The sequence below is a fragment of the Phalangium opilio genome, unplaced genomic scaffold (assembly GCF_054372755.1).
Source record: "Phalangium opilio isolate 3A_F unplaced genomic scaffold, DU_Popi_V2 ptg000090l_1, whole genome shotgun sequence".
Taxonomy (NCBI): Eukaryota; Metazoa; Arthropoda; class Arachnida; order Opiliones; family Phalangiidae; genus Phalangium; species Phalangium opilio.
The window spans coordinates 509,192-581,280 of record NW_028324195.1 but is presented as its reverse complement, the minus strand read 5'-3'; the positions used below and the strand labels follow the sequence as shown (position 1 = coordinate 581,280).

The following is a 72,089-nucleotide window of genomic DNA, read 5'->3' as shown; positions in this document are numbered from 1 at the left end:
TTTTAACTCTTTCCGTATTAATTTTGAATTGAGAAACAAGATTATCTTAAATATTAAAATGAATATAATTAATATTTAATATTTTCTTCGTTAGTTATTCGCCTTATTGAACGTTACATCGTTTTAAAAAAGAACAATTAAACATTCTTGAGAGACTTGACTAATATTGGCGTTTGAAATGAAGCATACGCCGGTTGCTTCGCCTTACTCAAATAGGTAGTATATAAGGGTGTCGAACTACAGTTAAAAGCAAGAACAACCGCAATTGCGAAAACCTATCGTGGACAACCCACCCTAGGGAGGCTAGACGTTTCTCGTAACCCTAGCTGATCGCCGCGAAAGTCTTAAACCAAACTATGACGATGGAGTAGAAGCCAGGTGTGCAGACTGGTGTCCATGTGGGATGGACAAAAACAAAGACCAGAAGATGGTGGTGTAGAAGCCAGGTGTACAGACTGGTGTCCATGTGGGATGGACAAAAACAAAGACCAGAAGATGGTGGTGATTAGAAGCTAGTATGTACAGACTGGTGTCCAAGTGGAATGGACGAAGACCAGAAGATGGTGGTGTTTAGAAGCCAGTATGTACAGACTGCTGTCCAAGTGGGATGGACGAAGACCAGAAGATGGTGGTGATTAGAAGCTGTATGTACAGACTGGTGTCCAAGTGGAATGGACGAAGACCAGAAGATGGTGGTGATTAGAAGCCAGTATGTACAGTTTGGTGTCCGTGTGGAATGGACGAAGACCAGAAGATGGTGGTGTGAGAACTCAAGTAGAGGAGCCATTTCCGTGACTGTGAATGCAGTTCGGAAATGGCGAACACGTTTGCTCCGATTTGGAAATTGCGAACGCGGTCACGTGGGTGTAACAACAGACACACACACAAACACACACACAAACACACACACAAACAGACACACACGATCGTTACAGAACCTCTCCGTGACATACGTCACTCGGAGAGGTAAAAAGATAACGATGGTAAATGACTGAAAAGCGTTTTAAAGCGTAGTTAAATTACTGAAAAGCAGTTGAAAATGTTGATTAATGACTAAAAAGTGGTTCAAAGTGTTGATAAATGACTAAAAAGTGGTTGAAAGCATCGTTAAATTACTATAATATGATAGAAAATTATGTTAAAGGACCGAAAAGCTGTTTGAAGTGCTGTCAAATGACGAAATATGCTAGGAAGTGTTGTTCAATTACTAAAAACTGGTTCAAAGTCTGGTTAAATTTCTGAAAACTGGTTGAAAGTGTTGCTAAATATATGATTAAGATGAGATACGCCAGCATTTACGTGATTGGTTGAATTTATCATATTATAGAGAGACCTTATAAAATACTTCGCAGATCCCAAGATAAGGCTTACACAATTCTTCAAGCTGTCCGCAATACTAAATGGTGATAATCAATTTAATCTGTATTAAAGTTAATTCTTTCCCACGTGGTATACCATGAACTTAAGTATAAGGCTTACACAATTCTTCAAGCTGTCCGCAATACTTCTAAATGGTGATAATCAATTTAATCTGTATTAAAGATAATTCTTTCCCACGTGGTATCATGAACTTAAGTTCTGCCCTATAAAATTTTGACTTAAGCCTTGCCTACACTCTCTCTAAATTATCACCATTCTACGTACCTTATCGTAAATAATTAAAACCGTTCAAATCGATTTAACCAACTTTGATCAAATATTTTCTATAGGGAGTGAAAATGTCTCTTTTTGGTGGGCATCTTCCACCGAAACATCACTAATTTAAATGGTGTAGGTGCCCCAATGCTGATGAAGTCGACGGAGATGGACGGCTGTTATATATGCATAAGTCTAACTTTAAAGATAAGAAATATACCTGTGCATATATATGACCATCACCACACAATATCATACCCAATAGGGCCTCTAATTATTTATTGGATTTTCTTTACATATGTCTGGCCTCCAATGTCTAAACATTAAAGATTTCTATCAAAATTATATGGTTGAAACGTTTTCAAATACTAAATTTCATAAAAAAAACGGTTAGACGAGAAATGTTTCATTGAAAACTGCTCTTAAATAACAAATTTAAATATGAAGTTCTGGTTTCATTGAAAACTGCTCTTAAATAACAAATTTAAATATGAAGTTCTGCTTTTTCAATAAAATTTGGTTGAAAGTATTGTTAAATGAATAAAAAGTGCATGATTTCATTAAAAAGAACGGTTAGACGAAAAATGTTCCATTGAAAATTGCTGTTTAATAACTAATTTTAATGCTTTGGTCCCATTGAACCGAATTCCCATTCGACAGAAGGGGGTTTTTTTTGGGGTCCTATTCGACCGAACGTAGCCAAAGGTGCGATTTTATTATAGTACCATTGGACCGAAATTCTATTGAACTGGAAGAAGACATACTGTGTGGTTTGCATTAAATATATTTTTAATTTCACAACTTATTATTGTTAAAAAATGTGAGTTGAAAATGTATTACTGCACTTATTTTAACTACGTTTTAATACGGCGAACCCCACCTCACCTACCCTAGCCTAACTTAACCTAACCTAACCCAACGTAACCTAACCTAACCTAACCTAACCTAACCCAACCCAACCTTGTTTGGAGGTAAAAAGATTATTTATGAGTATTAAAAGCCCGCCTCTTACCACGAACAATTTATTAGCAATAATAGAAATATTTTGGAAAAGATGTCAGATAATTAATTGGAGAATATTTTGGAAAAGGTTGCAGCTAATTAATAGGAGAATATTTTGGAAAAGGTGGCAGCTAATTAATAGGAAAATCTTTTGAAAAAGGTGGCAGCTAATTAATAGGAGAATATTTTAGAAAAGGTGGTAGCTAATTAAAAGGAGAATATTTTGGAAAATGTGGCAGCTAATTAGTAGGAGAATGTTTTGGAAAAGGTTGCAGCTAATTAATAGGAGAATATTTTGGAAAAGGTTGCAGCTAATTAATAGGAGAATATTTTGGAAAAGGTGGCAGCTAATTAATAGGAGAATGTTTTGGAAAAGGTGGTAGCGAATTAGTAGGAGAATCTTTTGGAAAAGGTTGCAGCTAATTAATAGGAGAGTATTTCGAAAAAGGTGGCAGCTAATTAATAGGAAAATCTTTTGGAAAAGGTGGTAGCTAATTAATAGGAGAATGTTTTGGAAAAGGTGGTAGCTATTTAAAGGGAGCATATTTTGGAAAAGGTGTCAACGAATTATTGGAACAAAACCAAAACTAACCTAAGCTAACCTAAGCTAAACTAACCTAACCTAACCTAAGCTAACCTAACCCACCCGAAACCAAAATATTATAATTTTAATTTAAAGACATTGATGGAACTACCATTAAGACTGTACTTCATTTTAAGCACAATTTGATTACTAATTCTATATATCTCTTGTCTTGAAAGGAATGAAAGTGTGCGTTTTAATTAGTATCACGAAACATTTACTTTTAATATTATTAACATACCTTTCGGAGATTCGAACCAACAACCTATCGCTTCGCAGTCCAACATCGTATCCACTACACCACCGAATTGCTGACGGCTACAGTGTTTCAAGTTATATTCATGGATTTTTTAGGGGCATATTCGGACGATTAGGATTTCGGTCCATCGGGAATATAGCCATTGGGCTGGAAATCTAAAATCATTGCGGGATATTCGGTCGAATGGGATTTCGGTCCATTGGGAATTCGGTTGAAAGGAACGATACCATTTTAATAGGAAGATCTGCTTTTTCAATAAAATATGGTTGAAAGTGTTGTTACATGAGTAAAGAATAAGTTGCAAGTGTTAGTAAATGACTAAAAAGTTCTTGACAGTTTTGATAAATGAGAAAAAATTGTTAGAATGACTTTAAAGCGGTTCGAAGTTTCGTTAAATGACTACAACAAGGTTGAAAATATTGTTAAATGACCAATAAAGTGGTTGAAAGTGTGGTTAAATGGCACTTTCATCCAATGACATTGGCATATCACACTCTATTCAAACTACGCGAAGACGTTGGCTAAATTTGCATTGGACTTCTGTTCGAAAGTGGATAATAGATATTCTGAAATTTAACCGTAAGATAGAAATGATACTGATAAAAGTGAATTTTTCCCAATGGGTTTTGACTAAAATTGTCTAAAAGCATCCTCGAAACGTCGTGATATTCCAAATTTTAGGTTAATATAGTATCCAATCACGATTGAAATCAAATGGTTATATTTTGGTAATCCACATCCGTTACGTTACAGGACCAACTACTGCTAGTATATTTTTCATTTCACAACACTTTCAAACATCTTTTTCTCATTTAACCACACTTTCAAACATCTTTTTCTCATTTAACCACACTTTCAACCACTTTATTGGTCATTTAACAATATTTTCAACCTTGTTGTAGTTATTTAACGAAACTTCGAACCGCTTTAAAGTCATTCTAACCATTTTTTCTCATTTATCAAAACTGTCAACAACTTTTTAGTCATTTACTAACACTTGCAACTTATTCTTTACTCATGTAACAACACTTTCAACCATATTTTATTGAAAAAGCAGATCTTCCTATTAAAATTAGTTATTTAACAGCAATTTTCAATGGAACATTTTTCGTCTAACCGTTCTTTTTAATGAAATCATGCACTTTTTATTCATTTAACAATACTTTCAACCAAATTTTATTGAAAAAGCAGAACTTCATATTTAAATTTGTTATTTAAGAGCAGTTTTCAATGAAACATTTCTCGTCTAACCGTTTTTTTTATGAAATTTAGTATTTGAAAACGTTTCAACCATATAATTTTGATAGAAATCTTTAATGTTTAGACATTGGAGGCCAGACATATGTAAAGAAAATCCAAAAAATAATTAGAGGCCCTATTGGGTATGATATTGTGTGGTGATGGTCATATATATGCACACGTATATTTCTTATCTTTAAAGTTAGACTTATGCATATATAACAGCCGTCCATCTCCGTCGACTTCATCAGCATTGGGGCACGTACACCATTTAAATTAGTGATGTTTCGGTGGAAGATGCCCACCAAAAAGAGACATTTTCACTCCCTATAGAAAATATTTGATCAAAGTTGGTTAAATCGATTTGAACGGTTTTAATTATTTACGATAAGGTACGTAGAATGGTGATAATTTAGAGAGAGTGTAGGCAAGGCTTAAGTCAAAATTTTATAGGGCAGAACTTAAGTTCATGGTACCACGTGGGAAAGAATTATCTTTAATACAGATTAAATTGATTATCACCATTTAGAAGTATTGCGGACAGCTTGAAGAATTGTGTAAGCCTTATACTTAAGTTCATGGTACCACGTGGGAAAGAATTAACTTTAATACAGATTAAATTGATTATCACCATTTAGTATTGCGGACAGCTTGAAGAATTGTGTAAGCCTTATCTTGGGATCTGCGAAGTATTTTATAAGGTCTCTCTATAATATGATAAATTCAACCAATCACGTAAATGCTGGCGTATCTCATCTTAGTCATATATTTAGCAACACTTTCAACCAGTTTTCAGAAATTTAACCAGACTTTGAACCAGTTTTCAGAAATTTAACCAGACTTTGAACCAGTTTTTAGTAATTTAACAACACTTCCTAGCATATTTCGTCATTTGACAGCACTTCAAACAGCTTTTCGGTCCTTTAACATAATTTTCTATCATATTATAGTAATTTAACGAAGCTTTCAACCACTTTTTAGTCATTTATCAACACTTTGAACCACTTTTTAGTCATTCATCAACATTTTCAACTGCTTTTCAGTAATTTAACTACGCTTTAAAACGCTTTTCAGTCATTTACCATCGTTATCTTTTTTATTATTGTCATTAAACGTCATTTAAAGACACTTCCTATAACCTTTTTGTCATTTGACAACACAACGAACAACCTTTCGATCCATTATAGTCATTTAACGAAGTTTGAACCACTTTTTAGTCATTTATCAACACTTTCAACAACGTTATAGTCATTAATCAACACTTTAAACAACCTTTAATTCATTTATCAACACTTTCAACAACTTTTTTGTCATTTATCAACTCTTTCAACAATTTTTTATTCATTTATCAACACTTTCAACAACTTTTTAGTCATTTATCAACACTTTCAACAACTTTTTATTCATTTATCAACACTTTCAACAACGTTTTAGTCATTTATCAACACTTTCAACAACTTTTTACTCATTTTTCAACACTTTCAACAACTTTTTAGTCATTTATCAACACTTTCAACTACTTTTTAGTCATTTATCAACACTTTCAACAACTTTTTAGCCATTTATCAACACTTTCAACAACTTTTTAGTCATTTATCAACACCTTTAACAACTTTTTAGTCATTTATCAACACTTTCAACAACTTTTTAGCCATTTATCAACACTTTCAACAACTTTTTAGTCATTTATCAACACTTTCAACAAATGTTTTGTCATTTATCAACACTTTCAAGAACGTTTTAGTAATTTTACTACACTTTAAACCGCTTTTCACTCATTTAACATCGTTCTCTTTTATATTATAGTCATTTAAAGACATTTTCATTCATATTTTAATTATTTAACGACCCTTTCAACCACTCTTCTAGACAACCACTTTTCATCAATGAAATTAAACGGGTAGTAACCCTCATTATTATTTTACGTTATTAAAAACATAAAACTTGTAGATATACTGTATATTTTCCTTGAAAATTATAATTTAATATATCCATCCAGGTTATATTCTAAAGGGTGTATGTACCCCTCGATACAATGCATAGGGTATATCCCTTATCCATGAACTATGTTCGTTCTATCACCATATACGTATACAAACTTTGCTGATCTCTTATACCCCACCGTACGCAATTTGTTCAAAGACGGTCATACTGTAAGTTGAATTTACATCACGCCAAAAAATTTCTTTTTCTTCTCTCCAATAAGCTGATTTACCTCTCTAAATTACAAAAACACTACACCGCAGACAACTGTCACGTATAGGTGTAACGCACGCATAAACAATTCATGAAATTCCCAACCTTGTGTTCTCTCATCGTAACGAAACTAGAGCTCTTTTTTTTATAACCTTGAAACTTACGTCTTCTCCATGCCGACCAAGAGAGACGATTCAGAGAAATTGAATCGAAATTATATCCATTTTATAGGGGGCATATCTATCGTAATATTCCATAGGGTATATCCCTCATCCATGTCTCATGTTTTTTTCGATCACAATATACGTATATCCAACTTTACCGAAATCTTATACCCCACCGTACGCGTTTTGTACTAAGACCGTCAAAACTTAATTTTGCATCACGCCAAAAACATTTCTTTTTCTTCTCTCCCATACTACAATTTTTATTTCTTAATTTAAAAACACACCGTGGCAGAAAACTGTCTCGTATGGATGAAAGGCACGCATAAACAATTTATGAAATTCTAAACCTCGAGCTTTTCTCTCATAGTAACGAAACTAGAACTCTCCCTCTTTCTCTCTTTTTTTTTAACCGTGAAACTTTGTCCTCTCCTTGCCGTCCACGAGAGCCGATTCAGAGAAATCGAGACGAAATTATACATCCAATGTTATTTCTATGGTCCTAACCCGTCCCGCTCTGTTCTCATTTTACCGTGAAATTTATATAATTATATTATAATAAATATAGCTTATAGATATACTGTAGATCTTCCTTGAAAACTGTACCTAAATAACTAACCGTAATATTTAGTCGGCCTCTCCCGTACCCTTGGATCGGCGAAATTAAAAACAATCCTCATTTTCCATTGTTCAGAAAATTTATATACCCTATAGTCAATGTTGTATGTACAATCCTTATGGAGAATTTATAATGCACGCTCTTTTATACTTAAAGTACACTGAAAACGTTCTCCTCTCACTCGGAAGGGAAATTTGAGAACTCTTCGTTCTGTCTCGACACCAGACTCCCGTAATATACCAGGGAAAGCACCGACGATTAGGCAAATAATTTTCATACAATTAATTCGGTCTTCCCCCGTACTCTGAAACGGTAAGAATCCAATCCCCCTCGTCGATTTATGTACGGACCCTCCGTACTACCTTTGTCAGCCTCTACCGTACTATGAGGCGGCAAAACTTATACCCCCAATGTTATTTCTATGGTCCATACCCGTCCCGCTCTGTTCTCATTTTACCGTAAAACTTACGTACTCTCCATGCCGTCCAAGGTGCACAAAAAAGCGGCTTCGGAAAAATTCGAGACCGTCGAATTTTCATACCCAATGTTAATTTTCCCATAGGGTATCATACCCCATGTTATCTCTATGGCAAATTCATACCCATCCCGTTCTCTTATTTATATACTACTCACGTGACACGTGACGTTGTCAATTCCTCCCAACCCCCACCCCCCCAGGCATGATACACACTTGGCAAATAGTAATAATCAACCAGATCTCCCGCCACAACAAGGGGGCATGACAATGGTTATGCCCCCCCACACCCCTCAAGCACGGCACAACCTAGAGGAAAGACATAGATAGAAAAGGGGGCAACAAATGGGGTGGGGGTAAACGCCTAGGGCTCCATATATGCCGCCTTTATACGGATATCTTATCCGTATACTGGCAGCTATACTCTCTGCAGCTTCTTATTGTATAGTGTTTGTATATACAATTCTTTTCTACATGTCCTGTAACACATTTCAATATTTGGCTGCGATTCGGCTCCTTCTCATATTTCAATTACCATGTCAACGTTGAACTCCTACCATTTTGAACATTATCATTGTAGTTACCGTAAAATTTGTTATTGTTCACACCTATCTCAGTTTCTGGGAGATCGGAATGCTTTTCATCTGTGAAATATAACTAACTTGTTTAAAACCAAAGAAATGTTAGCAAGTTTTCTAATTTTAATTATTTTTAACGCGGTCTGAAGTAACATCATCCTGATCACTATCATTGAAGTTACCGCATAGCTTATTTTTCATTGGATTACTGTCAGTTTCTTGTAAATAAGAGTGCTTTTCATCTGTCAAATATATATTAGGTGCTTAAAACCTGTAAACTAAAATAATTATTTTCAATTCATTTAGAAAAAATACCAAACATGGGTATGTGGCGACTAATACATTTTCTCGAAAAGCCTGTCGCTTACAGTGGGAGAGCTAGCTTTGGGAACGATTTAAAAATTTCCTGATTGTATTTGGAATCAAATAAAGACTAAGAATTTTAAAAACGAGTATAACTGATTTAATTATACATCTCGTTTAAACAAATTAAATTACATATGCTAATTTGTAGCTTACAATTGGGCTCTTTTGGAGCTACCTAAATTACATTGGCTAATTTGTAGCGAGCCAAAGACTTGTGGCCATTTAGGTCCGCGTACAATTCGACAGTTCTTATATTTTCTGTTACAAAAAGCTTCGACTTCAACTCTGTTTACCCAATCACCCTTGACCTTTGTTATAATTTTCTTACAAATAGGTAAAAAAACGAATCTAATACTATTAAAAAACATGTTAGACTGACAATCATAGATAAACCCCTAAAACAGGTTTTTTCGTGTATCGTTTTTTTATAACAACATTAACTTTGATTTTTTAAACAAATAAACGACAAATTTTCAACACCAGTTTAGATGAAGGGTGTAGCTTTTCCAAGGAGAAATTTGATGATTCCTATGATTCCTATGATTCCATTGGCTGAAAATGAAATTATTATATTTATTACATGATAATTAATTTGGGAAAATCCGAGTAAAACAGAGTTACTTTTTTGTCTCAAACCGCTCAATGTCTCTTGAGACAGTAACATCTTTTTTCTTTCTTCTTGCTTGAAATCTCCCTCTCGATGCTGTACATCAATCTCCCATTCTTCGAGGTAGCCCAAAAAATCTTTCTCTAGCCACTAATATGAGATTTATTACATTTTCTCACATATTAACAAAATGGAATTATTACCTCGAGGCGTTGGTCATTCAGAGATTTAAAAGGACGCTTATTGGGCTTTCGCTTGTGATAGGCTTCTTGAAAGTTGGTAGTGTTCATAATGTCAAACCATTTATCGAATATCCTTATAAAATTTACGGTCTCACAATATTCTTCTCCGAATTCAGACTGTGTAGCATTTGCTACAGTTTGACTCAAAACCTGCGTAACCTAGCGCACTTTCATTTTGCTGTTAGAGTTTAGGTAAATATGGTCTCCAGTGAGTTAATGAGCCTTTCAATGATTTCTAGGACTAAGTATCTCTCTCAAAAAGATCTCTTATTGGCTTCCAAACAATAGTTTTCCCATTTTTATACATCCATCGTACTTTGCAAGAATCTTCATTACTATACAAGCAATTTCTGGTGGTTTTGAGTAAATGGAGAGGATCGAAAAGGAAAAAATGGGCCGCTCTTCGTCATAGCTGTAAGGATTTGTACAAGATGATGGTGAATCTTCAGTGGTGATAATTTCGAAAAATCGGCCAATGACTGAAATTATTTTAAAACCTCTCAACAGCCTCCCAAATGATCGGCGTACTAGTTCAGTCAAAGAGCCAGATATGGAACCATTTCCAAAAAATTCATTTGGACGGTAAAAAGAGCGACTTTGCCGTGTGCAATAATTGTGATACTGTTCTTAGTCATAAGCCAAATCAAGGAACAAACAGCATGAGATACCACAAATGCACCGAAAAATATACGGCAGCTCCGTCTCCTACACGACCTAAAGATGGATTTTCACAAATGAAGGTGAGTATTGAGTAAATCTATATGAAACCTCTGTTATGCAAACACTAACTGAAACTGGGAATGGCAAGAACCTGAGGGAGTTGTTAATAAAAGAAAGTGGGTGTCTGTTAACCATTCGGACTCACATTTATTTAATAGATAAAAACTTATTGTGATATACCGTCAAATGAAAAAAAAAGAAGTTAGTCGACACTGTCGTAGAGTATTGTGCCCTTGACGTAAGACCATTCAAATGTTTAGTCGGTGATGGATTCTCAAGAATAGCCCAGTCCTCAGTTCAAATAGGGTCGAAATACGGAAACGTGCCAGTTCACACCATCATAGCTAATCCTACAACTGTCAGCCGAAGACTTGATCAAGTGGTTACAAACGCCAAAGTCGAAGTGATATCTGTGATTACAAAGGCAAAATATCTGGCCATTACTACTGACCATTGGTTATCAGATGAAACAAAGCAATCTTATATGTCTGTAACAAGCCATTTTTTGGATGATAACTTTGAGTTGCACTCGAAAAAATTAGCTTCTCGGCCAATGGACGAAAAGAAAGATGGAGAGAACGTAGCGAATAAGATGAGTCAAATTTTGAAAGAATTCAGAATTTCATCCGAAATGGACATTTCATACGTAACTGGTGGTGCTCCCATAATGGTTAAAGCCTTCCCAAGTCGACTGTGGTGTGCTTCTCATCAGCTTAATGTAAAACTTGGTCACGTTTTTGAAAAACCCCTTGGAGGAAGACCAGCGTCTCCTCAAGAAGTTGCGAACATTTTTACCATTTTCAAAGATCTTGTGGCATATTTTAAACGAACTGGTTTACAAAAAGAGTTGAACTTTACACTAAAACAAGACGTAATCACAAGGTGGAGTTCTAATCTAATCATGTTGGAATCAGTGGAAAAGTCAAAAGAAGAAATAGTAGATATATTACGTAGGAGACAAGAACATCATGAGGTAGCCAAGCAGAGACAGGCAGTGAGTCAACACCTTTATGCTTTGGAAGAGGCGCAACCTCTAATCAAAGAGCTTTTACAGTTGCTTGGTCCGTTTAGAAATGCAATAACATTACTTTCGGCTGAGAAAGAACCAACTCTGCAACTTTTCCTTCCTTGTCGTGAAACTCTACTTAAACACTGTATTCCAAAAGAAAACGATTCTGCTTCTATTAAAAAGGTACACTAAAATTATTACGAAATCAGAAGCGCTTTATATATTATACTATTATCTGATTCCTAAATTTATAATTTTCGTATCTTATTCCTTCAGTGTAAAGAAATGCTTATTACTGAGATGAAAGACTTAGAAGTACATCGTTTTCATAAGATTGCAGTAGCTCTAAATCCAAGAACAAAGACTATGGCTTGCCTCTCAGCGAAAGAAAAAGAACTCGTGGCGTCATGGATTAGAGATATGGTGAAGGAATTTGTTACTAATAAGCCAAATCTTGAAAAATCTACATCGACTGGGCTCACTGAAGAAATGAACACTCCAGCAAAACGACCACACTTGGATAAATCGGTATGAGTCATCGAGGCTGTAATAAGCCACTAAATGTATTAATAATCGTACTGTTGTTTCTAGTTCACCGAGAGTTTATTCGAAGCCTACGATGAGGAAGAGGAAACTTTGGCACCTAGGGAAATAGATGAACTTACATCGTATCTGTCGGAACCATTCCCTGATAAAAAATATTCCTCTTTTGAATTAGTGGCGCCAAAACCACAGTCGCTATCCATCGTTGGCCCAAGTGGCCAAAACAATTTTCTGTATCCCAGCATCTAGTGCTGCTAGTGAAAAGGTTTTCAGCAAACCTGGTCAAATTCTAAGCGCAAGAAGATTAAATCCTTAACCCAAAAACGTTGACCGTCTAATTTTTTAAAATTCGAATATAAAGCGAAAAAACGATAAGTAGAAACATGAACAATGTTCCAGTGTAATAAAAATAATTAAGAAAATGTAGTTGTTATAACGTTGTATAATATTGTAAAAGTTCATAATATACCACACGGACGGCTGGGAAACGTTGGGGTAAATATTAAGGAAAATTGGTTAGATTAAATGGATTAGTGTTTGGAGTTGGAAGGCGTTGGAACGTTTGTTGGATTTCTGATTGGCTTTGGCAGTGATTGGAAAGTTTTTTAAATCTATCAATCGGCTTTGGCAGGGATTGGGAAACTTGTCGAATTACTCATTGGCTTCGGCAGGGATTGGAAAGGTTTTTAAATCTATCAATTGGCTTTGGCAGGGATTGGAAATCGTGCGAAATTTCACAATTGGCTTTGGCAGGGATTGGAATTCGTGCGAAACTTAACAAACGGCTTTGGCAGGGATTCAAAAATGAAATGAACTTTAGTGTGGAGTTAGAGAGGAGTTAAAAATATAACAATGGCGTTAGTGTGGCAGTGGCGTTTGTGGAAAATTTACCATTGGAGTTGCGGGCTTTGGGAGTGACTTTTTTCATTTTGCAGCCCTCTAGTCTGAATAGTGAATTGTATGTTGGTTGTGTGAGGGGGTAAGCCTAAGACGGTCGACGTTTTCTAAACTGTTGAATTTTTACCATATTCCAACGTTGCAGCCGCTCTTTTAGTGGAGCACCCCATCAGGCGTTGTTGTCTATAATAAGTCTACTCATTTAAGGAAAAATATTGTGCACCGTTACATCAATACCACTAGTTCCTACAAACCAAAACTTTCAGGATATTATAAGCATGTACGGAGATAGCTTTGCGCCGAGATTTATACAAATCTGTGGGGGCTAAGGCTTTCAAGAGCACCACTAAACCTCGGAATCATCTCTATCTTTTAAAGGGTACGCGCAGCTTTAGTTGAAAAACCTTTCATTCATTTAACAAAAGATAGAATTTCTTTCAAAGAATCCAAAAATAACAATCTTTTAACTCTTGTAGTTCTTTTGTAAGATAAGTTTCAAATTAGACCGCCATTTTACCAAAGTAAAGACAAGTATATGACGTCAGAAACTTGTCTTTCACTAGAGGGTTTTTGGGTCGGGACTCGGGGAAACGAAATCTTCAGTTTGACGTCCCGTACCAGCCAGACTATGTTAAATGCTTAACGCGGTAAAATAAGTAGCAGACGTCGCGTAACCTCAACCGCGAATCGAATCCAAAGGGTCCAAACGCTTCGCGCCTAGAGCTTGAAGGAGAGAGGAATGGAGTGGAAACCCCCATACCTATGCCAGCTTTGTTGCCAAGAGGTCAACGGCAGTTCACGACATTAGAGGCAAATCAATCGAGAAAAATCACCAAAACCCGTTGGATTGTGGAGAGTCGGAACGGACACCTAAAGAGCATTTTCAAAATGTTTCGGGACATGATTCCAATGCAGCACTGCGAACGTCTTGGTGATTTCTTAAGGATTGCTTGCGCTATAATTAACAGATTTCATCCACCAATACTCTTGCAAGGTGCCGATGATGACATAGCGCGTAGAATGCTTGAACTAGCACAGCGTCCAAATACGTTACAAGAACGGGTGATAAACGAAAGACTCCACTTGCGACAGGGGAACGGTCGTTGGATTCCAATGGATGAAAATCAGTTAGAGGGATTTCCGGTTTTACCCTTGGAATACATTCGAGATAAAACATTTGGCACATACCAGGTAAAACTAGCTCCTTCATATATTCAGGATCGTACTCAGCGAGATATCGCCAACGAGTTTCATTTAGAAACACAAGAGTTTGAAGCTGGATTGATACGCGGAAAAATATATTCACGTTTTACACAAGCTGTGAAGCATACATTATATATATCCTACACTGAACAACAACAGCCGCAACAAATAGAAGGTCCGCAACCAGAACCAATCGTCCAAACGTATTGCACTTGCAAAGAAGGTGCTCGCACACTGGGAGTCTGCGCCCACGTTGCAAGTGTTCTATGGTTTTTTGGATATGTCCGCCACCAAGAAACTGTGAAATATCCCACGGACAATCTATTAAGAGCAGTGCTTGACGCTGCCAATAGGGATGAACACGGAGCGATAGCTGTTTAGCGCGACAATTCCATTCAGGCAAAAGTGTAAGCATGAGCAAGTTCACCATTACTGCTGTATTCGCCAATAGCCTAATAGATCTAACCGGGTTAAACTGCATGTTACAAACAAAGAACTTTAAGTGGTATAGTTTTTTGGCCTACTCGCATTATGTATATTTTATTTCAGACTCTCTCTTGTTTTAGTCCTCTAGTAATGAATTAATCATAGTTTAATAAATAAATACTGTTACGCTATCTACTTGAGTTGTCATTGTCATTGCAGATAGTATCGTGAAAAAAACATCGTGGGATGATCTGGATTCGAACCGAGGTAAAAATATCACCAGGCAAACGTTCTATCTACACACCTATACTCACACAGAGTATGTTGTTCATCTTAGCAAAATAAAGGGTAGCGAAAATAATGTTATAGCCTGTAAAAGACTACACTAAGTAATTGTCCAACTTCAACTTCAATTACTGATCAAACTATGGTAGCTAGGGAAAAACGCCCACGGACACTTCTGATCAGCTGACTAAGCTTAACAACATACTTAAACTTTAAAAAAATCCGTAGAAAGCCATTTTCCATAGGAAAAGTGCGATGTCCTTTGGCAAATTTTGCCAAGGGACGCGCTACTACGAGGCGAGAGCGTTTTCCTGATCGACGTTTAACACGCGGTGCCATTATTCAAATGACAATTAAATTTAATCAACATAGACATACATAGGCGATTCGTGAGGTAGAACTCGTAAGTTTTCCGGAGTTTCTTGTTTTAAATCAATTAACAAATAACTATAGGGTTCTCTAGTGGCTAGTCTGTACGCGTCCGTAATACGCTTTGGATTATCGGGACTAATCTGTTGGGCTAGATACCTAATAGAAGCGACATCTCGAGAATTTTTCATTATTATAAAATAGGAAGCATTTTGGGAAATTATTCGCCATTGGCTACCCTTGGGAAAACGTTGTTGCGTAATAATAATTACCGTATACCCTAAATAATGGGAGGTCACGCACACTAAATCGGCAATATGAGCTTGCTTAAATAATTGACTCGCTAAATCGTCTAGTATCAGATAGGAATCGCGATGAGTTTCCCAAAAGTCCGGATCGGATGGTGGCAAACCTTGAATAAATTGAATTCCCGGAATCAATTGTTTAAATTTTTCGTAGTTTGGTTGCCAGGCCGCGTAGCAATAAATAACCTTTTTATGCAGCGGGTCGAACATAAGCTGATGATTTTGCAATAAATTTCTTAAAAGACAGCTTTTCCCCGCTTGCGTAGGTCCCACGATTAGAAACTGGGCAGGTGTTTGGAATTTTAAAGAATGCGAGACTGACTCGGTCGGATTCATCTCAATTAATAAACATTTCTATTTTGTTGCACATATTATATAGAAAACATAAAAATATATTAAAAAAACATATCAATAATCAAAAAATAACACAATATAAACCCTAAAACCCAAAAAGCCCTTTATAATCACTTTTAAACACAATATAAACAAAAAACCCTTTAACCCTTAAAAATTTCCCCTATTAGTTAATTGTTGTTTTTAAAAAAAGTTTCTTTTCTAGTTCCAGGCAGCGCTGGCGAAAGCGTTGGTCGTTCAGGAGGTCAAAGTTCACGCAAGACTCGGAGGGTAGGATGTAAACACGCACTACAGTAGCAAACACGACGGATGGATGCGCACGCGCACTTTTTCGTTTCCCGACCGTTCTTCGTTGGTGGTGGGGCATGTCTGGAGCAGATGGTCGCAAACATCCGTGCCCTCGCTGGTCGGGAAGTCGGGAAACCCTTGACGCAGTGGTTTGTTGTTGCACGGTTTTTTGGAAACCATCGGACACGATGGACTGTGCTTGCGATGTTCCCTGGATGGATAGTCCGTGCAACGCCACTGGTACAAGGCGATGCCGCAAAAAGCGCAGCGCGTCGTCTGTGTTTCTACATCTGCAAGATAGAAACCGTCTTGGGCCAGGGCTTCAATGGGAACGCAAGATTCCCACAAGCCCTCAAAAGTATGTCTCCGCCTAACCTCGTAATTCACGCGAGAGATGTTGAAGCAGGTGCTGCCTCTTTGAAGCCGTACGGACGACTGGTTCTCAAATCAACGTTCAAAACTCTCTTATCCGAGGTTCGGCAGATTTTCCTCGTTATTTTAACGGCCTCTAACTGCAGTTTGTATTTATCCCGTTTAAAACTAAAAGGGACATAGACTACAACTTCCTATTCCGGGTTCATCGCAACACTTTCAAAGGTTTCAAAGTCAATTTTTTCAAGATTTTCTCGATTTAACGTCAACCCTTTAATTTTCTTGACTTCTTTTCCTTTGCTAGTGCGAAACGACTAACTTTTGGCGCCGGTACTACAAAAGGAAGTTATATAATCACCGCCGAGTTCGTCCGCCCAGCAACCAATATGATTGCCAGTCGGAATAATAAACTCTCCTGGTAGATGGCGGTAGATTATGGAGTCCGTGTCACAATACAAGGCTGCGCGGTCTAATTGAAGCAGCATCTTGTTCAATTCGAGTCGCCCGTAGCAAGAGACAAAACTTCCCACAATTGCCGACTCCAGTTTATAGTCCGAAACGTAATCGCTTTTGGCTTTGTACGATAAGAGAGCGATCGAATCCGTAATTGGTCGCAAATCGACTAATTCCAGGGTGTAATCGCTCGCGTATCGTATCAATTCGTAATAATTGTTGATAAAGATGCTGCGAATTTTTCCCGTATTCAGCGCCATGCGACCCCAAAGAGAATTGAAATTAATTTTAGCGATATTACGCAGGGAAAGATTTGATTGAATTTCAGCCACGGTCAGAGAAAGCTTTTCATTCTTGTTTATATCAGCGATATACGCTTCTTTTGCAGAGGCGTTTGCGCGTGAGCGGGAAATCCGGAATTCTTCACTTTCAAGGCGATAAAATCAGTCATGTACTGCGAGAAGAAGTATTCTTTTTTGGGATAGTGATAAACTTCGAATATATCGAGGAGTTTATAACCATGCTCCATAGCGGCATAGACTTCTACCGTTGGCCAGACTGATTCAAAAGCCCGTTCATTGACAGTGTGATCGCAGATTTCCGTTCGCAATTCTAGACACGTGCGACAGAGGGCGTAGGCTAATTTACCACCGCTGCGGAAAGGAATTAAAGGGATGTGAAGATCTTGGGGGGGCCAACAAACGACAACTCATAACGCCAAAATACCACCCTATCGATTTGTGAAAATCTCTGTTATAGATTATGGGGTGGCCGCTAGGGTACGGACAATCGCGACAAACTTTCGGGTGCAAAGAAATAATATCCTTGTAGAAAAGTTTCTCCTCACCTTGCACGTGGCAGTTAAGAACAAAATTTTCCGTTCGTCCCCCAAAGAGAGCGCTACGGGCTGATATTTGAGGTCGAAAAGTTAAACTTTTGCAAAAGACCTTTGCTTCGGCGTTTTCTTTTAAAAGCTTAGCAAATTGACACTCAAAGATGGAAGTGTATTCGTAGCCGGGCATCTTCTCTTTAATAAAAAGCTCTCTATCTAGAGTGCGTTCGTACAGAAATCTGTTGCTGGCCTTGAGCTGGGTATTGTAGACATTAAGTTTTTGGCATGGACAACCGTGATAGTAACAACCGTGAAAATCATAAATTTTGGGCGGAGTTTCACTATAGCCGTCAACTAAATAGGGACCCACGCGATATTCACCCCCGTAGCTTAAAGCGGTTCTCAATTTTATATCCTCCGTTTTCTCCACCCAAGCGAGATATTTTAAGCTAATCTGACTGTAATTAAATTTTGCGTTATAGCCGTTATAAGGAACAATACCCATGCTGTAAGGTTTATAGTAATTGTTAAGATAAATAGTAATATTTTTTAAGCAAAAGGGGTCTAATTTTGTTAGATCGACGTAAATTTTTCTAAAAGCTTCGACGCCTTGTCTCAGGACTCGGACATCTTGAATGCAATATTTAATAAGCTCCTCTTTGATGTTATAAATAGATCCTTCCCTCGACGCGTACCAAGTTTGAAAATCCCGATAATCATTGGCCTTCATTTGAGCTACGTTAAAGTACGATGCCTCAGGAATGACGCCAATGTAATTGAGATTTTCTTCGGTATGAAAATCAAACGGGAAGAATCCCTTTGCCACATCGCCGAGGCTAAACATTCTGGTGAAATTACGCAAAGGTTGACTAATATAATTAAAGGTATCGAGAAATCTGATTTGCGGCCCCTCAAGATGAATCGTAAGAATTTTACTGCCGTCAAAAATAACGGTAGGGGTCACGTGTCTATGAACTTAAGCGTTAAGAATTAAGAAATTATCGAAAGCTTTCGCGTAATGAGCTACGACTTGCGTGCTAGTAAAGCGCGGTTGATACGTCTTTCGTTTTTGTCCAGGCAAAACTACTTGTTCTATGCTAAATAAATAATTTAAAAATTGCTCGACGCAATTGGCGCCGTAAAACATTTTGGTTTCAAAGCCAGCTTCAGTTTGGACGTCGCAAACTAGTAAAATAGGGACGTGAATATTATTTCTGAGAATAGTCTCAATGTCGTAATAAATAAATCGCGATGCTTTCATTTTGGTTTCCAAAGGCATAACAAAATGTTCACCTGACGGATGGACTATTTTACATTGAGAGCATTCGGGATTACAATCGTGATCGTCACCCATAAGCCGTCCGCATTCTAAACATCGTTTTTGACTGTCGCAGGTGCCGTTAAGTAAATGAGTTTCGAAGCAGGTGCCGGGGAAAAATAGCGGTGGCATTCGTCGCAAAGTTTTAAAACGTCCTCGTTGGTTACATGAAAAGCTTCTACTTGGCACCGATAACATATATAGGGTTTCGTACTCTCGGGGCATTTATTCTCTTTTAACAAATTATATTTGTCTTCAGTCTCTTATGGTCGCACTCCCAGATCTTGTCGGACTGGGAGTTTTTGATGTCCGGGAATTTGTAAACGCTCACGTCTACGTAAAAATCCCCCTGACGTGGGGGGACTTTAGTTTCGAAGTATTTGCCCTCTTTCCGAATGCGAAAGGAGCCTTCAATTCCGCTTGCCCCGACTATATTTTTTGCAGGACTTCTTGAACAAATGTCTCGTCGTCTAACTCGATAAGTATTTCCGGGGCAGCCGGTCTTAGAAACTGCTCTAATGACCGACGACCGCTACTCGGTCCTGGTCGAGCACCGGGAGACGATGGTGGCGAATCGAGGAGGGATTGCGATAAAGATTGACTTTCAGGAAGATAACTAGTGGTTGCTAGTTCGATTGTGACAATCCAATGACGCTGTCGGGGCTTTTATACAAAAATCTCAGGGCCATTTTTTTAGAATACATACCCTCAAAACCTCGTTTTTCTTTTATTAAGAGTTTAAAAATATAATTAAGTACCGATAAGCGATTTTTTTTAATTTAACGTAAAATACATTTTTTTTGGCGGAGTTGATACTAAAGATTATAGAGGACATTAGCATACCTATCTATATAAAAATACCTCTATATCTTTATATTAATATACATTTATTTAGATTTAAATCATGTTAAAAAACAATTTCCCTCCCTCCCAAAATAATTACTTTTAACCTTCATTAAAAAATGTTTCATTATATAAGGCGATCTCATGTGAATTATTCAAAAAAAAATTCAAAACACACCCAAACAAGCTTTGCATACGGATAAAACTTGCCCCTCGGGCTTCTATCAAAGTAACTCCTGTTTAACCTTCGCCAATGGGTTTTTTATATAAGACGATCTCATTTGATTTATTCAAAACATGGCTAGACAGGTTTTGCATACGAAAAAAACTTAGACCTCGGAGAAATTTCTAATTTTATAAATATATATCTAATTAACTTTTTGCTATTTATCGAAAATAGTTTTTTAAGAATCTTGAAAGTATGGGCTAGACACAGTTAGATTTGACCTCGATAATTTAGTATATAAGCCTCGTGTTTCGAAATGAAAGTTATCAGTTGTTTAACAACGTTATTTTATTAAACAGAATCCCAGCACGATTATGTCTTTCTCTACCGCTCATCGATGGCCCTGCCTGTCTTTCATCAAAATTCATCCGGCAGCTTTTATCCCCCGTCGTGCTACACCCCAGTCCGCCGGACTGGGCTTATATTGTCCAGTTGATACCGTGATTGAACCTCACGGTTTCAAAATTTTGTCGACTGGGGTAGGCGTTATGCTGCCGGCGGACAGCTACGGTCGCATTGTTGGCCGTAGCAGCTTGACGGCCCAAGGGCTGTTTGTTGCCGAGGGGACTATAGGTATGTTTATTAGTTAATTTATAATGCCAAAAGTATAATATTTCTTTACAATAATAGACGGCGACTATCGTAGCCCCCTAAAAGTGGTCATCGCCAATGTAGGGGAGACCCCTTACTCTGTCCGGCAGGGCGATAGGGCTGCCCAATTGATAGTCACGCCGGTTCTATTATTAAGACCGGTGGAAGCGGCGGTAAATATTTTTAGTTTTTAATTTAGGATTCAACATGTAACACATTTTTTATGTTGTTTCTAGACTCTGACCCCTACGTCACGCGGCAGTGGGGGGTTTGGCTCGACCGGTCTCTAGTCTTTTTTTTTAAATGGTGGTGGGTTTTTTATGTAAATATTTTTGTTTTTCTGTATTTTATTGTATATATTATTTGCTTTTTCTTGCTATTAAAAAATTTTTATTTGTATATTCTTTTCAGACTTATAATTATAGGCTTATTTTTTAGCCCCACCTTAATTAACCTATCCAATGAAATTATCTTTTTACTTAAGATCCGCCTAATAATCAAGTATCAACCAATTAGAAATTCTATTTTCCGCATTAGTATATTACATATATACCATATCTTAGATATTTAAATACCATTTACTATCGTAACCCGCCCAATATGCTGTGCCTCATTTTCTTTTTTGATTACGGGTTAATAGTCAACGTTTTAAAAACTCTTTACGAAATTGACCGGCGAAGTCGAAAACAATTGGAAACTAAACCACGACGTCCCTCCACTGATCACCCTTCCGAGTCAAATAACGATTCGGGGTCGAGGTGAACAATGAACTCTTTAAAACATGTTTGTCTATCCCTGCTTATCGTTGATTATTTTGTAATATATATTTTGTATTTGTTTATTACGCATATCTGTACATCTTATAAAAAGAAAATATCTGATGTATTAAGAGCCGGGTGTGTTTTTATTGACTTTAGGCCTACAGAGAGAAAAGCTGGTTCGGACTGGTTAAAGGGTAACGCCCATTACTAGCAAGCCAGGGATGACGTCAAGGTTGACTATAGTTTTAGTTTTGGTTTGAGTTAAGAAGATAACGTCATGGGGGTTGAAAATAACACGCAGGAGCTCGGGCTAGTCCAGACTTGTCTGGGAAGTTTGGTTTGAGTTTTGGTGGATGAGGGTCTGGCGGCCATCTTGGATCCTTGCGAATCTGAGAGGCTATCACTACTGATACCAAGTTATTTAGTTTTTAAGTTATTTAGTGTGATGCAGTACAAAGGCAGTACACGCGATGCCATGGATATTGCAATCGTATAGGTGACTAGTAAAAGTGACCACATTGATAGTTCATATATCGTGGCACGAGGACGGTTTTGAAGTTCAGTATAAAGCTCGGGCTCTAAAACGAGTTGGGAAACATATCTTATAAGAGTTTGTAGATTTGTAGAATAATTTTTAAACTCGTCCTAGAGTTCCACCTGTCTTGCACCAGAACCAGTTTTCATATACATATACATGTTGAGAAAGCCTTCCCTCACTGGGAGCCGATTCATTGCGGTGGGGTTGTTTTCTAAAATACATAGACATCGGGGACACCTTAAATAGGCCAGTAAGTAAGTTGATGGTTTTTGTGTTTTGGCAAACGTAAGGTTTCGTCACTCGGAGAGGTAAAAATAAGAATTATGGCTTTGATCAAAATTTCTATTCAGAAAACCTTATGAAATGCAATGATAAGTTTCTATTTCGTGCGTGATAGTCTACAGAGTCGTTCATTCAGAAAACGAGGCACGACAACAATCTAGTTTTACTACTTTGATATATGTTGCCTTCACGTTTTTCTGTATAAATCGCAATCAACCCAATAGAGCTATTTCAATTCGGGGGAGGAGAGCGTTTGAGGCGGGGTTTCGCCAGTCTCCGCCCAGGAGCCTTATTGTGCGCGAACTTTAGCATAGAGTTCTTCAGCGGCCCGCACGAAAGGGAGGGTGAAAACCGGCTCCGTTTATTAGTAGGCCCAACAGTGACGTTCCCCCCCTTCAACTGATATAGCTCTATAGTAACTATTGCTAATCAGGCTTAATCATGAATACTAAAAGTAACCAGTATTTAGTAAGTGTGGGAACCGAGCAATGAAAATTAAAATCTAGAACAAACTCCGATATCAAATATTTACTCGGTCATGGTTTGGTGCATTTATTGATTGAAAGAAATATTAACAGACCTTTTTGCTACTACATTGATATTATGGTGAAGCAAAATACATTGTAAAAGTACGGTTAAACCGGGTTCATAGCACAACAAGAAAAATCCACTATAAATGTTATCAAGGGTAAGCAATTTTTACCACAGTTATATAGTTATGTATTACTAGGGCTGTGCGAGCCTTGATTTTTTGGATTCGAGCCGAGCCTCGAAGCTTGCTTTTTTCGGTTATCGGGCTTCGAGCCTTTAGCTGCATAATCAAAATCTTGTTTCGAGCTTTTATCGAGCCTACAATTTGATTGGCGGTCCTTAACGACTTTCAATTTTAGCTCTTAATTTGCAATGCTATTCCTTTATACTTTCAATTACTGTCCTTAGTGTACTTACGTGTACTGACAATCGGATTGATAAAACAAACCAAGCGTATTTTTGTATACGAAAAAGTAAAAGTAAAACTAAAACTTTAAGAATGATTTTCATTTTTTCTTTACCCAAAAGTGGAAGTAAAAAGTGGATGAGAGGAAAAGAATGAAAATGGGCAAAAGTCGCGAGTCATCAGAGTTTCGCCGCAGTTGGCCGTTTCATTGGCCTATTCGCTCCTTTAAAATAGGTCTTGTGTTAATTCGCCGTTACTTTCGTCTGCTATTGTGTATGCTCGATTTGTGTTTGTAGTCAGGAGAGAGTAACTGGTAATGATTTAAAAGGTATTTGAAGTTATAATATGGATTTAAGTAAGGTTATCGAAGCAATAGAAGAGCACATAAAATTAGATACCTTTAAAACAAATCTCGGTAATTTAACTCCATTAAACCTGCATGATGCATGTTTGAAAAACTGTGTCGACTTTGTTGGAAGTGAAAACTCAGCTTTGAGAAATATTATTATAAAGCTATGTGACAATTATACATTGAAAAGTCACGCAGGTCTTAGAAACAATTTTTTTGTGTTGTCACAGAACTCAAAGGGTGATAAAAATAAAAATAAAACATTAATTTTCCAACTGAAAACCACAAAAGTCAATGGAAAAGCTAAGGAAAAAGATTCCGAAATTACAATGAAAAACAACAAGACACAGAAACAGTATTTACCACAAACGACAGCTCTTGGAGAGATAATAAAACCTAGTCAAGCCAATGGTAAACCAAGCCAAAATGAAGCAAAACCTAATCAAACGGGAGCAAAACCTACTGAAACCCAAGCAAAAAAAATTAAGAAAAAAGCGACATGTTTAATTAGAGATTCAGAAACCTTCTTCCAAGAGAGTTTCGTCCAAGCCAAAATATTTAACGACTTCAAAACATAAATCAGACACATTGAGTCGTTGATAGTATTTAAAATTTTTAATGTTCCTATTAAGATTTAATTTAGATCTCATATTATTAAATATACAATAAAAAAAGAATTATGACATTTAAGTTATCACTTGTTTTTGTTTCACATTGGCGTATTGAAGGGAGAGTGAAAAGGAAACCTATTCACTCCCCCTCAAAGTGCTTACATAATATCATTTTTGTCAAGTTGACTATCACGAAAGCTCAAAAATACATAAACTATCGGTTAATGCAGTTCCTTCTCTGTTTTTTTACTCGATTCTAGCAATCCAAACTTAATTTGAATTGAAATTGAACTTACTTTCATTATAATAGTGGGTTCCATACATTTCCTATCTATATTAAATAGATAAGGCTGAGATTTTATGGGCGGACTAGAACCCGTATGAATCTCGTGGAAGACTAGTCCTGTTCTTCCTACTTTATCAGAAAACAACTCAGGAAATTTTAATAAAAGGGTTTCTAGCTGATGACGTTGTTCGTCAGAGATAGGGGCTGCGGAAACTGCGTCCCTAATATTCTTTACAATCTCCTTATCGATTGGATCCTTTTCTGATGGTATTGAAAAAGGGTTCCAAGTTACCCACTAAGCATTGAGATGATTCAAAATCTAATTTGACCCTATTTTCCTCAAGAAAATCTTGACCCAATATAAAGTCACTATTTAAGGAAGGAACTATGTAGAATTTAAATTTGAATAGTTTCTCACTGTCAATTGACTTAAGAGTAAATTCTAACTCGTGAGAACCTTTTGTAAACGTATAACGGCCGTCGCCCCAAACTACACAGTCAAGTTGTTCATCTTCAGGTAATTCTGAAGAATTTCTATGTTTACAGATTTTCTGCCACTGATCTAGACTGACAAAAGAGGCATCGGCCCCACTATCTAATTTAGCGTGAACTGTCGCGTGTTCAAAAGTAACGGGGATAGTAACCCTTTTATAAACTGAACCCTTCCTGACGGATTCGATCCGCAGGGGGAACGCGACACGCTTCTTGTTAGGGGAATTTATTGGGCACCGGGAGAGGGACCACGAGGGACCTCTCCCGTCTGGGCTTCCCCCGACTGGATCATCTTTTTGTTTGGACAGTCGGGTGCAAGATGACCTGGTTCCTGACAACTAAAACAAGTGATAGAACGAGTAGATGGGTAAGACAAGGCCAATTGACGACCAGGGGACTTAGATCTCTGGTTATAATATCTATTAAAAGATCGTTGACTTTTATTTGAAGTGTTTTGAGCTCTAGCTTGTGATCTAGAGTCTAAGGGTTTCAAGGGATATTCCCATTTAGGAGAAGTAGGAGGATTACAAGGGCTTTGACAATGCCCGGGGGAACACTGACTATGGGCAGAGCCCTTATTAGCTGGGCAAGAAGACTCAGCTTTAACCTTAGGTTTAGGGGGTGACTTTCTCTTTTCCCTTTTCTCAGCATTCTTTCTCCTGACTTCAATATCCTTTTCTATAGTTTTACAGGAGCTTCTTAACTGTTCCATGGTGGTAAATTGCAAGAAAAGGAAGGGAGTTCTAAGTTCATCTTTCAAATTACTTTTAATAATAGGAACTAATTCCTTTTCGGAAAGAGGATGAGTCATCCCTAAATTCAACTTCATAACTTCCCCAAAGAAATCCTCTACCGACTCCTTATCTTTCTGACTTCTATGGTTAATCTCTATCTTAAGCTTAGAGTCAGCTTCGGAGTCTCTAAACTGAACTTTAAAATGTCTCTTAAATGTCTTCCAAGCTAAATGAGGATGGGAAGGGTTTAAGCTACACATTTCGTCATATTGACGGACTAAATCCCTGTACCAATACAAGGCTTGTCCTCGTAAAAGGAGAGGCAATGCAGCTAACCTTTGTTCATTTGATAGCTTGTGAAATTTTGCATACTCCTCAAAAGCAGCTAAAAATTCTGTAGCATTATCGCTAGACGATCCCATAAAAGCTAACCTTTCTGGAGGTTCAATAGGGACTTTTCCCGTCTGAGAAGTTGAACCTCTATTTATTATATAAAAAGGACTTGGTTTGCCCAAGCCTAAAAAACAAAACGATAAGAGTTTTTTCCAGTTGACTGAAGCGCGGATATTTTATTTTTCTATATAATTTTAAAGACAATCCGTATTTTACTACTCTTTAGAATTTAATTCAATCTCCTGATTTTACTGGTAATGGATTTATTTCCTATAAATTAATTGAAATAAAAAAATTACTTATCTCAGACTTTTCAACTACAATTCCATTTTCGTAAAATTTTATCATGAAAAATCTGAGATAAGTAATTTTTTATTTCAATTAATTTATAGGAAATAAATCCATTACCAGTAAAATCAGGAGATTGAATTAAATTCTAAAGAGTAGTAAAATACGGATTGTCTTTAAAATTATATAGAAAAATAAAATATCCGCGCTTCAGTCAACTGGAAAAAACTCTTATCGTTTTGTTTTTTAGGCTTGGGCAAACCAAGTCCTTTTTATATAATATCTGTTCCTTCAGTCTGCATTTGTATTAATCTATTATAAAACAATTTTTTGCCTGAAATGCGAAATTTTTCACTTCTAGGACGAGGTTAAAAATGGTTCTACACTTCCACTAATTCTTATAAGATACGGCTCACAATTCGTTTTAGAACCCAAGCTTTATAGTCAACTTCAAAACCAACATCCTGCCACGATTTTTAAACTATCAAATCCGTATCTTTTACAGTCCACTCTACAATTACAATTATCCATGACATTGCGTTCACTGCCCTTGTACGTTTACAGTGAGTGGCACCGTGGCCAGTTATTTTAATTAAAATACCTAGGCCACAGGGCCAGTTTTAAAAAAATCCTTATTTCCAACACTGATCCATCTATCCTTATGCCTTACTGAAGGCAACAGTGAAATATCCATGAAGCGTAAGCTTCTATTATAAATCCATGGCCTAAGTAAGGCAACTTAAGCCTTGGTCGAAACTAACATCTAAAATATAAATTAAAAAGGTATCTTAAGTGTAGAATTTCAACCGAGACACATAATTAAACGAAAAATAGACCCGCCAGAGAAATGTTTAATAAATATAGTGTTATTTTTATTGAAAAATATCAAGTTAAAGTTTCAAGGCGGTGAAATGGCAAATTAGCGTCGTCTACTGTAGAGTAATGAACAATTAGCGTCGTCTGCTGTAGAATAATCTTTTGAGGTACTTACATTTTTAATTAAATTAACATACTTAGACTTAATTAATTTTGATGAAACTTGAAAAAGGCACACCTTGAATGGTTACTTGTTAATTTGAAAGTATTCCGAAACGTAACTTCGCTTTAGTTTTTAAATGATTCGATGTACAGGAGCACCAAAAACCCCATGTTATTCCTATGGGAAAATCGGCGAAAATCTGTGAATTTTCATTTAACATTACGGGAGGGTGTGGGATCTTATCTAGAAGGGCCTACCGATAGCTTTAACTCTTAGATTAGGTAGTGTATTAGCAAAACTAACTTTAGGCTTAACATTTGCGGATTCGGATTCGGATTTAGAAGGAACCAGGGAATAAAATCAGATTGAGGAGGGAAATTTGAGGGAGTTGAACTTCCCTTAGGGGCAGAAATACTATTTTGAGGGAATAGTTGGTAAGAGGAGAATTCCGATTCTGAAGAGGCGGCCGTCCTCTTCCGTGTATCCGAATCCTCTTCGTCTTTCTCATCCTCAATTCGAAGAATCCGGTTGAAATCCTCCAAAGGATTATCTGTCTCTGGCGGTGCTAGCGTGTCGCCATCGTCTTCCGTAGACGTAAACAGATCTTCCCTTGATTGTTCTTCCCTTTTCTTTAATATTAAATCATCCTCCTCATCCTCAGATGTTCGAGGCGACCTCCATGTTTTATTGTTCTCCGAGTAAGCCATTATTTAGTTATTTAATTATCAAATCAATAATACAATTAAGTTTAAAACAGTCAAGTTAAGTTTATACAACTATACAAGTAAGTTATCTAAATTCAGTACATTTGTTGCAAAGATAATTTTAATTTTTAAATTATTATTTAATTTCGTTCTGATTAATTTAGATTTAATTTAAATAATTATCTATAATCATTTATCATCGTGGAAGCCGAGGCTTAGCACCACGTGGGGGAGACGGATATACCAACAATGATAAACAAATATTTTACGGGACCGACCAAGGCTTAAGGCCTAGTCTTATTCAAGTCGAGTCCCTGTTCGGGCGCCATTTTATGTAACCCTCCGTAGAATAATTTAACTAAGGGAGAAAGATCCCGAGGGCCATAAAAAAGAATGAAGACAACTTACTTTATTAATCAAAATAAGAAGACAATTCTTCTTTAGTTTATTAACGAAAAACAACAAAGGGATAACCCAACTTGGATTATACAAAATAACTCCGTCTTAAAAGACTTTAGTTCAGAAAAAGGAGAGAACTAGTCTCTTCAACCGTCAACAGTAAAACTGATAACAAAACTCTAAATTAGTCTATATTACAACTGTGGAAGGGGGAGTGGCTTTTAACATGGAGGCTAGATATGCCCTGCCAGAACAAAGGAGTGGAAACTCCATAGATTCTGTCAGCCATGTTACAACATGTTGATTGATATTTAGTGGCAACTAGTTGAAAAATTGTGATAAGAAATAAAAGTTAACTGTTCTTAATTTTGATACACTACTTTTTCCTACAGTAAAAGATTCAATCAATTAGAATTTTCAGCTTCTTTACTTTTGTGTCTTTACGTGGTTTTTATTCTCACCATTTTAAAAATTTAATTTATAGTGGGACCGGTAAAATAAAAATTAAGGCGAGGGTCACTGGTCCCAAGGACCAGTTTAAAAATTTCAACATGAGGGGTCGCTGGTCCCGAGTACCACTAACAAAATTCACCTTATTTCCAACCCTGGTCACGTGATCTAAGAGGCTATGGATGAACTCTGCCACTCAGTCTTTAGAAGTTAAGAGACGAAGATAATCCCTTATAGGTTTTCAAGGGGTTATGGTATTATCAATTTGCTGCTCCGAAGCTCATGTAAACTATATTTCTATCACGTCACGGCAGTATATCTAGTAGCATCATCGACTTCTATTTGCACCCTGTATGTAGAAACATGTTTATTCAAGGTCGTTAGTAAAAAAGTATAGTAAAATAAAATGATAAGCGAGCTGGAATATTTTTGCAACCAAGCTAATTTTGATTAAAATAATCATTGGTTCGTTGGAAAAATGTTATCAGGTCTTAATAAGTAATTTCCATGCGATATCATTTACAATTAAGAAAAAGTGTTATTAATAACACAGACGTGAAAAGGAAAACATAAGTGAACAAAAAGATTCCCTGAAGTTCAGTAATTCAAATTTTAAGTTTTCAAAGACATGATTATAAAACATTAATTACTTTGAAAAATTGCTTATCTTCCTTTTTCCCAAATTCATTTTTACCTCTCCGAGTGACGTATGTCACGGAAAGGTTCTAATTTCGACGTTTCTGTCTATCTGTGTGTGTGTCTGTCTGTCTGTTGTTAAACCGACGTGACCGGGTTCGCAGTTTGCAAGTCGGAGCAAACGTGTTCTCAATTTCCGGAAATTTCGAAAATTGTATTACACTTACAGGCTATTACTCTTTTGCCTGTCTAACACCACAAGCCTCTGGTCTTTGTCATGGACAACAAACTGTACACACTGGCTTCTAATCACAATCATCTGCTGCTCTTTGCCCATCCCACATTGACACCAGTCTGTACACAATGGCTTCTAATCACAATCATCTGCTGCTCTTTGCCCATCCCACATCGACACCAGTCTGTACACACTGGCTTCAAATCACCACCCTCTTGTGGTCTTTGTCCATCCCACATGAACACCAGTCTATACACACTGGCTTCAAATCACCACCCTCTTGTGGTCTTTGTCCATCCCACATGAACACCAGTCTGTACACACTGGCTTCTAATCACCATCCGCTTGTGGTCTTTGTCCATCCCACATGAACACCAGTCTGTACACACTGGCTTCAAATCACCACCCTCTTGTGGTCTTTGTCCACCCTACATGAACACCAGTCTGTACACACTGGCTTCTAATCACCACCCGCTTGTGGTCTTTGTCCATCCCACATGGACACCAGTCTGTACACACTGGCTTCTAATCACCACCATCATCTGCACATTTTCCATCCCACATGGACACCAGTCTGTACACACTGGCTTCTGCTCCATCTACATTAAGGTTAAGACGTACGCGGCGATCAGTTAGGGTTACGAGAAACGGCTAACCACCCAATGGCGGGGCTTCCACCAAAGGTTCACGCGATTGCGCTGCTCTTACCTATAGATGCGATTCGAAACCTTTATATACTACCAATTTGAGTAAGGCGAAGCAACCGGCGTATGCTTCATTTCAAACGCCAATATTAGTCAAGTCTCTCAAGAATGTTTAATTATTCTTTATCAAAACGATGTAACGCCCAATGAGGCGAAGAACTAACAAAGAAAATATTTAATGTTATTTATATTTATTTCAATATTTAAGATAATCGTGTTTCTCGACTCAAAATTAATACGGAAAGATTATGTTTTTGTTTGTGTGTGTCCGTCCATTGTTACACTAGTGCGTCGCGTTAGCAGTTCGCCTTGTGTTCATGTGTAAAGAAATCCTACAGAACCTCAATATTCCTTTTTTCCATAATATTAAGTGAATATGTGGAAATATTTTTCGTTATTACGATGCCTTTAGTAGTTTTGTAGCTTTAAAGCTCTGTTTCATTTAGATATTCCAAGGATAGTTTTTAATATTATTATATGAAATGGTTGTTTATATACTACTTAAGCTATACTACATCTGTATATAGAAAAATCCTTGCATTAGTTATTACAAGCAGGGGCGTCGATCATGTGGGGGCAGTGGGGGCCTGAGCCCCCACGGGGAAAAATGAGAGGGGGCTCAGCCCCCTCTGGGAAGGTGCGTTTAATTTGGGACCCAAATTTTGGGTGCCACTGTGAGTCGGCCGAGACTGGTCCCCACGCTCACTCTTTTTACCATATAAGGAAAATATAAATGGCCTTTTGTTGTTGAAATAATAGAGTTATTTTACTCTATTTCACTATTTACGATTAGGTCTGTATTTATATCAATATAGAATATGTATACTAAATTCCTCATAAACATTTTCTACTATATATGGAAGTTGCAAGATTATATTCAGAACGGAGGTGCGGAAATGTTTTCAGGCTGAATGTTTTAATACCAACCACTTGGCATCGCTTAGAAACGCCAATGAGTGACTGCAGATTGGTTGGAGCGACCGAATTCTCTTGGAGTCTTGTGCTGAATCAAACGGACTCTTTTTATATTGCAGGGAGCCCAGCGGTCCTATTATCTACAAAATACTATATATTTGAACCTGTCCCATATTATGTTATAATTTCATGATAGGTCCTATTATATCCTATACTATTGACTTAGTTTTATATCCTTTACTCTTGACTTAGTCCTATATCCTATACTCTTGACTTAGTTTTATATCCTATACTCTTGACTTAGTCCTATATCCTATACTCTTGACTTAGTCCTATATCCTATACTCTTGACTTAGTCCTATATCCTATACTCTTGACTTAGTCCTATATCCTATACTCTTGACTTAGTCCTATATCCTATACTCTTGACTTAGTCCTATATCCTATACTCTTGACTTAGTCCTATATCCTATACTCTTGACTTAGTCCTATATCCTATACTCTTGACTTAGTCCTATATCCTATACTCTTGACTTAGTCCTATATCCTATACCAGGGATGGCCAACCTTTATTCACGATGGGCCAAATTCAAAATTACTTATATATTTATTTAGGTAAGTATTATACACATTCGCTACGCCTTTAATGCGAGGCTTCTATGCAAATAGAAAAAACATTAAAAGTTAAGTATGCAAAAAGAGGGGGGAGTGGGAGAACAACAACTAAAAAAAAAACAAAAATTTAGGAAGTTAAACTATAAAAGATAGAAAGTTTTTGACGAAAAGTATGACGATTTTGAAGTTGAACTAAATTTGATGGAAAATTATTCCAGTCATGAATGGCAGTGAAAGTGACATGATTTAGGCGAAAATTAGACTTTACAAGAGGCTTGACTAATTTAAGGGCGTGACCACGGGTGATGGTGGTGGATTTTGTGAAAAAGTCGCTAGTTTCCAAATCGAGGCGGCCGTGAAAAAAGTCGTGCAAAAGGCAGATGTTGTTAACTCGATGTCGTACAGACACTGATTGAATCCGCAATGCAGCTAGACGATCGGGTGCAGGAAGTCTTGATAGGCGTTGCGGAAGCTTCGAAAAAGCATTTTGGGCCTTTTGCAGGATCTTGGCATCACCCAAGAGAGATGGTGTCCATATCGGCGATGCATAGTCAATTATCGGTAGAACTAGAGAGTTATACAGCCCACGAATAAGTTTCTCCGATCGATGGTGAATATTACGTCGAACCAATCCAGTGGTGGATTTGAGACGCTTGCAGACTTTGTTGGATTGGCTTGAAAATTTCAACTTAGTGTCAACAAGAACCCCGAGATCCTCTTCCGTCGCGAGCGAACGAATTGGGGTACCATCAATGAGGTATACGTTGTTCGGGTTATGACGACCAAGATGAAGAACCGCACACTTATTGGCATTGAACCGCATATCATGGTCAAGTGCCCAATTCGCAACAGCGTCCAGATCGTCTTGTAGAAGACGACAATCAGCCATACTACGAATGCGATAAGATAACTTAGTGTCGTCCGCGAATAAAAGGACAAGAGCATGTCGCACGACAGATGGAAGCGAGTTAATATAGACGTTGAATAATAGAGGCCCAAGAATGGAACCTTGTGGTACCCCACGCATCACAGCACCAACTGAAGACATTTCACCGTGGAGAACCACTCTCTGAGTACGACCGCATAGGTATGACCATCAAGTGGGCCACACAATCAAAATTCACCTTTTTTCATTTATTTGAAAAATTTTACAATTGTTTTTACCAGTTTTCGTGCGAAACCTGACATTTCTTTTGTTTAATTATCTCATCAATATTAAAATCCAGTTTAGAAGTTGAAATACTCAGGCAATTTTCAAGATGACTATCCGACAATCAATTGCTACCCTTGCTTTCATTCTTGAAAACACTAGCTCACAAATGTATGTGCTACCAAACAGTGGGCTCATGAGAAGAGCGTTTTCGCGAATTTCTGAATATTTTTCCTTAGTTACACACGTTTTGTAGAACTCAATGAGCTCCGTTTTGTTGAATTTTTCTTTCAGTGGTGAATCACATTGAATGTCAATAATTTCCATTTGTAGGTTGTGTGGTACAGATTCAACATCCTGAGAAAACGGACGTGAAACGATATCGAGAAATAGTTTGTTTTCTCTGAAATCCTGAAATCGAAGTGCAAATTCTTCTCTAAGCCTCGATACTAATTTTGGGTATTTCTGGGGGGTATTGACGCGCTTCAGACCCGATAATGTGGGAAACTGAATGTAATTTTTGACTTTCAACGGATTTTCACACATCTGCGTTAAACTTCAAAAGACGTGATATTTTCGAACAAAGAACTGATTTGTTGGTTATTGCCTTGCATACGCGAGTTAAGCTCACTTAGATGTGTTGCCATGTCAACTAGTATGAGTACAGTCCTATATCCTATACTCTTGACTTAGTCCTATATCCTATACTCTTGACTTAGTCCTATATCCTATACTCTTGACTTAGTCCTATATCCTATACTCTTGACTTAGTCCTATATCCTATACTCTTGACTTAGTCCTATATCCTATACTCTTGACTTAGTCCTATATCCTATACTCTTGACTTAGTCCTATATCCTATACTCTTGACTTAGTCCTATATCCTATACTCTTGACTTAGTCCTATATCCTATACTCTTGACTTAGTCCTATATCCTATACTCTTGACTTAGTCCTATATCCTATACTCTTGACTTAGTCCTATATCCTATACTCTGGACTTAGTCCTATATCCTATACTCTGGACTTAGTCAAAGTTTTCGTATAGTTAAATGCCAAATTTGTCAAAATTTAGATCTTTCATCGAGATAAAATTTAAAGACAGCGAAATTGCGGTGCTCGCTTCCCTCGCTCTGGAATTTTTACACATTAAGTTTTTTTTTCGAAGTAAAATCTGATTATTTTTTGTTGAGACTTTTCTACACAGTTTAGAACTAAAATAGGTTTACATATGAGGTTTTTTAGTACTATATTTCCCATAAAACATCCTTTTTCTACTATAAATCCTATATTTCATATTTTCCTATAAAGAATAAAAAAATTTTGGCTTAGGCCCCAGCCCCCCCTGGGAAAAATTATGATCGACGCCCCTGATTACAAGAAGAACGTTTAGGCTTACACTCTGTCGGTTAAATCAAGTTTCAACCGTAATAGGCCTAGTGAGCAAAAGAGTGTATAATTGAGGCCCAAGGTATAGTAAGCTATGGGTTTTGATTTTCGTGTCTGTATTGAAGAGACATTAACGGTTCACAGTGAGCCGAAAGTTAAATACACGTTTAAATAATTAGGGTTTAGATATTTTATTAGAAGAAAAGATCATGGTGGCGATTAGACCAGTGAAAGAGCTAATGGTAAACGGGTAGTAGCTACGGAGTGTTCATTCTTTTTATGGCGCGCAAGACTTACAGTGCGTCTAGCCACAAATCAGCTTTGGTGTTATTTAACGTTAACACTCATGTTGGGAAACTAAGAATATTGTTGATGTGAGAGGAGACGATAGTGTTTACACTGCAAACCAGTTGTCAATGTAGCTATAAGTATATAGGGTAAACAGCTGAAGCGTAGACGATTGGGCCTTTTCAAACACATAAAGGTTATATCTCTCCAAAATTTATACACTTCATTTCCTGTTCTTTTCCAAATTGACTGATTTCCATGTGTCCAAGATTTATCCATATTGAATGTAAAATGTCGTCTGCTTTACTATATATTCTCTATGCTTGGAATGCTGCTTTAATAATTCGTAAATTTTTACTTCAAAAAAAAAGAGAAATAATTCCATATCTAGGTAAATAAGTTTGTAGTAGTAGACCTCTTGACTCGGAAAGGTAAAATTTTTGTTTTTACAACTGGTTTCTATAAAATTTTATCGTGAAATATGCATTTTTTTAAAAGACTAAGCTTAAGGTTGGTCCTTTATACATTTTAAGTTCCCTAATCGTAATTACAAAGATTTGTAATCTAACCTCATAAGAAAAGTGAAATGGTACAGAAAATCCATATTAATCAATTAACGCTATTTAAAGAACAGCTAAATCGTTAAAAAATATAATAAAACTTCTCCGTTAATTAAAAAAATTAAAAAAATCGCCGTCTTAAGTTTAGCACTCAGAAAATGACGAGCTAGAGGTCTATTTCACCGCTATTACGTCATCACAGTGAAAGGTCCTATTTTATTTTGGACTTCGAAATAACAAAGTATAACTCAATAAGCTTAAGTTCTCATAATTTCAAATATTTGACCCATAAAAACCTAATAGTAGTCGAAATGATATTGTATTATCCATGAAGAGCCCATTTTCTCGTATAAACTGCAATGCATATACTTATCAAGTGTAAGTTTTGTTTGAAAAAACGTCAGTGAATCTTGGTTAAACAAGACGGCCCAAGGGATCGTAATGGTACCCACATCGTACGAGTGAATAGCTCCTCTATACCCTACCCTAACGAGCGGTAACCCCTCTCTACCTTACCCTAATGAGTCACTCGCGCTATCTTTTACAATGCTTAAATGATTTACCATACATAAAATCAGAGTGAATAGCCCCTCGATGCCCTACCCTAAACAGTGATAAAATTATTACCCGTATAAATTTACTTATGGTATAATTGTAATATTCCGGCGAATCGAAGAACAGATAGTTTAAGTGATTATGCTCTCTATGAGTTTACAACATAGACTTATGCTGATGCACACTTATCGCATCTTATAAATTTCTAATATGGACTTTTTAAAAGAACCTTTCGAAAAAGAGAAAGTTTAGTTATAGTGATTACCCATTTTAGTGATTACCCTCTCGATGAGTTAACTTGGCAATGCTAAAATGATCAAACGCATAACGCTCACACCCAACTTGAGTTCTTTCTTTGAGTAAACCCCGAACTTTATATGTATAGAAAGTTCGGATTCTTAGAAAAGTCATGGCTTAAAGCATGAGAAATTTTAAAGAGAGACTGAAATGTTTCGTTATAGGTAAAGGCAATATGATAAATTTGTGTGTTCCTCAAATACTACAGTTATTACTGTTAGCTCATTAATATTTTGACAATTCATCCGCATTGTACTGTTAGAGAATCCTAAGCCTTTCCCTCTAAAATCACCAATTAATGAAAAATATCACCTTAACACAATCAGGAGTTCATAATAACCCGATGTACGAAACTGGTTAAAAACCCCGTAACTAGAAAGTTTCGCAGTAAAGCTCAGCGGATTCATACACCGCTTAACTCTCAAAGAAATAGTTACCCCATTTTTAGCGCCCACGAGCATTAACTTAGACACTTCCAGTTTAGCACTATTTTTACCTCTCCGAGTGACGTATGTCACGGAGAGGTATTACACCGGCCGTGTCTGTGTGTCTGTGTGTCTGTGTGTCTGTCTGTCTGTCAGACCCCACGTGACCGCGTTCGCAGTTTACAAATCGTAGCAAACAAATACCCGATTTCCGGAACGCGTTCGCGGTTCACGGAAATTTGGCCATTCATCTACCAACACCAGCCTTTACTAACTGGCTTCTAAGGACCACAATCTGCTAGTCTTTGTCCATCCCACATGGACACTAGTCTGTACTTGCTAGCTTCGAAGCACAAACATCTTCTGTTCTTCGTCAATTTCACCTTGACACCAGCTTCTATGCACCACCATCTTCTGTTCTTCGTCAATTCCACATTGACACCAGCTTCTATGCACCACCATCTTCTGTTCTTCGTCAATTCCACATTGACACCAGCTTCTATGCACCACCATCTTCAGGTCTTTGTCCATTCCACATGGACGCCAGTCAGTCCATTCTGGCTTCTTTTCCTTCGTCATCGTTTGGTTTCAAGATATACGCGGCGATCGGCTAGGGTTACGAGAAACGTCTAGCCTCCCAATGGCAGGGCTTCCACCATCGGTTCACGCGAATGCGTTTTTATCTATTATTATATTGGAAACGAATCGTATATATACCCCAAAATTTGAAGAAAGCGGGCAAGAGGGGTACCCTTCACTTTAAACGTCAATATTAGCAAAGTTTCAAAAGATAATAGGAACAACTTTATTTAAAACGATTTAACTATTTTTAAAGTTATTTACTGGCGATTAAAATAATTAATATCATTTATATTTAATTAATTATTTAAGATAAACTTATTTCTTTGAAGTGGCACAAGTGAGAGTTTATATAGAACGAGTAATGAAGATTACATCTGAATCGAAACACTACACGCATATCAAAGTTAATATAAAGCGAGTAGGATGATAAGATCTCTTACAAAACGATAACATTTCCTTTTTGCAGAATATTAAATGGAAATATTTTTAATATTTTTCGGCATTACGATTCTTTTAGTAGTTTTGTAGCTATAAAGCTCTGTTTCATCTCAATATTCCAAGAACATCTTTTGATATTAACATTTCAAATTTGGTGTTTACTTTTTAATTCAGCTTTACTACATTTATATATAGCGTAAACGCAACCTTTAATTTCACTACATAATATGGATTTCAATACTTCGTCTCTCTGTAAGTGTTGAAGCGATTGAGTGAGTCGAAAGATAAATACACATCTTATATTTTAGTTGTACCATGCGTACCACAATGTTGCCAGGCGTTTATAGAAGGATGCTTGGGTACTTGGTACAGACTGTTACGTCTACCAAGTTTCCTAGCATCCAAGAATAAATAGGATTCATAGAAGCCAGTGTTAAGGGCATGTCATGGGTCAAGTCGTTAAATATATTGGTAAAAAAGACATGTGTAAGCTATTTGTAGATGAGATAATTGTTTTACATGTTTTAAATGAGACTAAAACTTCCACTATTGTGTCTAAAAAAGTGTTGGCAATGTATATTTTTAAATATGACGGAATTGCGGTTGATATGATAGCGCCCTATTTGCGAAAAAAACCTTTTTTTAAACAGTTGAATCACTCTTTGATAGAATTTCAAGAGAAGAAGTTAAGCGTTAAATTTGCTCGATTAATTTTGTTCGGAAAATAATATATTTATTACTGAAGGAGATTGATTTTGCCAATCTTTGTGAGTATTTAACTGTTTAATAATTATTTTGGTTAAGTGGGAGCCTAGCTTATGTGTGATTGGGTTGTGGCTTCCATGTTTTGGGGACATTTGCTTTTTGTGTGGCGAGGTATGATTCAGCTTTGATATGGACAAATGTTACAAATCATACTGGTAGACTAAGAATACGGTTGAGGTATAGCGAGAGAGTAGAGTTTCCACAGCACTTGAGAGATATTGAAAAGGCTTGAACAATTGACTATTTTAAAATTGAATTCCTGCACTTGCAAAGAATTAAAAAAAAGCGATAGATGCAAATATTTAGGTTGTTTAAGGGGTAGTGATATTCATCTCCACTCGGAGAGGTAATATTTTGGCTTTCCCAACTTGTTATCTTGTGACTTTGAGAGCGAAAATGGCTAACGTCTGCTTCCGTCGGAACAGTGTAAATTAAGCCTTGACTAAGAAGTTGTCTTTTAGTAGGGGTTTCTAGTTTTCTACAAAACATTTAAACGATCGTCAATATTGTTTTGTTGTGATATGTGTGAGTGAGAATTCCGTGGTTAAATTAAAACGGTTTGGACAAATTTATTCGCAGTATCTTCAATATAAGAATTAAACGTGTTTCTACGTCCACCATATCGCCATTTTTCTTTTTCACGGAGATCCCAGCCAACGAAAGTTTTGGAAGGAAAACCAAGGAGCATAGATACCACTACGATATACTGTAATTTTGTATGTCCATAAACAGGCTAATCTTTTCTATGCAGAACGACAGAATCTTGTTGTTCGCGATTTTTACCATTACTTCATACTTCATACTTCATACTTCACCCCGAAGGGGGGTTATTATGAACTCCTGACACAATTTATCCCTTTTCACTCTAAGTGCGTTCTTTACCATTTGCGTTGTAAATTCGCATTGCACTGTTATGGACAAATCATAGTCCCCACCCTTTCGAAATCAAAAACCAATTTTCACTCTCCCTTTAAAAAGACGAACAATTAACAGTGCTAACATAAAGGCAAAAAACAAATAAATAATAGTAGCCACATCGTTATCTATTTAATAAGCACATAAATTTAAAGAAAAGAAATATAAAGACCAAAAGACACAAATTCAGAAGCATCCGACCCCAAAAATACAGAAATATCCGACCCCACAAATAAATATTCCCGACCCTTTAGAGATAAATTAAAGGAAGAAAGCTCGCTATTTTTGTTAAGCTCTCGTGGTACACTAATAAAATGTCTTACTGCTGCGTGAGCGACCCGGGTTCGAATCCCGGCTGCGGCCAAGAAAAATTTTGATTAAAATAAAATCTCTAACCAAGCTCAGTTAACCCTAAGGGTCGGTTGAGGTACTATCGAATTCCTTTTAAGCTAAAATCTAACGATAACCAAAGCGACAACCCCGGCCACTACTACTACTACTACTACTACTACTACTACTACTACTACTACTACTACTACTACTACTACTACTACTACTACTACTACTACTACTACTACTACTATTACAGCTACTACGGCTCGGGTCAAACTAAGAGCCTATCGTATACTACGATGTGGCTACAAACGAAGATGAAAAATTACTTCAAATAAATAATCATGTCTTTAAAACTGAAAATTAAATATCTGTTGCTTAGGCGAATCGATCATTTGCTTTTTCAGTTCTTTGTTTTCAATGACCTTTTTTATTAATATCTGTAACCTTAGTCTTAATTTTAATTCTGTTGAGAAAGTTCCGAGTGTTATAAGGTTTTTCAAAAAAAAAGGATTATACTATAATCTATTTAACAAGCTTTTTGTTGTGGAAAATGATCTTTGAAATACATAGATATAAAATTCTAGCCCAACATAAACTTAGTATCAACCGTATTCAAATCAAACTTTATTTGATCAATAACACTGTAAATCTAATGGGAAATTGGTTGCCGCCTTATATCCCCTTGATAGAACCATACATAACTATAACTGTACCTCTAGTTAAAGAATATGGAAAATAGGCTCGGCAATTTTTAAAACTTTTTAATGAATCTTGCAAATAATTCACGATACTAAAAAAGGCTTGTGGAAACACGAGAACGAGCTTAACGCGTGCTAAAGGGAACTCTCAAAGACATAGTGTAATTATACCAAAAACTATTTTTAATTAAAATTTGCATTGTTAAAATCATCCGTTATTAGTTTATAATTTTACAACGTCAAAGCATTAGCATCAAAAGCATGAGTCTCTTTTTCACTTTTTTTAATTCAAGATGCTTCATGCTTATCAGGCCAGCATCACTTTACGAAATTATTGGTACTTCACCTGTGGAAACAAATAACTTTTTGAAAAAACAATTGATCAACTTGACTCATTTGCACGCACTAAATAAAAAGTTCCATGTTTCTCAACCAGATTGAAAAGACAAAATAGCTTTGAACGAGCTAAAATCGTAAACTGAGTTTGTACAGCGGAATGACGATTTTGCCTTAATTTATAAATTAATAAAATAATTAGACTTAATTTTTCTTAATGAAACATCAAAAGTGGAACATTAAAAAGTTACATGTTAATTTAGAAGTATTCTGTAACTTAACTTCGCTGTAGTTTATTAGTTATTCGATGTGATAGGCCAATAAAAAAATTAAAAAAAATACCTTACAATACGCTAGGCCTAAACTCAGTGATTTTTTTATTTAACATTACTGGAGGGTGTGGGCCCTTCAAACTGTGAAATTTGGTACATTATTTTCATAGAAATTTCAATTTAAACGATTTTTTAAACTTCAGATTATTTGATCCAATTATTTGGTCATTTTCCAACATAAAGCCGAGAGATTTCTCGCAGAAACATTACTATTTGGCGTTCGTCTAATACCTTAAATAGTTCTGTTCAAACAGCCCTACCATCGAGTGACAATTCGAGGCAAAGATTCCCTTTGATTTGATTATTAAAATCATGACACAGTTATATTTATTTTTGAAATTAGGATACTGAATAAAGTATATGTATAGTAATTTCTTTTCAATTTGTAAAAGGTGCAGCGTATCGAAATTCTCTGTTGTTACTTGAGATGTTAAGGTTGAGACTATTTTAGTGTCGAACATTCATTAGCAAAGTAATTCGAATTAAATAAAAGTACACATTTCCTCAATTGCCATAGATAACTCAAATTTCGAACAAAGTATTGAAGATAAGCCCAGCTGTACTATTCTTTCTAATATCTGCATATCTACGACGGATGTTACGACGGCCATAAACAAATTAAAACCAAAAACCACGAAGGGCTATGACGGAATTCCGAACTTTATTATAAAAGGCTGTAAAGAGGTCTTAAGCCCTTACATTGCGCTCATTATTAATTTATCGATAAACCAAGGCGTGTTTCCAGATGTTTGGAAGGTGGCACTAGTTTCACCTATACTTAAAAAAGGTTATAAAGGCGATCCGAGTAATTACCGTCCGGTATCAATATTATGCGCATTGGCATTGGTTTTTGACTTTATTATACAAGGTTATCTTTATAAATGGTTTGCACCAAACCTTCCTGAAACTCAACACGGGTTCATGATTGGACACTCCGTAGATACTAACCGTATAGCATTTCTGAACTACGTCGAGCCAGTCATCAATAATCACGGACAGGTCGACGTCGCCTATTTAGACCTATCGAAAGCATTCGACCGAGTGTCGCACCAGCTTTTACTAAAGAAATTAGCATCATATGGACTATCTGGTTCAGTATATGAGTGGATCAAAAGTTATTTAAAAGATAGAAGCAATACAATTAAATGCAACAATTATCTTTCCGACGTCTCTTTCAAAGTTTCGTGTGGGGTACCTCAGGGTTCCTCATTAGGACCCCTTCTATTTAATATTAACATTGCCGACTTATCGAGCTATGTAACGAGCTCCAATATTTATCAGTTTGCGGACGATCAAAAGTGCGCTAAATATGTGAATCTCATTACGGACTGTGAGGCCCTCCAAAATGATCTATTACAAATTCAGAACTGGTGTGAACTAAATAATATCCCGATAAATGACGCCAAAACTAAAATATTTTCCTACACTCGAAAGCGAGATCCCTTAATGTTTGAGTACAAATTAAACGGTAAAATACTAGACCGCGAAACGAGTATTCGCGACCTTGGTGTTATCTTTGACCAAAAACTAAACTTTAACGAACATGTGGAACACAGCTCGATGCGTGCACGAAGAACTCTGGGCTGAGCACTAAACATAGCGCGCCAGATTAAGTCTCGAACGTGCTTTTTGCAGTTGTATAAAACTATAGTACGCCCGATACTATTGTACGGGTCTTTAAGCTACAGTCAGACCTGCAAAACTAACATAGAGAAACTAGAATCTGTACAAAGAAAGTTCCTTTTGTATTACAAGACTTATTTTACAAAATTCAAATCGTATCACTATGACGAATTACTACAGTCTCTTAAACTGGACAGATTATCACTAGTTATTTCAAAAATAGATATTATTTTCTTGACAAAAATGATTAATATTCTTAGAATAAGAGCTTGCTCTTTTAACTAAACTAGGGGCAGCACCTTTTCATTTTTGAGTGCCCTCGATCACTGAAAATATTTCTTGGAACATAATAACATTACTTTTAACATGGCAAAAGTTTGCACCCTTAATAATTCTTAATATTCATAATAAAATATCCAGCCTAATTATCTTAACTTTAATTAGCTCCACTAATTTCAATTAGAGCTACCTCATGATTTCCAATTTGATTAGGAATAGAAATAAATATCATTGGATGCTAAAAGTTGAGGTGAGTTACATTAATTAAACTTGTGGATTAATTTTAATGAAATTAAATTATGAAAGTGGATTTGCTAGTAAATTAAGAATGTAGGGCATATAAGTATATTTCTTGGGGGTGTTTTTAGATTATCAGTTTATGGTTATTTTGGCTCAGTTATTATAATACTTTCCCATGGATTTACTTCTTCTGGATTGTTTGCTTACTCGAGTTTTATAAGAAGGGTTAAACCCACTATCGCCCGTCACTCTGGTTCTTAAAGCTAGATAAGTCGTAACAAAGTAAGTTTAAGGGAACTTGAATCTAGATTAGCAAAATGAAGCTTTTATAGCAATTTATTTACACTAAAGAGATCTTCTTATTAAGAGGCATTTTGAATTAGGTTAGTTTATTAATTAAGTTTTGTGATTTTATTATTAAAAATATTTATTTTAAATACTTATTATTATTAAAGAAAAATTTTATTTGAATCAAATGAAATTTGTTTGAAATCTGAATATTCATATGATCAGTATCATTGGTGCCCAATTGTTTTAATTGTTAAGTTAGGTCCATTAATAGAAAAATAACTTGTTCAGAAATTTTACATAGAATATGTTTTAACATTCCACAAAGATATACAAGAAATCATTTACTGTTTTATATCAATCTTGAAAAAAACCCATTGAACCGTATTATGAAAACTTACAACGTGATTTTCTCCAATATTAACTTGTTTGATCGTATTTTGAATCTTAAAAACTTTTAACTTGACGCTTGCTGTTTCTTTAGAAAGAACTTAATTTCCTTTTTTTATTTATATTATCATTTAATTTAAAATGTATATTACCTAGCTGGTACATTGTACTGTTGTAATATACAATAATCAATTCATTCATTCATTCATTAAACCGAAAAAATAAACACAGAAATTAATGTATATTTCTCAAATAATCTCAACGTTAGGAAATTTATCAGTGGACCGAGCAATGATGTACTAAAAGTACCGGCACTTCCGTCTTTGCAAGGTAATGTCTTGTTCTATCAATGAAAAAATAATAGATTTCTAATGACCAATTCGTTTGAATATTGCTGAACTCCTAATTAATTGACTCGAAACCCATCCGCACAGCAACTCAAACTAAAGATTTGGGTACTATATTGGACGCTAAGTTGCGTTTTTGTAGGCACGTCAGCAAGACTATTGAAATCTCTGCATCATTTTCGAATCTTATATTTAAGCCTAGTTCGTTCCATGTTGCTGTTTGGTTGGGTTGCCTGGGGTAGCTGTAGCCAATTTTTCCTAAAAAAACAGTAGAAGCAGTTCAGCGTAGTTTTATAGAGTTCAGTCATATATACTTTTTCCCTAAAGCTACTTATAATTATGGACTATAATTGGCAATCTTGGATCTCCTCAAATTTAATGACTGAATCATGTTACTTTTATTCGCAAGTTAGTTCTTAACATTCTTCCGGTCTCGACTCTATTAAATGCTCTTAATTTTTCTATTCCTAAACATTTGCGCAGCCCAAAATACATTTTACAATCGCAGTATAACAATTAAGATGCAAATGCAATTCCTTAACTAGAGTTTTTGATCTTTGCTCGAACAACATATCTGATGTAAATAAAATAATTTGACTGCAACTTATTGAATGTTACAAAATGTTAAAAGAAGAGAGAGAGAAAAAGAATCACTGATTTATTAATTTCTTTTTTCCAATTTAAATTTGTACGCGTGACTATTTCATTTATGCGTAATTCTCTTGATATTTTGTATTGAAAATGTGTACCAAGTGTATAATCTCGTGAGTTGTTTTAAAACTTTTTTTATACACAATTAACATTCATTTATAATTTATGCTCTGAATTTCTTTGGTAGAAAAAATAAAGTAACTCCCAAATGCAGATCAATTGAAGCCCCTATGATGAATAAAAGAATGAACAGCGGAAATGTATAATAGAATTAGATTTAATAACATATCTTGCTTGTTTGTTATCAGGGTTTGTTTTTGTGATTAATTGAGGTTAATTCTGGGATGAGGAGCGAAGTCTTTGTAAAGTACGGCACTTGAAGTTACTTGTAAATAATCACGATTATGAAATAGAATGAATGTATGTTAAACTTGTTTTGCTTCGGCTATATTAACGCAAAGTTAAGACAATAACAAAACAAGTTTAACATACATTCAGTCTGTTTCATTATCGTGATAATTAACGTTTTTGGTAGCTAAATTGACTTTAAGTACCGCACATTACACAACTACTATCTTCATCCTGGAATTAACTGCAAAAATTCAGAGAAAAATGATCCTTGAAACAAAAGAGCTATTAGAAAACTATTAGTATTTCATCGACAAAACAAGACATGAACATGCAAAGACGCAAGTGCAGGTATTTTCCAATTTAGGCATCATCCCTCGGTCTACAAGTAATTTTAACCATTTTTCCTAACGTCCGGATTTATAATATTACATGTAAATCCTTTATTGTTTTGCAATAAACAATGTGTATGCTCTGTTTAAAACATGTTGGGAAATATATATTATAAAAGCTATATTTTAACACAAATATTCACCTTTTATTAAGATTTGAACTAACATTATCTATACCAACACCAATGTTGTAAAACGAAGCATTTTAAATTTCGCGTCAAAGTGTAGATTTTCCCGCCATCTATGTGTTGCTGTTGGAAGTAAAACATCCAGTGGTTACCGCGCATGTCAATGGGCGGAGCTTTACGTTAACCTTCTCGGTCTATGTCCCACTCTAGATTTTACTGATGACTGATTTTTTGTAGCACCAAAGAGGAAAGAAAGGGGTTACAGAAAATTCCTCCCCTCTCCTAACTACCTTAATCTTCAATGCAGTGTTGCCAGGCCCTAATATGTGAGTAAAGTTGGTCAAGTACCAATTCAAACTGAACTGCTAGCCTTTCTTTCTCCAATCTCTTGAATCACCAATGGCCTGGCAACACTGAGGGGACAGCAAAAAAACCTTTAGTTTAAAATTTATGGGGAAGGGATACATTTTATTATATTATTTTGTTACAAAATATTTCTTTATTTGAGCCCCTCCCCCTAAGCTTGTTACTTGACAGTAGAATTAAGGCTAGGAAATACCTTTCATTGTCCTTTCCCCAGTGACCTAACACAAACGTGTCAATAGGTGAACTTTACTTTTCTCCTTATCAGTGGTAAAAACACAACAACGAAGTACAGTCCGGTAAAATGACCCGGATACTTCAAGTAGCCGGCTATAAAAGCGAAGGACTTGGGCATTGGGTTCATCTTGACTTTGTTATCAGTAACAATTCAATATTAAGCCGCTGTGCCATCCAGCTAGTTTAAAAATATTCCGGTGAGATTCAAATGGAGAACATTGAACAAATTCGTAAAATCTTTTTTTAATTTCCAATTTTTTATATATATAAATTATTAGCTACATAGAGTGGTATATGTAAACTTGGTAAAATAATGTTCCTAATGGCTAGTCATTAATTGAAAGTAAGATGTTAATCAGGGCCCTTCGTATCAGGGTTATGCCTAAAGAACGCTTTGGCCGTTACATTCTCTTTCCCTATCAAGTGTCCCTAAATAATATTTTAAAATCTAGTGGTTTTAATGATAAATTTCTACATTTTAGTGTCTGAACTGGAACAATTAGGAAGACTCGTTCCGTACGAGGTGCTCAACCGCTTGAATCTCGAGGTGGAACCTTTCATACCCGCGTGTATGAGAAAACGTAAGATTTGATCTGGGAGTTGGTTAATTTTACTTCATTATACGAAAAACTAATTTCGTATAATTTCCTGGATTTTAAGTCCAAACTGGGGTGGTTAAATGTACTTAATTGTACGCAAAACTAATTTTAAATCAAATTTGTTTCCTATTCAGGCGTTCGTCAAGCAAGCCGGGGCCTCAATCCCGAAAGGCCGGCCTTCGTCCCACGCGGAGTGCCTTTTGGTGTGGCAGACGATCTTAAACGCAAAGTGAAACGATCATCTCTCGTTCGCAAAGAAATTCGTAAGTTTCAAATATTTTATTATAATTTACTGCATTTAAATTGACAGTTTTTGGAATGTGATGTGGTGAAAACTCAGAAGTTAAAAGTACTTAATTGTACGCAAAACTAATTATAAATTAATTTTCTTTCCGATGCAGGCGTTCTTCAATTACGCCCTGTCCTCACCTCCGAAGCGGCGGTCCTCAACCCGGAAAAGGCGGTCCCCAACCCGGAAAAGGCGGTCCCCAACCCGGAAAAGGCGGTCCACAACCCGGAAAAGGCGGTCCACAACCCGGAAGAGGCGGTCCACAACCCGGAAAAGGCGGTCCACAACCCGGAAAAGGCGGTCCACAACCCGGTAAAGGCGGTCCACAACCCGGTAAAGGCGGTCCACAACCCGGAAAAGGCGGTCCTCAACCCGGAAAAGGCGGTCATCAACCTCGAAAAGGCGCTCCTCAATCCCAAAGCACCAGTTTTCGTGCCACGCGACGCGCCTTCTGAAGTTAATCTCAACCCCGAAATACAAACATCCTGTCCCTCTTGTGAACGAATTCGAAAATTGCCGCTATTTCCAAAGGTCCGCAATATACTAAAAATATACTTGAATCATAAAATTTTTAGTCATATATGCCCATGTGTTATTTAAAAAATTCTAAAAACAAATATATTTATAATACGTATGAGAAGATGATTGTAATGAGAAAATAAATAAATGACACCTTTTATATTTGGATTTTTTTAAATAAAACATTTGTGTTTTCATGATTATTTAAGACTCCCTACTGAATTAATTAATTATACATAGTTTTCAGACTAGGAGTATTGATATCATTTACGGCAGGAGGCCAGGCTACAGGGTGGACAAAGCAAACGCATCCACAAATGTAGCCTGGCCTCCTGGTGTAAATGGTATCAATCCTCCTAGTCTGAAAACTACATAATAAAAAACTATCTAAGCTACCATGAGTAGAGTTGCCCGGGTTTTTCAAGGGAGTGGAAATTAGAAAGAGTTTTCTAGCTATGCAGAGACTAAACACCCAAACGTATGAAATATCTGTGAAATAAAATTTTTATAAAAACTAAAGCCACGTTCACACTTGACACTTTGAAACCGTTTTCAGGAAACTTTGAAATGTCAAAGCGTAAAATTTAGCCGTTAACTATAAAAACCTTTCAAGGGAAAATGCAATTTCAGGGCTGATACTAAGCCACTTTTTTCACTAAAAGTCAATTTTTTGACCTTAATTACGACACCGACCCTTAAAATATCTTTTAAATCGGTCATCTCTGAAAACATTTCGTTTCAAGTGTCCCTTTTTATAGCTTAATTTGTCCCTATTTAGTCACTTTTTGCTTACTATTTCTAAATTAATTAGTCACTCATTCAACTAAAATTGAGCGTATGAGTGAGTATCAGCCCTGCAATTATTATTTAAAAAAATTAAACTTTCCAAAACGTTTTCTAAGTGTCAAGTGTGAACTTGGCTAAAGAATTTTTAGAACTATACAGTACTAGCTTTTACTACTGCTTGTAATAAGAACTTCCATCAAAATGATACAAAAAATGGGTAGATATTACTGATGACTAATATTTTTGTAGCACCCTAGGAGCGAAGGCACTCGGCGTTGCCCGTCAGCCCGTCGGGACATTTTTTATTACTTTTCACGCGGACATTATTCCATAAAGAAGGGTTTTTTAGTTTTTGGCCGCCATTTAAAAAGATGGCAACAAATCGAACCCAAAAGACCATTCAGTCCGTCTATAGGTTAAAGGAAACCCGTGCACTAATTATCTGTGAAATCGGTTGAAACTCGCGGATTTTGTTGCATAGAGAAGAGTTTTTACATTTCTGGGCGCCATTTTTTCCTGCAAATTGCAGCCTTCTAGGGCAAGCGGTTTGGGCTGGGCGTTGATTATCAGTCAGTCAGTCAGGACTTTGATTCATATATATAGATAAACGTTTGGTTTTGGTTCTGGTCATAACGCGAAAAGCTCTTAAATTATTTAAATTGAAAGTACGATGCCATGGTTTTATTGAAGAGTTGCCCGTCGTTCCGACATAGTTCTCCTGCGCGTAAAGTTGCTAGGGCTACCGGACTCTTTGTTCAACACGATGTTATAAAGTACTTTTATGCGCGCACTAGCAGCGTTTAAGTTTTGGCGTGAACATCCTTCCTTGGGCGGCTGGACCGTCATGGGTCATCCCGGAGCCTTGCGGCTAACGTCCTTCGGGTTCGTGTCCTGTGGTCATCTGCTTGCGTGGCAGCAGCAGGGAGAGGCAGAGAGAGAGATTTATCCAAATACGATCTTGGATCTCGTCACTGCTGACTTTTCCCAAGAAAGTATCCATTGGCGTTGAGTCATTATCAGCAGAGATCATTTGCAATGTGACCTCACGATTGTAGTTGGTGGTCGACCTTGGACACACACGCTCGTAGTGGGCAATCTTCTTACACTTCCGGCAAACTGCTCGACATGGTGGGCATCGCTCTCGGTTGTGTTTCTCGAACGTTCCGCATTTCTTGCAGGTATCTGAAGTAACCCTTTGATCGCGTTGAATTTGTCTTGAAGGATGAGTTGCTCTTGGTCGCCTGTTCTCCTTCGTATGAAAGGTGTTTCGAGAACCAAGTTTTTCGACAACAGCCGCGGTTCCGTTTTTATAATTTCTTGCGTTTAATTCTTGTTGTTGTCGGCGAACTTCTTCGGCATGGCGGGCGGTTGAGATCGCTTTCTCCAATGTAAGGTTTCCGTCTAATTACATTTTTTCCGACAGGGCTTTGTCTCGCACCCCAACTACTATTCGGTCATCTTGGAGAGTTCCGTAGGTACATTTCTTAATCTGGGCTCGACACGCGGTGATAAACTCAGGAGTTGAAGATTGCTCGCTCGTACATAACGTTCCTCCGGAGAATGAAATGTCCTTCAAAATTTATTTATGACGACATTGAAGTCAGACTTCTCTGCATCGGTGGCAAACTCAAATGACAAGAATACGTCATCAGCTTTGTCGCCCATCATGTATATAAACGCGTTGACTTGTTCCTCCCCTGTCTTGGAACTAAGACCGGACGCGAATCTGAATCTCTCGAACCTCCTCCTCCATCGGGGCCAATCGTTTGAAGTCGCAAAGTTGAATTGGCAAGGCGATTGCACTTGAAAGGCAAATCGAAACAGTGTCGAACGAAATAGTGCAAACAAGGTCTTAATCCTTAAATATTTTATTCCCATTATATTTTTACCACTCCGAGGGACGATGTCGTCACGAAGAGGTATTACACTGAACGTGTCTGTCACCGCGTTCACAGTTGTCAGATCGGATCTAACGTATTCGCAGTAAGTAATTTTTCTCTTCTACTCGCAACGTTAGGATCAAGAAGTGAGTGGCGCTCAGCTAGGGCTACGAAAAACGTCAAGCCTCCCAATTGCAGGGCTTCAACCAAAGGTTCACGCAATTGCGTCTTTCTTATCATTTAATGTGAATCAATCACATTATATACCCTAAATTTCCAAAAATTGTTAAAGAGACATACGCTAGAATTCAAACGTCAACAATAGCTATGTTTAAAATTATTTTAGGAATTAAGTTTCTCAAAACGACTTAAGTAGAATTACGTTAAACTACTGAAGACTAAAGTAATTAATATCAATTATATTTTCTTAATTATTTAAGAATAACCTCTTAATTGCGTCTCGTATCGGAGAGGTTTATTTTGGTTTACCAACTTGTATATTAGTATATTTATCAATATTGGTTAAGCTTAAGTTTAATCATAGTCCTCTACTTGAGGTTGAGCCTCAAAATTTCTATGTTCATTTGAACAAGATACTCCCTTGCATTGTCTACAAATTGAAGGACATACTGGACCAGTTTTACCGCATTCACATTTCAAGTCACAGACTTCCTTGCATTCACGAGGGATCATCTGCAGAAGCTCAGCTGGAGCAGGTTTTAGAGTGTTAACGATTGGTTTGAGGTTAGATCCTACCTGTCTCCAACCCCATTCTCTACCATTTAGGCTGCTTCCAAGCCACGTTTGAACTTGGTGAAAAACTCTATTTGAATGTTGCTTTGCTGCCGCACTTGTTGGTGGAAGAGAAGCTAATTCAAAAGCTCAATTCCATAATCTTCATTTAAAGTATAAACTTGGTTATGTCAACTTTGTTTCACACGCTTTAACTCAACTTTAGCCGTATTGACAGGTGTGGGCGAACAATGGTATATATTATTTTGGTACAAAGGCTGTTTTACCCTCTTCCGTACTATACATTATAGCTCTTGTCAGAAAAGAAACAAAATTTGTCAACAATATGCTTTATTTTGGAAATGTATTCTGAAAATAGAAACCATAAATGCTTTAAATCCTCATTTTTTATATGAGGCTAATCTTCAGGGTCAGATTGTGAACTTCCGGTTAGTTGTAGGGCACAAATATCTTAAGAAATGAATTATGTGTTTGAAGGTGATCTACAATTGAAGCCAAATTACGTGTTAATCGGTTAAGTAGAACCGGAGTTATTAAACGTTTTCTCGATTCTGTCCGCCATTTTCCAATATGGTGGAAATTCCTCCAATGGGAGAGTGTGGGGGACCACACCAGGTTAAAGAGCGCCCAAAAATCTACAAGATCTGAAATTTTTAGCTTTGTTTCAATTTGTTCCGGGTTAAAACCTATTTTTCCCCGTACTAAGTAACATATTTGCTGATGAAAACCAAACACAATTCAGAGAAGTATTAGATAAGACACTGTTTCGTAGTTCTTTAGCCCATTTTTGCGTTGTGAACTGCTGTAGCCATCGTCTACCATGGAAATGAATCTATCTGTTGCATTTCTAATAAATTACGAAATAGATTTAAACTCTGAGTAAACTCTAAATTAAAACTCTGCTAATATCTGCTGTGCATATACTCCGAATTCTAAAATCTGATAATTTTGGGTCACACCATTTAAATGCTTTGTAACCACTGATAATAAATATCTATAAAAAATGCACAATAATCCGAATATGGTACTTGAGAAACAAATACGCCCAAATTAAGGAGCTTAAACATATGCTGTTTAAAAAGGATTAATTTAAACGTAGGAGTATAGCGTTGCTTTTGTTGGCTGCAGCTTCAGGCCATAACCAGGATAAAACCGAAACATACCTATGCCTGCTTGACGCGGTTTACATGATTGGCCAAATTTCGGCATAGCTTTACCCTCCTCTCATACCTAATTGAGATATATAGTCCGCTTATGTTTTGCAAGAACCGTTATTCTTATATAAATCCGCTTTCTGTTGCTAAGATTTATCACGTATCAAGGTGCCAAGCGAAAGTTTATCACTACAATGTTAAAAATAATGGAACTATTTGACACCTTTAGAGGTGTTTCCTAATGCATCCCCAGTAACACCCCTATTGGTGTTTAAAAGCACTCTTCCAGAGGATGTCAATACGCACCTTTGAAAATGGTGCGAAATAATACCTTCTCTGAAGGTGCTTTTTAAATCAAGTAAGGTGTTAAAAATCACTATGAATAGAGGTGTATATTAATACCAGGAAAAGTGTTTATAACCCTTTAAAAAAGGTCTTTTAGAGACTAATTTGGTGTTTTTAAATTCCATTGACGTTGTTGCTTTTTATTCCTGTTAAGTGCTGAAAAATATTTACCATATTTTCATTTAATATTCTGCAACATGAAAATCTTTTGAATTTGTAAGAGATAATTTCAACCTACTCGCTTTATATTAACTTTGATTTGCGTATAGTGTTTCTATTCAGATGCAATCTTCATTACTCGTTCTATACAACTTTTCACTTGTGTCGTTCCGAAAAAAGAAGATTATCTTAAATAATTATTACTGATATTAATTTTTATAATCGTCAGTATTTTACCTTAATTCTACTTTAGTCGTTTTAAGAAACGCTATTCATAAATTGATTATAACATAGCTATTGTTGACGTTTAACTTCTAGCGTACACCATTTTCACAATTTTTGGAAATTTAGGGTACTTAACGATTCATTCACAAATGAATAGAATAAGCGCTATAGACCAAGAAAAAAAATCCGCCTGTAAGTTGTTTTTCCCTCAGTAGTACTTGATTTTGGTATTGAAATCGGTTCGGTTCATATTATTCTCGATTCTACTTGAAATCCTTGAACTACGAAGTTTTCATTTTATAATATTTAGTTGTCGTTTGCTAAGAGTCCGCGTTGATTTCAGCAACGCATTTAAGGCTTAGCACCTTTTATATTGTTAGTTGAGTTGTTTAATTACCAGTTTAAAATAAGAGGCTAAGCCTCGGTCACACCGGCCTACAGCTCTACACGACTCACGCGTATTACTACGAGAAGAGTTGTGACCCTTCTGCTTTATCCAGAAAAATACTTAAAACCTTATTTTTCTGCCTGGTCGGAAAATACTTTCGTTTCTTTTGCACATTTTTGAAATCTTAATCCCAAGTTCTAATAGACTATGGGTCGAGGGGTCGGACGTTCGGCATTTTAGTGTACGGGATTTTGAGATTTCAAGATTTTGACCAAGATTTTGAGATTCTGACTGAGATTTTAGAAATCTTGAAATCTACTCTAAGATTTTAAGATTTCGGGATTTTCAATGAGATTTCCAGATTTTGAAGGAGATTTCGGGATTTTGTTCAGGATTCTCAGATTTTGAAGGAGATTTCGGGATTTTGTTCAGGATTCTCAGATTTTGAAGGAGATTTCGGGATTTTGTTCAGGATTCTCAGATTTTGAAGGAGATTTCGCGATTTTGTTCAGGATTCTCAGATTTTGAAGGAGATTTCGGGATTTTGTTCAGGATTCTCAGATTTTGAAGGAGATTTCGGGATTTTGTTCAGGATTCTCAGATTTTGAAGGAGATTTCGGGATTTTGTTCAGGATTCTCAGAGAGATTTCGGGATTTTGTTCAGGATTCTCAGAGAGATTTCGGGATTTTGTTCAGGATTCTCAGAGAGATTTCGGGATTTTGTTCAGGATTCTCAGAGAGATTTCGGGATTTTGTTCAGGATTCTCAGAGAGATTTCGGGATTTTGTTCAGGATTCTCAGAGAGATTTCGGGATTTGGAACAAGATTTTCAGATTTCGAGGAGATTTTCAGATTTCGAGGAGATTTTCGGATTTTTCATGAAATTTTGGGTATTTGCAGGGCATATCAAGATTTACTATAGACCAATACGAATTTTACATGAAGAGAAACAAACTTCCAGGGGCACGCCTCTATAGTGGATAATTTCAATCATGTCAGGAGACACCGCTAGAGGCATGACCGAGTTGGCTACCCTCTCAGACGCAGTGAGCTTGGGCTGCCTCTAGTGTTGTCTTGTGGCAACAGGGAAATTATCCAGTATGTAGGCGTGCCCCTGGAAGTTTGTTTCACTGTAGGTAATCGTATTGGTCTATTAACTTCCGTTGTTCATAGGATATTTCGAGATTTTGAAATATAGGTTTAGGTTTTAGACTATAAATTTGTTTTAATTTACCGTAATGAATACCGGAGAAAAATCGACAACAATAGTCTAATTTGTAATACAGTACTCTTATATAGCGCAGGCACAAAAATCGAGACGGAAGGAAGAGTTTCACCCTCTTGTCTTTCCGTCTTAAATAGATGCAAAACGTGTATTGTATGCGTGGGGTTTTCAAATTTTGATATTTTAGGGTGAGATTGCGGGATTTTACGTTAAGATTTCGGGATTTCTAGATTTTAATGTGGGATTTCGGGATTTTAGGTGAAGATTTCGCGATTTTCAGATTTTAGGGTAGGGATTTCGGGATTTTCAGATTTTGAGGTAGGGATTTTGGGATTTTCAGATTTTCACGTGAGATTTTGGGATTTTCAGATTTTCACGTGAGATTTTGGGATTTTCAGATTTTGACGTGAGATTTCGGGATTTCGAGATTTTCGAGAGGGATTTTCATAGATTTCAAACGAACTGTACGGGATTTGGACAAACGTCCGACCCCTCGCTATGGGTTTCGTGTGACAATGTTGAAACCTATAAAGTGTGCCTCTTCAACTAAGCTTTATTGAATTTTTTGAGTGTTATATTGATAAAACACATCCATACATTCCATTAAAGTTCTAAAGCACAGTAAGATGGTATCGAAATTTCCAACGGTTACGGAAGAGAACTTTACACTTTAAGCTGAGCAAAATATTTCTGAATTGAACGCCGTATCCCTGAATAAAAAGGGGCCTCTTTTTAAATTAATAAGATTAAATTTGAAAATTAAGACAAATCATAGTGCGATGAGGGGGGGGGGGGTTAAATAAATGTAACGATGTTGTTAGGGAAAGGGGCTGAGAAACCTGACGAAGCGTGATTTTGAAAGACGAGGGGGTCAGAAATTTTTTTCTTGTGACGTAGTTTATGGATGGTCTGTTTTTGCAACAGTGAACACTATTCCGAGTTCCTGAAATGTTCAGTCCTTTGAGATTGATCTGAGTTTGGACAAAACTTTTAAGAAACCTAAAGTCTTTTTTAGAAGGATTTAAGTTTAGACTCCATGGCGAGGACCTGATTATTCTTTTTGCCGTATTATTTGATTAATCAGCGAAGTAATAATGTTTTGTTGATTCCCTCCCATTGGACCGAAAGCAAAGAAGGGAGGTCCCATTTAACCGAAATCCCGCTCATTGGGCGGTTTACGAAAAGTGGAGATAGCCATTCATGGCTGCACTTAACGTTAGTGTACACTGCCTAGTTATCTCCGTTAAAACGAAGAAGCAATGAGTTAACCGTGGAAACGGTTTCAAAGGCTTATGTAAATTAAAGGGAAAGCTAAAATAGGCCGTAAACCGTAACATTTTCTTTAATTTTACTTTAAAATGATACTTAAAACGAGAGATTTATATTTATATCAAGGTGAATATACATATTACACTATTTGTTGATTCTAAAATTTTTTTTATGTTTTGTTGTAATACAAGTTTACAGCAACAGAATCGAGGAAGAGACGTCCTCCTAACCAAACCAAACCTAATATAACAGTAATGTTTTGGAAGAGGCATATTATTTGAGAAGTCAACGAAGCTAAACATCAATATTTTGGAAAAGGCGTAACATTGTTAAATTATTTAGAAAATATTACTAACTTAGCTTAACCAAACCTAACCTAACACAACAGTAATGTTTTGGAAAAAGCATATTATTTGAGAAGTCAATTAAGCTAAACATCAATATTTTGGAAAAGGCGTAACATTGTTAAATGATTTATAAATTATTACTAGCCTAGCCTAACCTAACCTAACCTAAACTAAACCGACCCTAACCTAACCTGTCCTAAATCAATGTCACTCCGTTGCATTCGAATCGATGGGATCTCCTTATCTTACGCAAATCCCAGTGGTTCGAAAACCCGCCGTTCCGCTAGTTTCTTATCTAGTTTGGCGTATTTCGGTTGAATGGGATTTCGGTTCATTGGGAATTCGGTCCATAGGGAGGATACCGTTTTGTTGGGTGGTGATGTAAACGGTGTGGGGTTTAGTCACCACCAGTGGACACGGGTAAATCGGCACCAATAAGGTAGAATGTCCGTGCAGGTCGTATTCCCTCAATCTTTGTCGCCCAGAAGCTTAGCTTGCAATTGACCGTCAAAATACAAAAAGTTGTCAGACATTAATAAACCCTTCCTTCCTACCAGGATGGGAAATAAACATTTAAGGAAGTATTTAAACGCTACTAAGTCGACGGTAACTGTTTAAACGTTTTATTTCATGTTTTTTTATTTTAAAATTATTAGATAACAAAAACATAATTTAAAATAATTTCTAATCTTTATTTCAGCATTATATAAAGCGAGTATTCCATTTGTCGTTGCTATTCTTTTAAATGTCAAACACTACTACGCGAAGCACTTTCTTGCGGTTAAGCATTACGTGTTGATTCCGAGTGTAGTAACACCAGAAAATGGCTTGGAACAGGATCGTGATGGTGACGATAGCGTTTGCCGTTAAGTAAAAGAGCAGGGGTAAATAACAATCCTCTAGACTCATGAAATGGTCATCCTTGGACTTGGGCATTTCCCACGTCCGAGCATCTAAAAAACTCTCACACTTTTGCTGCACTCGCTCCAGAGATTTTCGCTCGAACATTCTACCTAATCTGACACAGTGAATATCTATTATTAAAATCCTTTGCCCCAATATTTAAAAACATATTAGCCAGCCAATCAGACGCACGCTGAGTTAGAAATGAATCGTGAAGCAACAGAGCTTTAACTTGAGCTGGCGAGATTTAGAAAAACATTTTTACATCATTTTTAAGATTACCCCTGGTTGGCTGAAATTATTTAGGCAGTCAGAAAGTAGCGAGGGGTCGGACGTTCGGCATTTTAGTGTAAGGGATTTTGAGATTTCAAGGTTTTGACAAAGATTTTGAGATTTTGCCCCAGATTTTGAGATTCTGACTGGGATTTTAGAAATCTTGAAATCTAGTCCAAGATTTTAAGATTTCGGGATTTTCTAGGAGATTCTCAGATTTTTATCGCGATTTTTAGATTTCGAAGGAGATTTCGGGATTTTGTTTAGGATTTTCAGATTTTGAAGGAGATTGCGGGATTTTGTTCAGGATTTTCAGATTTTGAAGGAGATTTCGCGATTTGGAACAAGATTTTCAGATTTCTGATGAAATTTTGGGAATTTGCAGATTTACAATCAACTTCCGTTGTTCAAAGGATATTTCTAGATTTTGAAATATAGGTTTATGTTTCAGACTTTAAATTTGTCTTAATTTACCGTAATGAATACCGGAGAAAAATCGAAAAAAATAGTCTAATTTGTAATACAGAACTTATATAGCGCAGGCTCCAAAAAGCGAGACGGAAGGCAGAGCTTTACCCCCGTGTTTTCGCCTCTTAAATAGATGCAAAACGTGTATTGTATGCGTGGGGTTTTCAAATTTTGATATTTTAGGGTGAGATTTCGGAATTTTACGTTAAGATTTCGGGATTTCTAGAGTTTAATGTGAGATTTCGGGATTTTCAGATTTTAAAATAGGGATTTTCAGATTTTAAAATAGGGATTTCGGGATTTTTAGATTTTGACGTGAGATTTTGGGATTTTTAGATTTTTACGTGAGATTTTGGGATTTTTAGATTTTGACGTGAGATTTTGGGATTTTTAGATTTTGACGTGAGATTTTGGGATTTTTAGATTTTGACGTGAGCTTTTGGGATTTTTAGATTTTGACGTGAGATTATGCGATTTTTAGATTTTGTCGTGAGATTTTGGGATTTTTAGATTTTGACGGGAGATTTTAAGGGTAGGATTTCGGGATTTCGAAATTTTTGAAAGAGATTTTAAATAGACTGTACGAATTTTGACAAAGGTCCAATCCCTAGGAAAGTAGCCTTTGAGCCAGCTTATAGGCCAGGACAGATAGGCCAAAAAAGGGCTTGACCTAGAACATTTGAACATAAAGATGAAAATTGGTACATGTGTTGTTTTTGATCCAACAAAAAATATACTAAAAGTCCCCTGCTGTAGAGCGCTAGCTTTCGCCGCCATCTTGGAAAATGGCCGCGGGGAATTACAGCTACAAAGTATTCCACATTCTTCTTCAAAAATTATGAAAATTGGTACACATTATGATTGGTGCCACATGAACATCATGCCAAAATTTCACAGCTCTGTGCTCAATAGTTTGGTCGCCATATTGGAAAATGGCCGCCGTGAATGCTAGGTACAGGATATTTTACCATGTTGTTGGAAAATTATGAAAATTGATAAGTATTATAATCAGCGCTGTGTGAACCTCATAGTAAAATATTGAAGTCATTAGTCAGATAGTTTAGCCGCCATGTTAGAAAATGGCCGCCATCAATGCCATTTAGATACAGTATTTGGTTCAAATGTTATGAAAATTGGTAATTATTATGTTGAAGACCGTCTTAATATCATACTTGAATATTGAAGACGTGCTTCTGATAGTTTGGGCGCCATCTTCGAAAATGACTGCTCGAAGTGCCAAATATATTACCGATATATAAATTTTTTCGATATTTTTTTATTGCGTAGATTATTTTCATGAACGTATAAAACGCCATAAAAATAACTATTTTCGAGTCTAAATTATCGAAACATCTTCATAAATGGTCGCTGAAATATTACTATCCTAAAAATCTGGAAAAAAGAGAAGGAAAGCCATATTACTCGGATTTTGATTAGGAAAAACCGTTTTTTATGGGGTATATGCATTTTAGTGTCGTTAAGGATTAGGAAGGCACATTTTTGGCATTTCGTTCATATTTCTCGTCATCCTGAAGATTTTTTATTACGGCTAATACCTTCACAATGACCACACATTGCCCAGCAAGCTAATCCAGATATCTGATGCCGAAAGGAAAATGGTGTGAAGGGGTCTTCAACTTTCGCGATCGCGAACCAATCCCCACTGTTCGGAATTAAATCGTTTCCTAGACTAGCTATTGTTGGGCTTGAAGATACGCTCGGAGTAAATATAGTTTTGCGGCGTCGGTTGTTGGATGAAGCTTAGCCAGATCAAATGAGGACTTGACAGTATGTGTGGCAACGGTTCCATTATACGTGTAATATCTACATAGATGAAGCGTGACGTGTCAATTATCGCCCTAAAAAAAGCGAAAAGGAATCTCTCTTCGGCAGCAGCTATGGCTTCCTTAGATGCATTATGGTCATTAAAAAAGTGCAACAAATTTGTAAGATGTTGATTATCTGTCATTACTTTAAACCACGCCTTATCATAACCACACCCAGTTACAGCACGTAAATGAAAGAAGTGTTCTCTTAACCTTTTTAACTCAAAGGACTTGTCGTGGCCCGAGTTCGGTGTGACGGTTCGGGAGTTCCTTGGGTTCACCCTTGGTTCAGACCGTTCCTTGCCCCATTCCGTGAAGGTTTTGCTGGGCCACTTCGCCCCTGCCCAGGCGTTGCCTTGGCTCGCCCCCGCTATTGGCAACCCTTTAGGGGTCACGAATACACTATTTGTTTGGGCCGTATGGCACTGTTGTGCTTGGAGAGAACTCCCCTGTCCCCTCGAGCCTTCTGCTGCCTTAATCCTTCCATGTCACCGACCACCTCCTGACTGGGCTCACCACTGACGGTGTCCAGCTTCTGTCACCTGCTCAAGTGGCGTTTGTCGGCCCCGCTGGCCGATACCGTAAGCCATTACGGCGGTTCCGCAGGTTCAATTTCGAATATGATGGGGAGGGGCGCTGATAAGGCCCCCAACTTGGTGTAGCGCCTAATTAAGGGTTCTGACATGCAATTATTATGAAAAATCTTCAGGATGACGATTAATATGTATGATGTGTTAGAGATTGTAGCGCGGTGTTTGGTAACTTTACGTTTGGGGCGTTTGTGTACGCGCGCGCTTCAAAATAATCATAACTTATTTAAAGTTAAGGAGAAAAAAATATTCGAGGTTTTATTTTATATACAAAAACATTATTACAGTAAGGAGCTCGGTCAGAGAACCTACTCCTTTCTCATTCAATCTTAATCTGCCTTCTTCTTGGTCCCTTTTTGGGCTCCTCGAAGGCCTTTCGTCACGCCTTCCCAAGATTCCCTTTCAATACTTGTTTTCGATGGTATCTTGGGTCTTGGGTTTTTACCGTGACGCATACTCAAAAACATCTATTCTAAAGATGCTGGCTTAAAGGGGAAGCTGTTAGAATCCCATGTAAAGGGATAGTCACTAAAGGTATAGTAAACCATATTCGGGTGTAACAAGATTTGTCTAAATTCTAATCTTAAACAACACTAGAATGTATAAACCCCATATTAAATCATATTCTCTATTCAACATATTGAGAATAACAGCTTAGAATAACTTTTCTTTCTTTCAGAATTTAGGGCAATGATTTTCGTGTGGCCATTTTTAAAGATGGCGTCGATAATTTCGACTTCGAGATATCCATTTTTTTGGTTTTTTAATACGTTAATGAAATCATCTATTCAAAATTGGAATTACAAAAAGATATATATATTGAAAATATATTTAGCATTTCCAGCAGTCATTTTCGAAGATGGCGCCCAAACTACCAGTAGCACGTCCTAAATATTCTACAGGGCCGGTAGGCCCTTGTAGATATGACATGACACCCTTCCGTAATGTTAAAAGAAAATTCACAGTTTTTAGGGTTAGCGTCCCATAGAAAAAGCATTAAAAAATTTTCGGTTTTTTAAGGCAATTGTGGCAGGCCATACGGAAAAAGTATAGCGAAGTTAGTTTTCGGAATACTTCTAAATTAACAAGCATTTCTTAAATGGGAAACTTACGTGTTTCGATTTTTAATTAATGAATTCTAATTTTTGTAATTTAACTAATTAAGATAGTACGTCAAAAAATTACTTTTGGGTCAGAAGTCAGCCTAACCTTATAGCGCGCTTAAACCTATTTCTTCATTTCGTTCTCGTTGACAACTAGAAGGGCCTAGGTTTGTGGGTGCTAACAAGTTACGTTGACAAATTTCAAATGTTGGGTTTCTTGCTGATTCTCCTAATTTCTTAGCAGTAGACCCTAACCAATTACTTTGGTATTTCATCCGAGCTTGAGCACCTTTATATGTATTTTCTAATTAACTGTAGCACCCTTAATAGGAAATACGTCGTTATCAGGTCGAATTTTCGTCTAGAAAAGTAATTCAGGTAAATAATTACAGTTAATAGAGGTTTTTATATCATTTAAAGTAAGCTTTTCGACGTTCTTTACGGGCAAGGCTTAAGTTTTAGTTTGTCTATGTAATATAGTGTTTATAGTGTCTTTCCTTTTAAAGATTATAAGAAAGCTTATTTCCAGCACTGTTTTGGATTGGAAATTTGGAATTACAAAAATACGCAGTCTGCTTCGATTCATGCTACAAATCCTAACCCTAGGGCCTAGGTTACCGTTTTACGCTACGTAACTTAATACTGTATTCATCATGACTGTTTGTTGGCGCTTCAACATTCTCATTTGAGGACAGGTATACTCGGTTTCATTATTTGTTAATCTCACTAAAATGCTACTAATTGTGAAGGTGTGTGCTATAATTCCTGAAACTAAACCAATGTAGAGGACCAGATTATTCGTTAAAACAATTTTGATCCTATTGAATCAGTCATACTGTGATGTTAGTCATGTTACGTTATCATTTTATAAACTATTTGTTACCAACAGTGGATTGTTTAATTCATAAGTAACAGTGGTACTGGTTAATCCAGGAGGATAGTGTCGTTATATAATTTAATTAGTGAAATAATTTTCAGGTTTACAACACAGATTCTCTCAACGTAACCACGTTAGAAACGGAGGGTTACGTTGTTTGCTATTTCCACAGTCCACATTGCCGTTTCTTTATTGGTTTAAATTGCTATGAATTGTATAGGTATTTGATTTAATTACTGGTATTCAAGCTAAACTATAGAATAACATCATTCATTAACATATTGTATAGATAATCTTTACCACAAACCTAGCACAGGATAAAAATTGAACGCAATGTGTTGGAAATAATCAAAAACTCCTCTAAACATTAGAATTAAGGTGAATTAATTGTTGAAAGTCATTTTATAAGCTTAATGAGCACTGACGACAAGTTAATTTCAACGTAATTAAGTATAATTAACGTGAAATTAAACCCCAAATATACATTTTTTGGATGAAAACTCCGATAACTCTTAAATGATGTTCTTGATTAAGATTGTATCTACCCAAGCCGTTGGTAAAGCCCCATGTTTTCTCTTTCACACTCAATCTAATTTAAATTATCTCCAAAGTACCTTAATAGGCGCGAAATTCAAAAGTTTAGCGTAAAATGAGAATCGAAAACTCCACTAAAAATTGCAATTAAGGTGATGCATACATTTAAACTCATTTTATAACCTAAATGTACACTGCCAAAACACAATCCTGCGTTAATTTTAACTCAATTTAATATAATTAACGTGAAATTAAACCAAAATATACATTTTTGGATAAAAGCTCAAATAACTTTTAAATAAACTGTTTAATTATGATTAAAACTACCCAAGCCATTCGTAAAGCCCAATATTTTCTATTTCACACTTAAGTTAATTTAAATTATCTTTAAAGTACATTAATTGCCGCGAAATTCAAAAGTTTAGGGTACCACAATGATGAATATATGGCAAAAATATTAAACTGCACTAAACATTGCAATTAGGGTAAAAAATTCAAATAAATTTTAAGCTTAATCCACTCTCACGAACCACGCTCAAATTAAGATTAAAACCTCACAAGTTTTTCGTACAGCCACAGTAGTTTCCTATTTCACTTTCAAATTAATTTAAATGATCATTAAAATATATCAAAAGCGCATACTACTTGTATTATAAACTAAATCCACACTAGATTAACAAGATAAGCCGTTAAATTAAACTCGATCAAGTATAATTAATGTGAAATTAACCCAAAATACGAATGTTTTGGGTAAATTCATGGATACCTTATAATTAAACTAACAAATTAAAATTAAAACTACACTTATCTTTCACCCAGCCTCCACTTTCCTGTTTAATTCTTACGATTAATTAAATTGTCATTTAAAAGCATTTTTCCCCATTTTGAAAAGAGAGCCATTGAAAAGGAGCGATATTTAAAAGTTTTGGGGCAAAATAGTGATTGTTCCGCAAGAGTCAAACAGTCACGCCTCTAAAGTTTGCAGCTAGGGAGAATTTCTTGTTCAAACTCGTTTAATAAACAGAAATAAGACTAGTAAAAGAAGATAAGCCGTTAATTTCAACTTAATAACCATATTTAACGTGAAATTAATCGAAAACAATACGTTTTTTGGGTAACTTTAGATAAATCTTAACTGAAATAATAAAATAAGATCAAACTACGCGAGTTGTTCTTTCAGCCTAAATGTTTTCCTATTTAACACTAAAATTAATTACATAATCACTATAATACATTAATGGGCTCCAAATACAAAATTTTAGGGTAAGGAATGTGTCAAAATGAAACTTTTCCATTTAAATTTTAATTAGGCCTGTGCGAGTCCAGTTTTTTAGGGTTCGAGTCGAGTCTCGAGTCCTTAAAAAAGCTCTCATAGAATCTCGAGTCGAGTCTTTTAAATGGTATCGAGTCCTCGAGTCCTTAAGTCAGCTTAAGAACTAGGTTTCAAGTCCAGTGTCGAGTCCTGATAATTTATGGCAAGTATAATAATATAATATAATTTATGGCAAGTATAATTTAGTATGACATCTCCCGTTGGCAGTATTGGGGGTTTTACATATAGGAAGCTGTTGGTCTGATCTCGACAACACTGTCCATATTTCAAATACCGTAGTTTTTAAACTTCTTTAATAAATAAAGTACAACATTATTTGCTTATCGAAATCAATGATTTTGAATATAAGTTAAATGTAATTAACGATACTTAAGTACTTCTTTAAGCAATTAGAAATAGATCAACCCCAAATGTATGACGGTAAAGCAAAAATAAAATTATTCAAATTTTAATTACAAAAAGACTGAAGTGACAGATATTATAAAAAAACGTCTTGGTTTGGACCAAGGCCGAAAAAACAAACGATATGTGTGAGGTTTATCATTTGACTGAAGTTTCAGATATTGCAATTGTTTTAGTTATTTTTATCCATTTAATCCTTAATCAATATTAAATTCAATCAAATGATTTTACTGTTAATCGATCTAGTCCCTCTAAATTAATTGAAAAAATTACATATCTACGCTTTTTCAAGAACAATTACATTTTCCGAAAACATTTTATCATGAAATTAATTATTTTGAAGGGATTTCGTGTCGTTGCTCACTAACTTGTAAGCACCTTGACGGGCATAGTTTTAATTGTTGCTGGCTTAACAAATTTTCAAGTTTGCACCAAAAAAGTTTAAATCTGTAGTAAGTTTCTGAGAAGACTGATTTTAGAGAAAATATGATAAAGAACTTTTTTTCTCAAACTAATGTCGTCTTCTTGAGACAAAGCAACAATGCTTATCCTGTGTGGTTTCGTTTAGTAGGTGGCTCTCTGTAGCACAGGAAAAATATGATATCGGCAATATCGGTATAAATATAACCAGCAGTAAGATAAGGGACTAGAATTAAAGTGCCCTAGCATTGGTAATAGAGCCTAGCACTAGTGAACAAATTTGACGATTTTATGCCGCTTCCATCACCAAGTGAAGAGTTTGGTTACCTCGTTACTTCTAGTCCCTTATCTTACTTCTGATATAACCGAAGGTAAGGGTAAAGATTACATAAAAAGAAATACTTCTCAGTACCAATGACTTGTTATATTCATTTCATGCGGAAATAATATGGGTATACACATTATTCATTAACAGTTATGCGAAGGTCACACTTTACTCCGACCCCCCTTCCTCTATTTTCCCAATATAAATTTTTTTAAAAGCACCAGTGGTTCAAGTGTATGGGTCATCTGAGCCGTCGCAACACACTCAGCCAATAATACCATATAGTTCGAAACCTTTTCACATTAGTGACTCTCCGGACTTGCCCGCCAACTTTAATAACCTAAAACTATAAAACATTCCTGTACATGAATGATTATGGTTGTGGCTTGTCACTCACTAGCGCCTGAAGGACCGATCACTCAGTGTAATTTGTGTACATTTGTAAGTGAGTAGACCATTTTAGAAATTACATACAGAGAAACTAAAACACAAGGGTGATGCCGCCATTGGGGTCTTCTCTCTCTCGCCTAGAAGCACCGCTATAGGCAGAGCGAATTGACTCCGTCTGGCGGTGACCCTTGGTGCGAGGGATAATACCCCAATGGTGGCCTCGCCCCTGTGTGTTTTCCGAAATGGTCTTTAAGCGTGCTAAAATGATTACGCGTAATACGTAACCGGTGTACAAGTAGCGCCAACAATGTAGAAAGGGGTGGTGACGTTTCAAATGAAGACTGAGTTATGACCAAGAAATTCTAAAGCACGGAGAGGAAAATTGCAGTGCAATGTTTTCTTCATAGAGGCGACAATAGAAATGTAGCATTTCGATTAAATTTTTACATTTTCCTTTCGAATTATGTCAAAGTTCGCTTGCTCTTTTTAGAAAGTCAATAGAATATTTCAAATATTCTATGTTGATAGCTCAACACGTACTCCCTTCAAAATAATTAATTTCATGATAAAATGTTTTCGGAAAATGTAATTGTTCTTGAAAAAGCGTAGATATGTAATTTTTTCAATTAATTTAGAGGGACTAGATCGATTAACAGTAAAATCATTTGATTGAATTTAATATTGATTAAGGATTAAATGGATAAAAATAACTAAAACAATTGCAATATCTGAAACTTCAGTCAAATGATAAACCTCACACATATCGTTTGTTTTTTCGGCCTTGGTCCAAACCAAGACGTTTTTTTATAATTCAAGTATGATGTTAAGACGGTCTTCAACATAATTATTAAAAATTTTCATAATTTTTGAACCATATACTGTATCTATATGACATTGATGGCAGCCATTTTCCAACATGGCGGCCAAATTATCATATTAATGGCTTCATTATTTTACTATGAGGTTCACACAGCTCTGATTGTAATACCTATCAATTTTCTTAATTTTCCAACAACATGGTGAAATATACTGTACCTAGCATTCACGGCGGCCATTTTCCAATATGGCGACCAAACTATTGAACACAGAGCTGTAAAATTTAGCCATGATGTTCATAAGGTTCCAATCATAACGTGTACCTATTTTCATAATTTTTGAAGAAGAACGTGGAATACATTGTAGGTGGCATTCCCGGCGGCCATTTTCCAAGATGGCGGCGAAAGCTCGCGTTCTACAGCAGGGGACTTTTAGTATATTTTTTGTTGGGTCAAAAACAACCCATGCACCAATTTTCATCTTTTTGTTCAAATGTTCTAGGTCAAACCCTAAAAGTCAAAAACAACCCATGCACCAATTTTCATCTTTATGTTCAAATGTTCTAGGTCAAGTCCTGGGCTATTAAGATACTTAATATATTGAATACCACTGAAATGAGAAACCGCTTTTTACAAATGCTAAAATACAACACACCATTTTAACAGCCATTCAACTATCCAAAATTTATATTGAACACAACTTTAATAATTACAATATTTCAATAATAAATTTCTTACCCTCGGTTGATTTGTTCCATAGTCTGTTTGGAGACGTTGCTGTTGATGATAACTCCTTGAATGATTTGAGTGAGTGGGGGTGACACGTGATACTTCAGGCCCTCGTCTTCCTCCATGACGAGAGACGCCAGCAATAGCAACAAGAGTGTATTAATCATAATGACCTGACGCTGACCACTGATGTTCTTACGGAACTCAAAGTCAACAACCAAATCCAAAAACCTGTAGTAACTATTCGATTCTTTAATCGACGTCATCAAATTGCTGACCAATGAGTCCGATTTTGCCTAAAGACATAAACCCAACTATTATTTTAACAAACCATAGGAAATTCTATTCTCTTCTCTAGCATGTTGGTTGACATTATTATAAACACACGTTCTTCAGCATAAAAGGAGATTTTAAGATGCGCCAAAGGAGCCCCGCTTCGCTTAAATGAAAGACATCGTCTAGGTTTCTTACCAAATTAGCGAGGTACATTTCCTCAAAGGTTTTCTTCGGTACTTTGAGTATAATGTCCTTGTAGTGCTTCAAGTGAGCGAAAGTGTCGATGCGAAAGTAAACAGGAATAGATAGATTGTTGGTAAAGTGACTGTTCTGTTGCGCGCTTATAACGAGCACTGCCAGCAACCACCCGAACATCAAGATACGGTATGGAAGTGAATGGGGTTTGTCAGAAATCGCTAAAAACAAATAACTATCATAGTTTGAGCAAGCCTAACCTAAATGTAAGACGTGTGATAAATGACCCTTAACCTGCCTGGTCAAAGAAAGACCGTTTTTGATACGGCGTACTTAAAATGGTCTAGCCATTTGTCAGTTAGGGCTAAGGTTAGGTGAGAATGAACTTACGAACTCGGAACATGCTAAGAGAAAACGTGTAAAGACTGGAGGCAAAATGTCGGAGAAAGTGTCTGGCCTTGTAAACGGCGACTTTCATTAGTGATGCAAGAATGGAGACCAGAATGACGCAATTGACCAATCCAACCGTCACCTGTGAGGTAATTCGAAAGAGGATTAAATGGTTTTGATTTGATTCTACCGGTAAAACCTGGAAGTTCTACCCCTCCTTGGAAGGGAAAAAGGAACCAATTGCTCAAATGATGTCTGGGGGTTAAAAGGGAATGGGTCAAGCGAAGTATTGAAAACGTCATTTATCGCGTCACAAGAAGTTTCTATGTGCACAGCTTATTTTTCCTTCTACAGCATGAGCTGTACTACTGTAATAAGTTTCGTTCCTTCGGGAGAGTAGTGTGTTGATTGAAAACGGAACGGTTAAAATACAGGTTGCAAAACCAAAATAAACCTTTCGAGTGTAGACTCAATAAGAGGTTGTTCTTAAATAATTAAATAAGTAAAATTGATATTAATTATTTTAATCGTCATTAATTTACCTTAATTCTAGTTAAATCGTTTTAAGTAACTTTTTCCCAAAAGTCATTTTAAACAAGCTCTTGTTGACGTTCGAATTCAAGAGTATGCCTCTTTAACAGTTATTGGAAATTTAGGGTATATAAGGCGAATGATTCACTATAAATGATAAGAAAATCCAAAATTGCGTGAACCTTTCGTGGAAGGCCTGCCATTATTAGGCTAAACGTTTCTTGTAACCCTAGCCGATCGCCGCGTACTTCTTAATCCAGACGAAGGGAGTCGAACCCAAAAATTACTCTCTGCGAACACATTTGCTCCGATTTATCAACTACGAACGCGGTGACAGACACGTCCAATGTAATACCTCTCCGTAAGGTCATCGTCACTTGGAACGGTTAAAATACTAGCGTTGATATCACTTTAACTTTCACGAAGCAACTGCTGTGTTTTTATAATCCAATCAGATGACTGTAAAATATGTAACGTCCTAACATCTATAGTGTTCCGAGTAGAGCGAAATTTTGCGCTGACCCTCTTTCACCCCACGTCACAGCATAAAGAGTATAGCTTTTGGCCATTCCGTGAAGAGGTGTATATTCTTGGTAAAACCAATAGTTGTGTACATGGTAATAATATTGTAACAAGTTGGGAAAACCAAAATATTACCTCTCCGAGTCAAGAGGAGGCCTACTTACAAACTTATTTACCCTGATATGGAAAAATTTCTTTTTTTAAGAACAAATACTGAAGTTCATTTTATGAAATATTAAAGAGGTATACAAAGCATAGCGAATGTACTGTAAATCAGACGACATTTTACATCCAATAAGGATATACTTGTACACATTAAAATCATCCGATGGGGGAAAACGGGAAATAAAGAGATAAAACTTTGGAGGGATATTACTTTTACGTGTTTGTAGAGGCCCAAATTTTCTACTCCTCAACTGTATACCCTCTATGTTCAAAACCAGATTCACAACAGGGTTGCAGTGTACACATGCCACTTCTAACAGCGCTGAGCTCTGCTGAACGCGGCCTAGATTTTCACCATGATGCTCTATTCAATTATAAAATCTAGGCCTGATTATTTAAAAGTGTATTTAACTTTCGGCTCACTCTGAACCGTTAATGTCTCTGCATTACAGAAACGAAAACCAAACCCAAGCGTATACTTTTTGGTTCACTAGGCCTATTGAAAAATTAAAGTTCATTAGGCCGACATAGTAGCGTTCTTCTCGTTATCAATAACGAAAGGATTATGCTATAAACAGATGTAGTATAGCTTAAGTAATATATAAACATCCATTTCAAATAATAATATAAAAAAATATTATTGGGATATCAAAATGAAACAGAGGATTAAAGCTGCAAAAGTACTAAATGCATCGTAATTACGAAAAAGATTTCCACATATTCACTTTATATTATGGAAAACGGGAATATTAAGGTTCTGAACGATTTCTTTACACATCAAAACAAAACGAACTTCTAACGCAGCGCACTAGTGTTACAACGGACGGACACATATAGACAAACACATAGACTGCTGTTTTACCCTTTCCGTATTAATTTTGAGTTGAGAGACATGATTATCTTAAATATTAAAATAAATATAACTAATATTAAATATTTTCTTCGATAGTTGTTCGCCTTATTGAGCGTTACATCGTTTTGAAAAAGAACAATTAAACATTCTTGAGAGACTCGACTAATATTGGCGTTTGAAATGAAGCATACGCCGGTTGCTTCGCCTTCATCAAATAGGTAGTATATAAGGGTGTCGAATCGCAGCTATGGATAAGAACAGCGCAATTGCGTGAACCTTTGGTGGAAGCCCCACCATTGGGAGGCCGGACGTTTCTCGTAACCCTGGCCGATCGCCGCGTATGTCTTAACCTTAAGGAGTAGAAGCCAGGTGTACAGACTGGTGTCCATGTGGGATGGACAAAAACAAAGACCAGAAGATGGTGGTGTTAGAAGCCAGGTGTACAGACTGGTGTCCATGTGGGATGGACAAAAACAAAGACCAGAAGATGGTGGTGTTAGAAGCCAGGTGTACAGACTGGTGTCCATGTGGGATGGACAAAAACAAAGACCAGAAAATGATGGTGTTAGATGCCAGGTGTACAAACTGGTGTCCATGTGGGATGGACAAAAACAAAGACCAGAAAATGATGGTGATAGAAGCCAGTAAGTACAGACTGGTGTCTATGTGGAATGGACAAAGACCACAAAATGGTGGTGTTTGAAGCCAATAAGTACAGATTGGTATTCATGTAGAATAGACAATTGACTAGTCAGATGAAGTAATAGTGGCCAGTTGATTTGTGGATAGATTCAAGTTTTGAAATTTCCGGGAACTGTGAATACGGTCCGGAAATAGCGAACACATTTGCTTCAATTCGGAAACTGCGAACACGGTCCCCTGGGGTGTAAGTCAATAACAACAGACAGACACACACACACACACACACACACCCACCCATACATGTCCTACATTGCTTATGAGGACCGAGTTTAAAAAGTCACTTACGGGGACATTTAGAAAACGCAATATCTGCTCCGCTTTTATCGTAAAATCGAAAATATATTTCACTTTTATGACTTGTTTCAAATTGCATCTTAAAATGAATTCCAAATATTTTTAAAGGAAACTTTTACATAATTTTCTTTACATTCTTTATGGGGACCAAAATCTATGACGTATTTCCGGTTAACTTTGTCCCCGTAAGAGTAGCAATACACTAATATTCTCTAAGCTTGAGTTATGGGTAACAAAATGTCTCAATTCAAAAGTAAACGGAATTTAATACGTTAATACGATAAGCATAAAGCGTAATCAAGTAGCTGATATTGTCAAGATTCATTTTGAAAACTTAAAAATAATACTTGTATAAATTTAGAAAAATCATAAGTAGTAATACGAAACCTCAAGAAACAAACTATTAAAAACTTAAAACTTGGAACAATGATCCACCTACCCACCTACCAAATGTCAAATAAAATTCAATTAAAATGGTATATATAAAAATTTTCATCAAGAACAAAAATCATTAAAGAACCCTTACAAAAAAAATCTTAAGAAACCTTGAGAAAAAACTTTGGAGTTTGAAAGGGT

The 72,089-nt window shown here is 36.5% G+C and overlaps 1 protein-coding gene and 1 long non-coding RNA gene across 2 annotated transcripts; one reads left to right on the top strand and one right to left on the bottom strand.

Moving 5' to 3' along the window:
• Positions 1–33,550: 33,550 nt before the first annotated feature.
• Positions 33,551–34,003, bottom strand: LOC149644231 (general transcription factor II-I repeat domain-containing protein 2-like). The gene has a single exon (XM_089850336.1). It carries the CDS (start codon positions 34,001–34,003, stop codon positions 33,551–33,553), a length of 453 nt encoding a protein of 150 aa, XP_089706462.1.
• A 27,997-nt stretch (positions 34,004–62,000) lies between these two features.
• LOC149644230 (uncharacterized) lies at positions 62,001–64,333 on the top strand. Its single transcript, XR_016372000.1, has 4 exons — positions 62,001–62,138; positions 62,290–62,455; positions 62,739–62,857; positions 62,927–64,333. It is a non-coding gene; the product is annotated as an uncharacterized LOC149644230 (long non-coding RNA).
• Positions 64,334–72,089: the final 7,756 nt, after the last annotated feature.

What these genes read in the sequence shown, in the direction of transcription:
- LOC149644231 (XM_089850336.1), bottom strand. Translation starts at nt 34,003, where the DNA reads ATGTGTGAAAATCCGTTGAAAGTCAAAAATTACATTCAGTTTCCCACA.